Here is a 63150-nt window from a genome sequence, read left to right on the forward strand (position 1 = left end):
GTAGCTTTTGGGTACATTTGATATTATGGAGTCATGCATGGTTGGCTATATTTACTTTTATCATGTGTATGGTTGATTAGTACTTATGTTTGCTGTCACATGTGGTTGGAACCATTAAACATGTACCTTAACCTTCTTCTTAATGCTTTCTTTTGCTTCTGACTTGTGAACAATGTCCATCTTAATTCAAGTGTAATATGATACTATCTTTTGTGCTAGCTTTTATTTTTTTAATATTATTTTCTTGCTTCTAAGTTCTTACACACTTAAAATAGTCATGGTTAAAATATATTGATGCAAAACCTTCACGATTACAAGGATGTTGCTACATCAAATATATTTTTACATGCTACATCAAATATTATACATATTTCTACATGCCACATCAAATAATATCACATCCTACATTAACATCAACCATCCACCACTAGTCTCCTTCTTAGAGCGGGCAATTTCGTACACGACACGAAACGACACGAAAAATACGGATATGGGTTTTAATTTTTGGTACACGAAATACGAATGTACACGAACACGAAATTACACAATAGATTTAGTGTCGGATATGGGTTTCAATTTAGGTACACGAAATTACACGAGATAAATATATTTATAAATTAATATATATAACAAATGCATATATTTATATATATAATATAAATACAATATAACTATTTACAAATTTTTATAGAATACTATGTAAATATATATATATACACTCTCCATATTTCATTAAATTATACATTAAAATAGATTTTTTTATAATAAATGTATATATATATTATATTAATTTTTTATTTAATATACACGAAAAGTACACGGAAAGTACACGACACGATTCGAATCGAATATGGGTTTCACATATGGGTACACGAAATCATTTCGGGTCGGATATGAGTTTCATATTTACGTACATGAAACACGAAATTACACGACACGAAAGTACACGACATGACCCGATTGCCCGCTCTACTCCTTCTTATTAAATAATCCCATCACAAATACTGCCAAGCAAACCGTTAAACATGTCATCAAACAATTCTTCATCAACAATTTCTTAATTTTCAAAACTCTCTTTTCTTCCTTTTCTTCACTTAGTTTTGATTCCAGGAATATGATCTTTTCTTCAAGCAAACTCATTTTTTCCTCCAAGAATATTAGCCTATTATTCAAGAAAGTTACAACTTCTTTGTGTCTTCCACCGACCATACCATCATACAACTCAGAGTAATCAAATCTAGTCTCCTGCATTTTGAAAAATATTAAAATTTAAGCATTCGAGTGAGACATTATTTGCTAAGATATGAGAAACTATTTACCGGTTTCTGGCAACATGTATAAATCTCCTTCCCTGATTATTTAGGGACCAAGAGGTATACATCCTAGCCTTCTTACCACATTTGCATATATATCGAGCGAAAGATCCAACATACGATGTTGAGATTGTACCCATAGGGTTTTTCGATTCGAAAATATTTAGAAGCTACTACTCTAACCAATTGAACTCTTACATACAAATAGTAGTGGTTTAGAAGAAATAAAATGAAGAATCCTAATTATTCATATGCTTGGATACATGTATATATAGTGATGAACTGTGTTATAGCCGTTGATAGGCCAAGTGGGTGCTAACTCAACCAATCAGTGCTTGTATTTGCCACATCATATGTTGACTGTTAAAAAACAAGTTGACTTTAACAGCTAGTACAATAAGATGTAATCAGTGTTAAACTTGAGTCAAATTGGAGAGCAGGGGGCTACTTGATACATTTTAATGAAACTAGTGGGCAACTTGATATTTTTCCCGTAATAATAGTGTGCACTACATGCATGTTATGCAAACATGGTCGTCAAGTATATATAATTTTCAAAAATAGAACAAAATCAGTATTTCTTGTAGAACAATGATAATGCATAACTTATACGCAGCCTTGCTTCCAGTAAGAAGAAGAGGTGGAGGTAGGCTTTATGTTAGACATTCCGAAGTTCACACCTTAATTTCATCAGGAATCTTTACTATTAGGGCACAATGCTGCGATTTAAAGTAATGCATTATTGCTCAAAAAATGGAGATTTATGTGGTGCGTGCGAGTAATATAATTTTCTCATAATGAACCGTGTAATCCACCACCCATGTTTCACATACTAGGTACTGATCTTGTAATAATAATATGCACCACGTACATGTTATGTAAGTTGTGAACATGCCCGTCACATATATATATATATACTATATTATAATAGACGAAACATTAAAAGTTTGGTAGTCGGTCGGTCGGTACTTGCTGAAATTACTTAATTACCCTTAATTATTTATTCAATATTTGATTACTTCAGTTATTCGATTGGTCAATTCCAATTCTTATTGATGTTGGAGTCAACTTCATCTATCAATTTAAATTCTATTTCATATCCAACTCGATATTATTATTAACTGATATTAAATCAACTTATTCTATCAATTAAAACTCTAATTCATATTTAGGTATATATTATTCTAATTAATATTTCGAACTAAAATATATTTAAGCAAACTAAATATAATTAGTTGAATTTAATCGATATAATGTGCATCGGATTAAGAAAAAAATAATAAATACCACTGATCCGTCTAAAAAATTATACAATTGAACCAGGGTAAACGTAATAATACATATTAGTCATCCAAGATAATTAAAATATAATTCAACCAACTAAAATAAAATTATATATATTAATTATTCAGACTAAAATAAAATTAACTTATTAATCCAGACATAAAAACTTAAAATTATGCTAAATTTAATTATTTGAATTTGGTTGTAGTAATGGGCATCAGACTAAAATAAAATAAAGTAAGCAAATAATACGTGATAAATCAAATTAATATCAGATTAATAATAATTCGTATCCTATTGATGTGAACATAAAATTAACTTTTAACTAAACATAATAATAATTATTTTTAAAACACACATAAAATGATCAATAAACTATACCCTTCAATCAGTACTATTGTCTTTTTCAAATAACTCTTATAATTTATCGATTAAGTAATAAACTCTCTAAAAGAATATTTTTATTAAAGTTCCAACACAATATAAACATTGTATTTTTATTCCCAAAAAACTATTAAATCGCTATAATATTTTTAAAAACATATGAAAATATAGGTGTATTAATATAATTATCATGAAGTCATATTATTTAAAAAGGTAAAAATAAAAAAAATTAATGAACAAATTTAAAAAATTCAATTCAAAATAAATATTAAAAAAGTTATATAATATTAAAAAAGATTTGTTCATCCGTGCATCGCATGAGTTTTAAGCTAGTATATATATATATATATATATATATATATAGTTCTCCAAATGGGACATAATCAGTTTATCTTGTTGAACAATGCTAATATGTTCCACATCAATAAAGGTAAGTCTATGTTTGTCTTATTATTTGGTTGTATGTAATTTATTTGCCTTCTTGTAGTCTCTGTCATGGAGTCCCCACGTAGGCGTACCTACATTGACAAGAAGAAGTCAGATTTTGGTGAGTGCATGAGCCTTTTATATGCACCTATTTTTTTATTCATTTTCTTGTCTATAAGATAAAACAACCCTACCGTTACGTGTATTCTGCTTGTAGCAACTTCCAATATAGTTTTGGACATCGGGCCTCAGGATCAGGTATGTGGATACTGTGGGGCTCTTGTATGGGCAGCAGAGTTCACATGCCGACATGTTGGCCCTGAGCCCAAGGCATACTTCATATATTGTGCAAATGGGAAGGTTCAACTGCCACTTTTAAAAGAACCCCCCACCCCGAGCTAGCACAATTGCTAACTGGAACTGGTCGGAGAGAATTGAAGTTTCAAAAAAAATAGTCGGATGTACAACATTATTTTTGCTCTCTGCACTTTTGGTGGGAATGTTGATGATATTATAAATAATTGTTTAGGGCCCTATGTGTTTCGCGTTAATAATGATGTATATCACAATATTGGTTCTTTACTGCCTCTAGATGGTTTCGCACCCAAATTTGCACAATTCTACATGTATGATGGCCAGGAAGCAATCAATCACCGCTTAAACTTCCCCCGCACTGGGGATAAACTTGATCCAGATATTTTCAATTTGCTATTACAGATGCTTACTCGAGATAACGTTCTTGTAGAAATATTTAAGCAGATAAGGGAAAGGTATCATATAGATCAACAAATACATGTTCGGCTAAGGCTACTGGAAAGGAGTACCAGTGATGGCCGCTTTGTCAACCTTCTTGGTGTGAATGATTATGAGTTTGTTGGCCTTGCAGTTGACGAAGACCTAACAAACCGTAGGGATATACTTGTGCACTATAAACAAAGGGGCTTGCAACCAATAACTGAACTCCACCCGTGCTTCATGTCCCTTCAATACCCTTTGTTATTCCCTCACGGAGAAGACGGGTTTCAGTTGGGGATTAAATATCGTGGTTCCACTAATGTCGGAAATGACAATGAAAACACGTGAGCATGAGAGAATTCCAAGCATTCTGATTGCAATATCGGGTTTCTGAAGGGCACAGTTTACTGTTAGGTGGTAGATTATTTTTGCAATACATTGTGGATGCTTGGTGTTGTATTGAGCGCGAGAGACTTAAGTGGGTTGTTGTGGTGTATTTTTAAAGTATCATTCGCAGGGAAGGACTGATATCAACACCAATTCCAAGTCTTTTATTTCTTACAATTCAGAAGTGTGGAGAATAATTTGTGTGTGTGATTATCAACTAATTAAACTAATAAATAATTATAATTATATAATATATTTGAGAGAAAACAATCCAAAAGTAAGGGTTCTTCAATGGCTATCATGAATGTCTAATTTGTGTCCTTATTTTGTTAAAAACAATCCTTCTAATGTTTATAAAATCCTCTCCCAAGGTAGATTATAGTGCCTACAACTATCCATTGAACGCCACTCCCATGGTCATACAAAGTACAATTATAGACTATTAAAACCAAGGATTATAAGTTTCACAATTCTCATATCAGTCTCCCGATCTAATACTTAAATTGTATCTATCATATCATGTAATAAAATTACAACTCCTCTCCCGATTTATTATAACTCCTAAAGATTCAATTAGAAGTTAGCTACTCCTCTAATTGTATAAAGTGCTCAATGACAGATTAACAACAATAAGAAAATCACAATATAATCAAACAAATATATTAAGCCAATTGAATACTACCCAACTCTTGGATAAAGGAATTAGCTATTCATGATAAGATAAATAAAATATATATTAAGAACTCACACCATGAGTTTAAGAATTGATGCACAAAGAATACAACTTTAAAGTTCCTTTGAAATCTGAATGAATCCCTTCACTCCTTCTTCCAATCTCCCTCTCAAGATGCTTCTATCCCTTCTCTCAAGAATTACAAAGTATCTCTATTCCATTCTCTAATATAATATGTTATGGTTCTCTCTATACAATATGTCTTAAACCTAATATATAATAAAGAGTTTTAATACTTTCCAAGAAAATATAAATAATTTCCTAAAATAAATTGGATTCTGATGTAAAATTCGTAGGCTATCTTTCAGGACTGATTATGGGCTTCTCCAGTTGGAATTTTGATGTTGGACCACTTCTAAACTGTATATAATTCTTTTAGTTTCATATGGACTGTAAGATTGCCCAATTCTGATGTCTGGAACTCAAGTTACGACCCCAACAGTGATGTATGCGCGTGCAGCCCAATAAATTCGAATTTCCTTATGATTTAAGTCCAAATAAGCCCAATTCCATCTAAAGTTGGGAATTCTTTATTTCATGTCATAAAAAAATAAACTCTAATTAATAATATCCAATTAATAATATAATATTATAAATATGAGAATAAAATCCTTTAAATATATATAAATATATACTCTATCAAATATCCCCACACTTAGAATTTTGCACGTCCTCGTGCAAACTAATATAATATACTACTAACTAGTACCACTTTCGTAAGGTGATCACGGTTGCATTTGGCATATGCAACAAGCCCTTTAAACCCCAAGGTAGCCCTAGTGGACGAGTAAGGTCTCGTGAGGGCCTATAGTGAATGTAAGGTCTCGTGAGGGCCTATAGTGAATGTACCCACAAAATCCATCTAACCCATGTAATATGCAACTATATGAATGCAACTAAATGATTGACAATACAAAAGATCTCAAATATAATAGTTCATGCCAAGTCAGATAGAACCCTCAACTCATGCACCAAGTTTAGACATATCAAGCTCACACACAATATCACAACATAGTTAACACAAGTACAGAGTTTGCGTATGTGCTTAGCTTAACAAAACGCTCTCTAATGAACCAAGAACAAAGACAGACAAGTTTCAACATGACAAGTCATGCGATTTAATAGCCCCAATTTGAGTAATAGAATAGATCTTAAACACTTCATTACTTAGAACTAGCCATCATTCAAGTTTAGCAAGGGATTTTTATGTCTTTTTTTATTACTATAACACTACAACTATGTTAGATATATTTGTTATGTTATGTCTAATCTGATTTGTTTAGTTTCAGAACTTAGTATCAGAACTTAACTGGAAATCAGAACTTACTGAAGACAGGAAGTTATCAGAACTTAAGGCGTCAGAACTTATATCAGGACTTAAGTGCGGGTACACTTCAGATAAGGAAAGCAGCTCATTTACAGGAGAGGATCTGGATTGTTACATCACTGAGAGATATCATACATCACTGAGAGAGTAGATTAAACCTACCGTAACATAGTTTGATATATTGAATAAACTTGTTTTCTGTTACATACTTATGTTCATAATCGAATTGATTGTAGATACTATATTCAACCCCCTTCTATAGTATCATTGAGGCATATCAAGTGGTATCAGAGCCAATCTGTTAAGCTTACAAACAGTTAAGATCCAAACAAATAATCAATCATGTCTGATCAAGCAAAAATACCAGACCCTCAAGAACCTGTAAAGGTTCAACCCATTCAAAACACCAGTAGATATGAAATCATCAGGGTTTCTATGCTCAGGGTCTCTGAGTACCCTGTATGGAGTGTGAAGATGGCCATATTTATGGAAGCCACGGATCCAGAATATTTAGACAGAATTTATGATGGTCCACACAAGCCCACAAAGCTTTCTATTGCAGTTGGGAATGAGCCATATAAGATGATTCCCAAAGAAAAGAGAGAACTCACCACTGAAGACATCTCTTCACTAGGAAATGATGCAAAAGTAAGACACTTACTTCATAGTGCACTTGACAATATCATGTCAAACAGGGTGATTGGATACAAGACTACAAAAGAAATCTGGGATGCATTGGAAGTGAGATGTCAAGGAACCAATGCCATAAAAAAGAACAGGAAGACAATACTCACACAGGAGTATGAGCACTTTGACTCAAAATATGATGATTCACTAACCGATATATATGACAGATTCACAAAGCTGTTGAATGATTTGTCACTAGTGGATAAGGAGTATGATCCAGAAGATTCAAATATGAAATTCCTACTAGCTCTTCCTGAAAAGTGGGATTTGAAAGCTACTACAATAAGAGACAACTATGAACTTGTTGATATGTCTCTTTATGAAATCTATGGGATGCTCAAAACTCATGAACTTGAGATGAAGCAAAGAAAAAAGAGGCATGGAGGGAAGTCTAAGACAGTTGCTTTAAAGGCTGAAGAAAAGCCAATTGTCTCTAGGAAGGCAAAAGGAAAGGCTCTCATCATACAGTCTGATTCAGAGTCATCAGATTCTGATGATGTTGATTCAGAACCTCAAAATTTATCTGAAGTGGATATTGATGCAGAGATGATGCAACTGTGTGCTCTTATGGTGAAGGGTATCACAAAGATAACCTACAAGAAATTCAGAAAGGGTAAGAAGTTTTCCAGGAAAGGTGGAAGTTCTGACAAGAAAGGGTTCAGAAAGACTGAAGGCAAAGGAGGAAAGTCTGACAGAGGAGACAACTCAAATGTCAAATGCTAAAATTGTGGTGAAAGAGGCCACATCTCTCCTGATTGCAAGAAAGGAAAAGGTGATAAAGGCCAGACACTTATCACAAAGAAGAAAAACTGGGCAGACACTTCAGAATCTGAAGAAGAGGTGAACTATGCCTTAATGGCAAATGCTGATAGCAGTTATGATGCTGCTAAACTAGAGGTACCTCTATCAACTCTTGCTTTTGATACAGAGGATATTACTGAGTTGAGATTATTTCTGAAAAACATTTATATTAGATATAGAGATCAGATTTAGAGAATAAAAGATTAAAATCTGAAAATTTAAAGTATAAAAACAGAAATAGCTATCTTGAAGAAGAGTTAGTCAAGATGAACACTATTCAGACAGAGAGAGATAATGCTGTGTATGTTAAGAATGAATTTCTTAAACAAAATGATTATCTAAAAACTGAATTAGAAAAAGAAAGAGATATCATCAAGACTTGTACTAACTCGGGCAAAACAACTCAAAATATTTTAAGTAGCGGAAACTGGAAAGAGGGATTAGGTTATAAAGATGGTAAAAGTAAGAAAGGGACTTTGCCATTTAAGCCCAAGGTAAATCCTGTTAAATTTGTTGCAAAAACTGTTGTGTCTGATTCTGAAGAGATGAAAGACTCTAAAACAGAAGTCAAAGAAAAGTCAACTTCTGAAAAATTAAAACAGGATAAAATAGCTTTGGTAAACATTGGCTTAATGACAAAGAAGCAGCTTAAGTATAAGCTGAAAGAGATTAAAAATGTGAACAAGGTAAAGGAAGCTAGGAAAAATAGGAATGGAAAGGAAGGTGTGAATAAAAGTAATAATTATATGCTTGTTCCTAATGCGAAACTCTAACCATCTTGCTTCTTTTTGCAGGAAAAATAAAGATATAAACTCTTTACCTCCTAGATCAGGAGTTAAGAGTCAGTCTGTTAGGTTTAAACCACAAAATCCTTGTTTTCATTGGGGTAGTTTATGGCATTCTATTTATACTTGTAAGGAATTTTATAGTTTGTACTATGATTATTATGCAATAAAACCTTCTTTAAAGAAAGTTAGTGTAATTCTTTCTAATGTAAATTCTGATGCAAAGTCTGATATAAAGTCTGATAAAAAGCATGTTAGCATAAACTCTGAAACCAAATCTGCTGCAAATGCTAACAAACTTAACAAAGCCAAAGGATCCAAGCATATCTAGGTCCTTAAACCTAATCAATAATAGTCTTTGTGATTGCAGGGCAACAGGAAAAACATCTGCATCTGGACAGTGGATGTTCAGGACATATGACTGGAAATAAAGCCCTGCTATCAGAATTTGTGGAGAAAGCTGGCCCAGGAGTTTCTTATGGAGATGGCAACATGAGAAAGACTCTGGGATATGGCAATATCAATCTTGGGAATGTCATAATTGAATCAGTAGCTCTTGTCTCAGGATTTAAACACAATCTTCTAAGTGTGAGTCAAATCTGTGACAGAGGTTATCATGTGGATTTCTTTGAAGAACACTGTGAAGTAAGTAATTCTACAGGCAAAGTGGTTCTGAAAGGTTACAAACATGGTAACATATATGAAGCCAGACTTTCAACAAATTCTGATGGTTCTGCAATCTGTCTAAGCAGAGCATCAATTGAAGAAAGCTGGAATTGGCACAAGAGACTCTCTCATTTAAATTTCAACAATATAAATGAGCTAGTAAAGAAAGATCTTGTGAGAGGACTGCAAAATCAATATTTGCTTTTGATGGTCTTTGTGTCTCATGTCAAAAGGCAAAACAAAAAAAATCTTCATTCAAGAGCAAAACTGAATCCTCAATTCTTGAGCCTTATCACTGATTGCATGTTGATCTATTTGGTCCAGTCAATGTCATGTCTATTACAAAGAAGAAGTATACTATGGTTATAGTGGATGAGTTCACAAGATACACTTGGGTGTATTTCTTGCACAAGAAGAATGAAACTACATCTACTCTAACTGATCATGTCAGACAGCTGGATAAGTTCGTCAAAGATTCTGTTAAAGTAATAAGAAGTGATAATAGCATTGAGTTCAAGAATTCAATCATGGAAGAGTTCTGCAAAGAGCATGGAATAAAGCAGGAATTTTCTGCACTTGGAACTCCACAGCAGAATGGAGTTGTAGAAAGAAAGAACATAACTTTTATTGAAGCTGCATGAACTATGCTTGATGAAGCAAAGCTACCAACCTATTTTTGGGCTGAAGCTGTGCAGACTGCTTATTTTACACAGAATGCTACACTCATAAACAAGCATGGAAAAACACCATATGAGATGGTGAAGAAAAAGAAGCCAAATCTGAAATACTTTCATGTATTTGGATGCAAGTGTTTTGTTCTTAAGACTCATCCTGAACAGCTATCAAAATTTGATCTAAAAGCTGATAAAGAATTTTTTGTTGGATATCCACTTTCCATAAAAGCCTTCAGAGTCTACAATTTAAGAACAAGGGTTGTCAAGGAATCTATCAATGTATCTTTTGATGATAAAAAGATTAACGGACTTGAAGATTTCAATGATCATGATCAGCTGAGATTTGAAAATGAAGATGTAAATTTTGATGACCTAAATCCTGATCCTGTAAGTTCTGACGGGTTAAATTTTCGATGTCATTGAAACTGTGGTAACTGCTCCAAAGGAAATTGTACCTGTTCAGGGGGAGCAAGCTGATGATCATACCACATCTCAAGACTCTCAAGAAGCATCAGAACCAGTCACTGGCTCTTCAAGTTCTGATTTATCAAGTTCTGATGAGCCAAATTATGACATTTCCGGAAACTCTAATTCTTCAATTCCTGAAGGATCCAACTCAAATTCTGAAATCTTAGAGAGCATAACTTCAGGGGGAACATCAGAAAATGCTGATGGAAACAACATGGATCATGGGGGAGGATCCAGTTCTAGAGATCAACTTCCATCTGCAAGGAAGTGGACTAAATCACATACACCTAACTTAATAGTTGGAGATCCTGAAGTAGGTGTCAGAACTAGAACATCAACAACAAATGAATGTCTCTATCATTCCTTTCTATCTCAGACTGAAGCAAAGAAAGTGGAAAAAGCTCTTCAAGATGCTGACTGGGTACAATCAATGCAGGAAGAGTTAAATGAATTTGAAAGAAATAAAGTCTAAACCCTAGTGCCGAGACCAAAGAACAGGTCCATTATTGGCACAAAATGGGTGTTCAGAAACAAAAATGACAGTGATGGCATAATAACAAGGAATAAAGCAAGGCTGGTTGCTAAAGGTTACTCTCAACAAGAGGGTATTGACTATGATGAAACATTTGCTCCAGTTGCTAGATTGGAAGCTATAAGAATCTTTTTGGCTTATGTTTCTCACAAGAAGTTTAAAGTCTTTCAAATGGATGTGAAAAGTGTTTTTCTCAATGGAGAATTGGAAGAAGAGGTATATGTTGAACAACCTCCAGACTTTGTAGATCCAAAATTTCCAAATCATGTCTACAGGCTTGACAAAGCACTTTATGGCCTTAAGCAAGCTCCTAGAGCATGGTATGAGACTCTGGCTTAATTCCTTCTGGAAAGTGGATTTTACAGAGGGACAATTGACAAGACTTTATTCCACATCAAACATGGAAATGACTTATGTTAGTCCCTTAACAATATAGCAAGAATTACAGAAGGGGGGTTGAATGGAATTCTTGAACTTTTTCTTGAGATAAAAATGTTCAACTCGATTATAGATATATTTGTTTTGATTAGCACAATACGGAATATAAACTTTAATGAATCAAAACAAGAGTAATTAAAAATAAGAGTCTTTAAAAACTTTCTGGTGGATTTAAATAATTCCACCAGAGATATATTTAATATATCGAGAGGACTCTGTGTGCAGAAATGCTCACAGCTGCTTATACAAAATAGAACTACTAAGAACACAGGAAATGCTAAAGATAGTGCTTACAAAGATTTCTCTGTGTTTGTTTCTTAGCTCTCTTAGTTGTTTTTCTATTTGCTACTCTCTTGGTTTATATATTACCAAGATTACAAAGTCAAAAGAACTGAATAAATATAAAATCTAACAGTCTTGATCTTTGCTGCTTTTCGTCCTCTATTACCCAGTTAATGGGCTTCCACAGTGTGTTTGTATCCAACTCGATGGCTGTGTGTCAGCTTTCACTGTTCAACTGATGTTTGAATCTTGATATGATCATCCGTCGACTTTCAGATCATCTGTCGATGACTTACTTGATCATCCGTCGACTGCTATTTTAAACATCCATTGATAGTCATTTGATCATCCGTCGAAACTTTGTTAATCATCCGTTGGTATCTATTTTGGCACTTGACTTCATTTCACTTATACAGAATTACAAGACATTGCTTATGTACAGTTAATCAACCTATTCTGCATATCTAGTTAAAGTCAACATGACTTATATGCTACTACAGATTCTATACAAAGGTGCATACAACACTGTGCTACAAACTTATTATTACATAAGCTACTCAACTCGATGGATAATAAGTTATTCATCCGTCGGGACTAAAATGAGTTATCCGTCGAGACTATAATTCTTATCCGTCGAGTGCTACATTATTTCACTAAGTAAAATCTACTTAGATGTTTTGTTTAGGTAATCATCAAGTGCACAACATATTCACAACAACTTACTTTTGGTACAGATATATGTTGATGATATCATCTTTGGCTCTATAAATATAAAACTTTGTGGAAGATTTTCCAAGTTAATGCAGTCAAGATATCAAATGAGTATGATGGAAGAGTTGAGTTATTTTCTGGGACTTCAAGTAAAAAATAATGAAGAAGGTACTTTTATCAATCAATCCAAGTATACCAGAAATCTACTCAAGAAATTTGGAATGCAAGACAGTTCTACTGGATCAACTCCCATGGCCACTGCCACCAAGTTAGATAAAGATACTGGAGCATTAGTAGATATTACTAACTACAGAGGTATGATTTACTCTTTACTCTATATAACTACAAGTAGACCAGATATCATGTATGCTACCTGTCTTTGTGCAAGATTTCAGGCTGATCCAAGAGAACCTCATCTAATAGCTGTGAAAAGAATTTTCAAGTACCTCAAGAGTATAACTGATCTAGGATTGTGGTATCCTAGGGAATCAAATTTTAAGCTAATAGGTTACTCAGATGCAGATTTTGCAGGATGCAAAATAGACAGGAAAAGCACTAGTGGAAGCTGCCAATTTCTTGAAGGCAGATTGGTTTTTTGGTTTAGCAAGAAACATAAATCAATTTCCACATCAACTGTAGAAGCAGAATATATTGCTGCAGGAAGCTGTTGTGCACAGATTCTTTGGATGAAGAATCAGTTACTGGACTATGGGTTAGAATTTTCTAAAATACCTATTTATTGTGATAATCAAAGTGCTATAGCTATGACAGGAAATCCAGTTCAACACTCAATGACAAAGCACATCAGCATTAGGTATCATTTCATAAGGGAACATGTGATGGAAGGTACAGTGGAATTGCATTTTATTCCAACAGATCAACAACTAGCAGATATCTTCACAAAACCATTATGTGAAGCTACTTTTACAAGACTGATAAATGAACTTGGAATGGTTTCAGGTTCTTTTTCAAAATCTATTTAGTTTTTGTTCTCATACATCAGACTTTTTGATTCTGGAGCTGTCTGTGGAATTCTAATTCATCAGATTCTGAGAGATCTAACATTTCTTGCATTTCCAAGAGAGTCTCATTGCTAGAGATACTCAATTGGTCATCTAATCTAAAGAATCTTCTCACACCCTTGTCATCCATGAATTCCATCAGCCAGTAGGGCCTTAGATGCACTCTTCTCCCTGTGTATGGGATGTTAAGAGTTTTGGGTAGTGCATCTTTGGCTCTAACACTCCTTAGCTCTTCAATTTTCTTCAATACTAACCTTCTTGCAGTTACATTAAACCCAAAGTTTTTCTTGAAGGATGAATAGACTTTGATCAACACAGCTTGGCTTTCTTGAAGTATCCTGTGAAGAGGCCACTGAATCTCCCTTCCTCCTTTGTACTTGAATACCAACCTTTCAGGTAGGTTTCTGTATGCATCAATTGCCCTTACCTCATCCAGCTCCTCCAGATAAAGGTTTAGGTCTGAGAATTCTTTGATGTCACACAAGTACAAGTAGTCTGCCTTGTTGATCTTGGGTTGAGCTTTGACTACTGCCTTGGGTTGAGCTTTGACTACTGCCTTGGATTTGAGAGGTGACAGCTTCACTTTCTTGACTGCCCTTGATTTTGTCCTTCTTGGCTTGGTGAGAATTGGCAAGTTGAAGTCAGTAATTGGTAATTTATCCCACTCTATTGGCTCATCCTTTGGCATAATAGGCTCTCCATGTATGTTCCTGTAGGGGTCCACCACCCTTATGTCTTCAAATACCACAGAGGGCTTTGATGCTTGAGTTTCAGCTTTAGTGGATTCCATTGGAAATTGATCTTCCAATTCCTTGTTAACAATATCCAACTTTATTTTTGTTCTTTTAGCCAGTTCTTTCTTTCTTGGAGATTTCTTCTGTTCTTCAATCTTCTTCTTTGATTCAGTAGCTTGAGTTGGTTGAGAGGGAATTTGTTGAGAAGAGTTCACAGCCTGTAGCTTGGTCAAGATAGCAAACTGTTCTTTCTTTTGTTTAGACTTCTTTGCATCTAGAGCAGCTTGCCTCTTTTCCTGCTTCAATCTGGCTTTTTCTTCTTCCTTTGCATGAGCAAATTGTGGATGTCCAGCTACCACACAAATTTCCTTCCCATTTCTGAATATTTTTGCAATTCTCTTTCTTGAGGCTGAATCAGCTGAATCTTTGTAGAGGAGAATAGATCTTGACAGAAGCTTCTTTTCATCAGGCTTGGGTGTCTCATACACAATATCCGTAGGGTTCTTCAAAGATGACTTTGGATAGTTTGCCCTTGGTTTAAGAATTATCTCAGTCTTTATAGTCTTGATGCAAGAAGATTGTCCTTTCTCCAGATAGTTCATGCTCATCTCATTCACATTGATTGGCTTGACATGAGAGTGATGGATGGCTGACTGATCTGGTTCCTTGACTAATTGAAACTTTTTCTGTATTTCCTCATCAATCTTTTTCCAGTTGATCAGAGTCAACTCTTCTTTATCAGCATCTTTCAAATTTGTTGCTGCTGCATTTATAAGATCTATACCATCTGCAACTGGTGTTGAAGGTACAATTACTTTGCTGATTTGAACTAAAATTGTTCTCCCCCTCAGTTGGTCTTTTATCCCCCTTACTTGATTCTCTCTCCCCCTTTTTGTTATCATCAAGTGGAGGAGTTAGGCCTTGTGCTTTAGCCAGTTGTATGAGAAGATTTGTCTGAGTCTGTTGATTTTGAAGAAGTAGAGCCACTGAATTCTCAATAACCTGAACTCTGGTCTCCAGCTTGGCTATCTTCTTGTCAGAATCTGATTCTCTTCTCAACCTTAGTAATAGATCATGCATGGTACCATATAGCATTATTGAATCCAGCTTCTCAGAGTTATATGTCTTTAAGTCAACTATCTCCTTTTTCAATTCATCCACACTGAGATTCTGTCTTGAGTGTTGGATCTTCATTAAATGCAAAGAGTCTAGATGAGATTTAAGAACAGCCTTGGTACCAGCATCTGAAGCTTCCTGAAGGGCTTGCTGAATAGCTGTTACTTGTTTTACCAAAGACACCTCAAATTGTCCTGGTGTAAATTCCTTTGCCCATGCCTATTCAGGTAAACTTAAAGCAGAACTTGGGCCTTCAGCTCCCCCTAAGTTCATGCTTCCATTCAAAGAACTAGAGTCATCATCATCAGAATTTACTCCAAATTCTTCAGATGGCTCTCCAGCTTGAGGAGGCATCCTGTTTACAACAGCTTTATCTCTTTGAAGAGATTCTGTGGTGTGCACTAAGTGCAAAGTCTGCTCTGCCTCCACATTGCCCTGAGCAGCCAACAGTTGATAGGCTGAAACAGGGTGAGTAAAAGTGTCAGCATCCAAGGAAATGTTATCAATTACAGCTTTGTAATGTTGCTGAAATTGTCTTTCCTTTTCAGCATCATCCACAATCATTGACTCACTAGCAATGGCTGGTTCCATCCTTATTTCTCCAGTACCTGCTTTTCTCTCATGTTCTCTCTTTTGTTACATCAGGGTCTCACCCTGGCTCCCCACCCTCACACCCTCACCTTCACCTACTAAGGTGGGACTCCTCTCACTCACTTTTGCCAATCCTGAATGAATGGATTGCTGAGATTCACTCTTTTCCTCTCCTTTTGCCTGGGAGCAACCCAGCCTCTCACTCAATGCACTCTCCTCTCTCAGTCCTAAGAGTGATTGTATTACCACCAAATCTTCTGCACTTGAAATTATTGAATTTTGAAGTTATGCAGAGACACTCGACGGATAAGTGATATCCGTCGGGTGAGTGGTAAAGCTATCCGACGGATAACTGCTGTTAAGCTTATCCGTCGGGATACAATCACTACTCGACGGATGAGCAAATATCCATCGAGAGAGTAAAAATGAATGAGGTGGGAAGAGAAACTATTGTTGACTCTGTGTTGATTGAAGTTATTTGAGGCACAGATGTCACAATAGAATCAGAAAGAATTGGCAAGTGAGCAAACAAATCATCTAAAAGATGATGCTCACTTGTACTGGATTTTGGCTTCCCCAACAGAGTTAAAGAAGGGGAATCAGGAATTGAAGTGTTTATCATGTCCACTTCCAGTGAGTTGGTTGGTGAGTATTGTGTTTCAGTGGCTTCTATAATGAGAGATTTTGGCTGTGACTCCACATTTATTGGAGCTACATCAATCTGAATTTGAGAAGGTGCAAAGACTGTGTCTTTAGCACCAGCTTGCACTAAGTGTGTGCCCTGTGCATCCCCAGTTGTTTTGGATTTCTTCTTTCTAGTGTAAGTTTGGTGTGAGCTTGTGTCCCTAACCCTCTTGGCCTGTGCTCTTGGATGAGAGCTTTGTTCAATAGCCACATCCTTTTGGGATGATGCAGCTAGAAGTGAGCTTCTGTCCTTTTTAAGCACTGCAGTTTGTTGGGAAACTGCAGTGTGGCTAGGCTGGGATTTACTCATCTCTTCAACCTTATCCTTGGGGTTTCTTTGATGTTCACCCCTTCCCTCACCTATCTTACCCTCCTTCACACTTCCCTCTTTGGCTTTGGTAGATTTTTCAACTAGTACCTTTTGAGAGATACCAGAGGGGGTTTTCTTTGATTTGGATTTGGGAATTGTAGTTGTTTTGGCAGCTTTGGTAGGCAACTGTTTGGTCATTTTCACAGTTGCCATAGCTATGCCTGAAGTCAAAGAAATAGAAGAGATTGGAATAGTTGAGGGTATGGATGAACTTACCTCACTTACCTGAGGTGTCAGCATTACAGGAAAATAGAACATTGGCACATCCTTGTGATGGTTGGCTCTGTTCAAGTCTGCAATGATTCTTCTCTCTTGAACCCAACAAGCTAATTTGTTGTTTGGGTTCTCAAGTTCAATCTCTTGACAAAGATGGTTAGCCAAAAGCATAAAAAATCTAGCATAGTAAATATTCTTTCCTCTTTTGGCTAAGTCACCTAGTTTAAAACCTAACTCATACACAACAAGGTCACTGAAATTATAATATTTGTCTGTAACTAGCATGTATAGCATGTTAAGCATGGAAATGTTCACAGAATCAAAATTACTGATTTTTCCAGAAAAGACTTTAGTTACTACATCACACAAGTAACTCCATTCCTTCCTAAGACCTAGTCTTCTAATTTCACTTAGTTTTGCAGTAGGAAGTGCATAATGAATGGAATTGAGCATATTGACAATATCAGTGTCAGTGTGTGGTGCAGTTACATTATCATCAGGAATCTTAAAATATGCTTTTATTACATCACTATTGATACAGAAATCATTACCTTTGATGGTCAGAGTGATGGTTTTGTCAGTAGAGTTGTAGATTGCTGTTGTCCATATTTCCTCAACAACTTCACAATAGATTGTGGGTGATTCCAGCATAGCAAAACTTAACTTGCAGTTCTTCACGAAGTCCATTATCTTATGATAGTCTTCAGATTGCTGAATCCCCTTATTGACCAAGACAGTGAAGTTGTTCTTCTCATAGATGAACCCAGTCTGTGACATGATCTTTACTACAGGTGCCATTGTTAGAGAAGAAAAGCTTGAGAGAGAATGAAATAACACAGTTGAATTTGAGAATGATAAAAGAAAATGATTAGAATGAAATAGGCTTTTATACTTTGCTCAAAATCAACGGATAAAAATAATAAAGAGAAGTAAATTACCCAATAGAAATTGCCTAAAATGACCGTTTTAAAATAAACTTTAAAAATTCCACCCATTATCCGTCGTGTAATGCTTATAAACTGTAAGTATACTCGATGGATAATGTTCAGGGAATTAACGGTTCAGATTTAGACACTTCGACGGATGAGGATAAGATGTTATCCGTCGAGCTTTAAAATATTCCAGAAAAGTAATTGATTTTTATTTACAATTTGTATATCGACGGATGACTCAACCCGATGGATAATGGTCATCCGTCGAGATACAAATTTTGACTTAGCCAAAATTTCATCCAAGACTAAAAATCAACTAAATTTCTGGCTTCTTTTCAACTTGCAAGAATAATTCAGATAAATTCAAGAGTAATTAAGCATACCTAACTCACTTACCAACCTAGAAAAGGTGGATTCATCCAGTGGCTTGGTAAATATATCTACAAGTTGCTTCTCACTTGGAACAAAATGTAACTCTACAGTACCATTCATTACATGTTCCCTTATGAAATGGTACTTGATGTCTATATGCTTTGTCCTTGAATGTTGCACTGGATTTTCAGTGATGGCAATTGCACTTGTGTTGTCACAGAAAATAGGAATCCTTTCAACTTGCAAACCATAGTCTAGCAATTGATTTTTCATCCATAAAATCTGTGCACAGCAACTGCCAGCAGCAATATATTCAGCTTCAGCTGTAGAAGTAGAAACTGAATTTTGCTTTTTACTGAACCAGGACACAAGCTTGTCTCCTAAAAATTGACATGTTCCTGTTGTGCTTTTTCTATCAATTCTGCAACCTGCATAATCTGCATCTGAATAACCAGTTAGATCAAAACCAAAATCTCTAGGATACCAAATGCCAAGGTTTGGTGTTCCTTTGAGATATCTGAAAATTCTTTTAATAGCTATCAAATGAGACTCTCTAGGATCAGCCTGAAATCTAGCACACAAACATGTAGCAAACATTATATCTGGCCTACTGGCTGTTAAGTACAGAAGTGAGTCAACCATGCCTCTATAACTTGAAATATCCACAGACTTTTCAGTAGTGTTTAGTTCAAGCTTAGTTGCAGTGGCCATGGAAGTTTTTGCAGATGTGCAATCCATTAGATCAAACTTCTTTAAAAGATCAAAAATATATTTAGTTTGACTAATGAATATTCCATCACTAACTTGCTTAACTTGTAAACCAAGAAAGTAAGTTAGTTCTCCCATCATACTCATTTCATACTTGCTTTGCATCAGTTTGGCAAACTTTTTACAAAGTTTCTCATCTGTAGAGCCAAAAATAATATCATCTACATAAATTTGAACAAGTATGCTAGAGCCATTCACATTTCTGAAAAATAAAGTTTTATCTACAGTACCTCTTGTGAAGTGATTTTCCAAAAGGAACTTTGATAAAGTGTCATACCAGGCTCTAGGTGCTTGCTTCAGTCCATAAAGTGCTTTCAGTAGATAATAGACATACTCTGGGAAATTTGGATCTTCAAAGCCAGGAGGTTGACTTACATACACTTCTTCCTCCAAATCTCCATTCAGAAAGGCACTTTTGACATCCATTTGATGGACCTTGAAATTGGCATGGGCTGCATAGGCTAAGAAGATTCTGATGGCTTCAAGTCTTGCAACAGGAGCAAATGTTTCATCAAAATCTATCCCTTTTTGCTGACAATAGCCTTTAGCAACCAATCTTGCTTTGTTCCTTACTACTATGCCATTTTCATCCATCTTGTTTCTGAATACCCATTTGGTGTCTATTGGATTCTTTCCTTTAGGCTTGGGTACCAGCTTCCATACTTTATTCCTTTCAAATTGGTTTAGCTCCTCTTGCATAGCTAAAATCCAATCAGGATCTAATAAGGCTTCTTCTACCTTCTTTGGTTCTTCCTTAGACAGGAAGCTGCTGTATAGACATTCTTCTTGAGTTGCTCTCTTGGTTTGAACTCTGGAAGAAACATCACCAATAATCAGTTCAAAGGGGTGATCTTTTGTCCATTTTCTTGGTTGAGGTAGATTAGCCCTAGATGAAGAGACCTCAATGTTGTCTTGATGTGTGATTGAGTTTTGATTGCTAGAAACTCCCCCTGAGTTTGTGGATCTTTGATTTGAGATTGGGGTGCTTTCTATGGGTGATCTGCCTTGACTTCCTGCTCCTTTTGATAACCCGACGGATGGTGAATTTTGAGTACCGACGGATGAGGCAGGTTGTTTTCCGACGGATAATATAGATTGCCTTCCGACGGATGAAGCATTTTGTATCTCGACGGATGTTGAGTTTTGTGCTTCATTTGTAGTAAATTTGTCTGCATTATCCTTAGACACTGTTTCTTGATCACTCTCATCATCACTTTCATCACTGACCATCTCAACATTGTCGAATTTGAGGCTCTCATGGTAATCTCCATCTTTTAGTCCTTCAATCTTTTTATCATCAAACACAACATGTATAGATTCAACAACAATGTTGGTTCTTAGATTGTAGACTCTATATGCTTTACCATCAGCATATCCAACAAAAAATCCTTCATCTGCTTTAGCATCAAACTTCCCATTTTGATCAGTTTGATTTCTCAGAATATAGCATTTACAGCCAAAGACATGAAGAAAGTTAAGAGTTGGCTTCTTGTTTTTGAACAATTGATAAGGTGTCTTGCATTTTGCTTGATTAATCAGAGAGATGTTCTGAGTGTAGCATGCAGTGTTGACAGCTTCAGCCCAGAAATATGTTGGTAATTTTGATTCTTCAAGCATTGTCCTTGCAGCTTCAATAAGAGATCTATTCTTTCTTTCCACTACTCCATTCTGTTGTGGAGTCCTTGCTGCTGAAAACTCATGCAAGATCCCATTTTCCTCACAGAATGCTCTCATGACATAGTTCTTGAACTCAGTTCCATTGTCACTCCTGATTCTTCTAACTTTGAAATCAGGATGATTGTTAACTTGCCTTATGTGATTGATGATGATTTCACTAGCTTCATCTTTGGACTTTAGGAAATAGGTCCAAGAGAACTTTGAGAAATCATCTACAATTACTAGGCAAAATCTTTTCTTTGAGATTGACAATACATTGACTGGTCCAAACAAATCCATGTGAAGTAGTTGCAGAGGTTCTTCAATTGCTGAATCAAGTTTCTTCCTGAATGATGCTTTAATTTGCTTCCCTTTTTGGCAGGCATCACACAGTCCATCCTTTGTAAACTCCACCAGAGGAATGCCTCTAACTAGCTCTTTCTTTACCAGCTCATTCATGGTCTTGAAGTTCAAATGGGATAGCTTCTTGTGCCATAGACAACTTTCATCTTGACTTGCTTTACTGAGAAGACAAGTTACAGATTCTGCTTTAGTTGAGTTTAAGTCAGCTAGATACACATTTCCTCTTCTCACACAAGTGAGAACCACTTTGTTGTTTTGATTATTAATCACAACACAGGTTTCTTTGTTGAAGGTTACTGAGTTGCCTTTATCACAAAGTTGGCTGATACTCAACAGATTGTGTTTGAGACCATCCACTAAGGCAACCTCTTCAATGATGACATTGTCCTTTGAAATCAAGCCATATCCCACAGTATAACCTTTGCTGTCATCTCCAAAAGTGATACTTGGGCCAGCTCTCTCTTCAAACTCTGTGAGCAGGGTAGAATCACCAGTCATGTGTCTTAAACAACCACTATCCAAGTACCAAAGATTCCTTCTGTTTCCCTGCACACATCAAAATCAAATCAAGTTGATTTTGGTACCCAAGTTTCCTTGGGTCCTGCCTTGTTAGCTTTCTTCTTCTGTTTCTTAGGTCTTAACTCATTTGACTTAGGAATTTCAGATTCTTCCTTAGTCATTTGGGTTGGGCCTTTGAAACCACTAGATGCAAAAGAATTATTATGCATGTTATGACTAACAGGAAATGGCATGCTTGGTGCAAACATGTTATTCCAGTAAGGCATGCTAAATGACATTTGAGGCATATTGTATGCAACATAATATGGATTAGGTGCAAATGGCATATTAGCAAACTGTGCATTCATGTTCTGTGTAGGCATAACATTAACAGGCATAGGAGGCATGGCATTCATGTTAGAGAATTGAGGCCGAACAGACATGGGAGTAGGCATGGCAGATTTGCAATTAACAGACAAATGATTTACACTACCACATTTGACACAGATTTTTCTAGGAGCATATTTGTCAGGTGTGTAGTTATTATGTTTGTTAATCCCTAATTTACCATTCCTATTGTTTTTCCTTTTAGTTTCTATTTTTACCTCTATCTTCTCAAGTCTGTCACTCAACTGTTTGACAGTCATGTGACCAACATTAGCCTTCTTCCCTTTCTTGGCTTGACTTGACTCCCCTGAAACAAAGTTCTTGGAAACAGACCCATACTTTTTCATTTAGCTTGGTTAATTTGGCTTTGCTAATGAGTTTGCTCACAGCCGACGGATGAGGATTTTTATCATTCGACGGATAACAAATTTTGTTATCCGACGAATAGTCCTCATCATCCGTCGAGACATCTGTCAGCAATCCATCTACCAAAATAGGTTCTAGTTTCTCCTTATTCTTTTTCCAGGCTTCATCACAAAAGGACTCAATTCCTTGAACCTTGGTGATTTGAGCATGAACATCTCTGGATGTTTTCCATGCTTTAATCACCTCCTGTTCACGATCGAGCTGCTTCTTTAAAATTTCTTCCTTTTTCAAGGACTCAGTTAATTCCTCCTTAGCAATTCTACACTCAATTTTTAGTTTCTCAAACTCAACAAACTGAGACTCAAGCACATTATTCCTCTCACTCAAAAACAAGTTGTTTTCTTTGATTTTAGCATTTTCTTTAGTGAGGGACTTAAGTGTAACACGCAAATGATACAATTCTGTAGACATGTCATTTATTGCATCATTACACTCAACTTTAGATAAATGTGCAAGGTTTGTAGTAATTACCTGATTGCTTGAGGAACTTGTCTCTGTTTCATCAGATTTGGCCATAAGGGCTAGATTGACATAGCTGACATCCTCATCTTCATCCAAACCATCAGCTGCCCAGTCATTCTCTTGTGTAATAAAAGCCCTTTCCTTCTGTTTGAGTAGATCAAAGTATTTTTGCTTATAATCCACAGACTCAAATCTTTTCTTACTGGAATCTGACTTTCTACACTCATTTGCAAAATGCCCTGCCAAGCCACATTTGAAAAACTTGAATTTTGATTTATCCACCATGTTTCTATTTGGCTTGGCAGCTCCAAAGTTCTTCTTCAACTTGAGCTTGGCAAATCTTCTTGAAAGGAATGCTAGGTGCTCATCAATGTCCTCCATGTCATCTTGACTCAAAGAATCTTCACTTTCTGCAGCTAGCCCTTTACCCTTGCTTTCACACGCCTTTGAAGTTGATTTCACAGCTTCCATCTTCACTTCATTCTCCTTTTCCAGTTCAGCCACTAGTGAAATGGATCCTCCTTTCTTCTTTCCTCTCTCCATTCTTTCATCCTGCTCTATTTCAAGCTCATAGGTCTTCAGAATGCCATACAGTCTCTCCAAAGTAAACTCCTTATAATCTTGAGAGTTTCTCAATGAGACTGTCATTGGTTTCCATTCCTTTGGAAGATATCTGAGAAATTTCAGATTGGAGTCTTTAGTCTGATAGACTCTTCCATGCAATTTAAGAGCATTTAGTAGCTTTTGGAATCTACTAAAAATGTCAGTGAGTGACTCACTTTCTTCATTGTGAAAATGCTCATATTGCTGAATCAGGAGCTGCATTTTATTTTCTCTTACTTGCTCGGTACCATCACAGATTATCTGTATTGTGTCCCAAACTTCCTTGGAAGTCTTGCAGTTGATGATGTTATCAAACATATCCGCATCAACACCATTGAACATAATGTTCATGGCCTTTTTATCTTTCCTGACTTGTTCAAGATCAGGTTCAGACCATTCATGCCTTGGCTTTGGAACAGATGGTTCATTTCCTGTTGCAGCTCTCACTGGAACATGAGGGCCTCTTTCTATGCAGTCCACATAGGCCTCATCTTGAGAAAGCATATGAAGATGCATCTTTACCTTCCAATGATGGTAATTATCTTTATCAAGAAAAGGAATCTTGACTCCAACATCTTTCTTGTTCATCTTGCTGTATTGTTTTGATCTTTAAACTCTTTGTAGATTAAGAGCTTGCTCTGATACCAATTGTTAGTCCCTTAACAATATAGCAAGAATTACATAAGGGGGGTTGAATGGAATTCTTGAACTTTTTCTTGAGATAAAAATGTTCAACTCGATTATAGATATATTTGTTTTGATTAGCACAATGCGGAATATAAACTTTATTGAATCAAAACAAGAGTAATTAAAAACAAGAGTCTTTAAAAACTTTCTGGTGGATTTAAACAATTCCACCAGAGATATATTTAATATATCGAGAGGACTCTGTGTGCAGAAATGCTCACAGCTGCTTATACAAAATAGAACTACTAAGAACACAGGAAATGCTAAAGATAGTTCTTACAAAGATTTCTCTGTGTTTGTTTCTTAGCTCTCTTAGTTGTTTTTCTATTTGCTACTCTCTTGGTTTATATATTACCAAGATTACAAAGTCAAAAGAACTGAATAAATATAAAATCTAACAGTCTTGATCTTTGCTGCTTTTCGTCCTCTATTACCCAGTTAATGGGCTTCCACAGTGTGTTTGTATCCAACTCGACGGCTGTGTGTCAGCTTTCACTGTTCAACTGATGTTTGAATCTTGATATGATCATCCGTCGACTTTCAGATCATCCGTCGATGACTTACTTGATCATCCGTCGACTGCTATTTTAAACATCCGTTGATAGTCATTTGATCATCCGTCGAAACTTTGTTAATCATCCGTTGGTAGCTATTTTGGCACTTGACTTCATTTCACTTATACAGAATTACAAGACATTGCTTATGTACAGTTAATCAACCTATTCTGCATATCTAGTTAAAGTCAACATGACTTATATGCTACTACAGATTCTATACAAAGGTGCATACAACACTGTGCTACAAACTTATTATTACATAAGCTACTCAACTCGATGGATAATAAGTTACTCATCCGTCGGGACTAAAATGAGTTATCCGTCGAGACTATAATTCTTATCCGTCGAGTGCTACATTATTTCACTAAGTAAAATCTACTTAGATGTTTTGTTTAGGTAATCATCAAGTGTACAACATATTCACAACAACTTACTTTTGGTACAGATATATGTTGATGATATCATCTTTGGCTCTATAAATATAAAACTTTGTGGAAGATTTTCCAAGTTAATGCAGTCAAGATATCAAATGAGTATGATGGAAGAGTTGAGTTATTTTCTGGGACTTCAAGTAAAAAATAATGAAGAAGGTACTTTTATCAATCAATCCAAGTATACCAGAAATCTACTCAAGAAATTTGGAATGCAAGACAGTTCTACTGGATCAACTCCCATGGCCACTGCCACCAAGTTAGATAAAGATACTGGAGCATTAGTAGATATTACTAACTACAGAGGTATGATTTACTCTTTACTCTATATAACTACAAGTAGACCAGATATCATGTATGCTACCTGTCTTTGTGCAAGATTTCAGGCTGATCCAAGAGAACCTCATCTAATAGCTATGAAAAGAATTTTCAAGTACCTCAAGAGTATAACTGATCTAGGATTGTGGTATCCTAGGGAATCAGATTTTAAGCTAATAGGTTACTCAGATGCAGATTTTGCAGGATGCAAAATAGATAGGAAAAACACTAGTGGAAGCTGCCAATTTCTTGGAGGCAGATTGGGTTTTTGGTTTAGCAAGAAACAGAAATCAATTTCCACATCAACTGCAGAAGCAGAATATATTGCTGCAGGAAGCTGTTGTGCACAGATTCTTTGGATGAAGAATCAGTTACTGGACTATGGGTTAGAATTTTCTAAAATACCTATTTATTGTGATAATCAAAGTGCTATTGCTATGACAGGAAATCCAGTTCAACACTCAATGACAAAGCACATCAGCATTAGGTATCATTTCATAAGGGAACATGTGATGGAAGGTACAATGGAATTGCATTTTATTCCAACAAATCAACAACTAGCAGATATCTTCACAAACTCATTACGTGAAGCTACTTTTACAAGACTGATAAATGAACTTGGAATGGTTTCAGGTTCTTTTTCAAAATCTGTTTAGTTTTTGTTCTCATACATCAGACTTTATGATCAGTGTTTACAGATTTTCTTATCTCAATATAATCTGTGCTTAAATTGTAATATATTAAACACTACTTATTATCTGATGTGATTTTATAAACTCTGAAAGTGTTTAGAATGTTCTGTGACTATTCAATCCAATGAGGATTATTTTGTTAGATGCTGACTTAGTAGTCTTTAACAAACTATGTATCCCATGTTTGAATTAGTTATTTATGTGGAAATCACTAACACAAGCAAATTCTGATTTTGATCTTAGTCAAATTTATTTCCTGTATCTTATTACTAAGTCACAAACTAGATTATTGCTTCTTATCTGTCAAATTCTAATGTCAGTAAATCTTAAGGATGAACTACATGCTTGATAAGCCTCACTTATCTAAAAAATAATAATTTGAAATCAGGTACTCCTTTGAGATCTAGAGTAATTTATGTGAAAGGGAAGATCCAAGTGCATTGTTGGTATTAAGTTATATGCATTAGAAAAGCAAATTAATTTTTCTTGGTGACTTTTCACATTATCTGATTACTGGAGAAATATTCTGATAATAGCATAAATTCTGATAACATTTGTGACTCATTTACACTGAGAAGCCACCGTGAAAAAAAATATTCTAAAAGATGCATAAAATGAGCACAAACAGTTGAGGGGGATTCTTGCATAACTTTATTCTACAATAGACTTCACAATTCAAGACAGATTTTAATCATTTTTCTTAGTTATGCCTTATTTTTAAGATATTCTGAAGTTTATCAGACTTTAATCTTTATCTAATCATTTGCACATACACAGACTATCACTCATATGAATGATGAAAATTACAATGGTGATTAAGTTATTTCTGATAAACAGTTAAGTATTATTTGCATAAATTCTGAGGACAAGTTCTGATTATGTTCTGATGATTAAACTCAGAAGAAACCAGTTAATATTTGTGTGAAGAAACACATAAACAGTCATTCACTTTTTGAGTACAGAAGCCTTGTTCAAAGGACCGTTAAATTCTGATAATAGTCAAGTTCTGATGCAAACTCTGATGCTTACGCGCCACATTTTAATTGGTTGATTTATTATTATTTTTTACTGTAACGATCATTTTTTTCAGAAAATAATTAAGTGAGATAAAAACAGTGATAATCATTTGGTTAATGGGTTGCGTGTTTGTTTTGGTAACCGCATGTGAGCAATAATTACTGCACGTATACCGTGCCCACTAATAATGTTTTGACTGTTTACATACTGCCAGGTGTAAAATGTCTGTTCTGCTTCACAAATATAGCCGTTGTCACGTGGAGAGTATAAATATTAGAGTTAAAATTTTTTACAATCTTTTACCTACTTTTACTCTTTTCTAATCTCTCTTATTCACTCTCACTCTCTATTATTCTCTGAAGCTATTTTCTCACAGGCATTTTAACAAACACTTTATACACACACACACACACACACAACTTTTTACTTAATTTTCACAGAAATGGCACCTAAGGATCTTATCTATGATGGAGCCAAGTTTGTCCCCAACAACTATATGGCTATTCTCAACAAGGACGAGGCTCCTTCAGAACTTCACTTCATTCAAGATTTTCTCGCTCGAAGTGAAATTGGGTATGCTCTGACCCAACCACAGGCTCTCTCAGGAAAGAAAATTCTGGAGTTTGGAGGTCTGGAGTCTATGATAATGGTGGTGAAAGTGGGTCCTCAAGCATCATTTTTACAACAGGGGAAGATGAGCACTTGGTAACCTTGTCAACTGCTCGACAAGCATTGCATTTGCCGGAAAACTGTACTTACAATTCACAAGTTGGGGAGCCAGTTCTTCAAAACATGATGGCAAATCTTGGCTATGAGAAGTCTTTGTCCAAGCTGGGACAACTGAAGAGGCCCTACATCAGGAGGGAGTGGAGCTTCTTTTTCGATTATATTGCCAAAGCCTTTGCCAACAAATGCTCCAATTTTGATGCTATTCCAATCATGAATCGGCAAATCGGGTATGCTCTTCTTAATCAAACTCATTTTGATTATGCTAGTGTTGTGCTAGGGTTTATAGGTGATAGGATGAAAGAAGATAGCAACATAGTATATTTTGCTAGATTCTGTCAGCTTATATATAGTTTCTGTTATCCTGATGCACCTCAAACCTTTAGTGAGTTAATTGAACCCTTTAAACTTCACAAAAGGGCTTTCACAGACTTATTATCTGCTGATTACAAGAAGGTTATACTAAGACCCCTCCAAATTCCCCAATCTGTCAAACAATTCTTAGTAAATTCTGATCCTCACACATACACAACCATATATCCTGATGTTGCACCTAAACAACCTAATACTTCTCAACCTCCACTAACCCAGCCTTCCAATACTTAACCAGTACAATCCTCTCAACCACAATCATCAGCACCTACTATCAGAACCTCACCTCTCAATTCCAAATCTAAACCACGCTTTGGTACATCTAAACAAGTGCCAATTATGAAATCTGCTACACCATCTAGGCCCAAAACCAAAAGAACTATCTTTGTGCCTAAATCTCCACCAAGGAGAAGAAGAAAGTTGATTCTGAGAGATGAATCTGATGAGGATGAACAAGTCCAGGTTCCCGCATCAGAACCTATGACATTAGAAGCTGAAGAGTCAAATCTTCCGAAGGAGAAAGCAGCTGAAGCTTTTGGCATTCAAAAAAGAAAGAGGTCTTCACATTCTGATACAGATCATGTCACCCCTCCATCTAGAAAATCAAAATCAAGGAAGACTAGAGCAGGTGTGCATATTGCAAAAACTCAATCTGAGGATACTGAAGATGCTGAGGAAGGGGATCAGGAATCTCTGATCTCATCAGAACCTATTGTAGTTGAAGCCCTGCCAGCAGCTGAAGAAGTTCTGATTCAGGAATCTAAAATTCATGAAGTCCACAGATCAGAACCTGTACAAGAATATGTGATTTCTCCACCTCACCCTCCATTAAAAGAAACTGCCTCAGTTGAAGATTCAGAATTAAGTCCTGAAATTGACATTCACAGGTTGAATATTCCAACTGTTTTGTATCTGAAAGCACCACCAGCAAAAGAGTCAACTCCACCTATTTCTCCAATACTAAATGCTGAAATTCCTACTACACAATTTCTGGATTTTGAACCTGAAGATCAGAATTTGGAAAAAGATGAAGTTGCTCCAGAATCTCCTTCAGTTACACACACTCTGGTGTTATCAAAAAATGATGAGATTTTATCAAATTCTGGAAACAGTGCTCCAGCAAGTGCTCCAGTCAATGCTCCAATTCTTGGCAAGGAGACACTGTTTAAATTTGATGAAGAAGATGCTCCTGTTCCTTGGGAGGACACTTGCAGAGGAGTTGAATGGACAAAGAAGTGGAATGAACCTGACTTCATTCCCAACCCAACTGTTCTGACAGATCATGTTACAAAAGCTGATGAGTTGCTGATAAATTCTAACTTCAAAACACAACTTAAAGTCACTGCTCTCATTACTAAAACTCTTCAAGGTCTACACTCCAAGACTCATGCAAAGGTTGATAAACTTCAGGAAATAGCTGATAAGCTACACATGATGCTCAAACTAGACAAGAAGAGGTTTATCAGACCAATTCAAGAAAGAGTGGATGCTGTAATAACCCCAATTTTTGGAATTTTTGAAACCCTTATGAATAGTGTTTTGCTGATTATGCTGAATAAGAAAACTTTTCACGCCACACTATGTAGGGGCTCTTTTATTGATCTTCTGGGATATTATTAGTACTCTATATGATAAATAAGTGTATGTAAAGATCGTCAGAATCCAAATTCGAACACTTTGATTTTTCCCGAAAATCTACCAGATACAGAAATAATTGAGTATAAGGTAACAAAATAAAAAAGATTTAAATTCAAGGATTAAAAGAGAGGATCATGAAAGGAATATAATGTATTGAGAAAGGTTAAAGAAACCTAAGTAATAAGATCCCGGGTATGATCCCTCAAACGATAAACGAAAACGAAAGTTAAGCGAACTGTATAACAGATCAGCGGTCATTAGGCAAGCAATTAAGAGTTAATCAAGGAGGTTAGGGATGATGATGTCATCAAACCAACAAGAAGAGGACAAGTGTGGAGGGTGACATCACATGATGACCAAAGCATGACATAAGGGAAAAAAGTGTGGTTGATTTATAACCACACAATTTTTCATGGTTAAAAATGATTAAAACAAAACAAAAGTCAACCAACCAAGGCAAATCAAAACAAATCATAAAAAACACAAAAGCTCTTCCCTTTTCTTCATCAAGCTCTCGGCCAAAATAAACACAGCAACTTCAAACTGCCATATCTCCTTCAATACTCACTCAAATGTTGTGTTCTATAGCTCGTTGGAAAGGTATTGAGATGGCCTACAACTCTTGTTCACAAGTCTCGTCCAACTATGCAAGTTAAGACGCTAATTTTTACAGTTCTTTCAATCGGACTTTTAGAAACTTTAAAGCCTAACTTTGTGTTCTTGATTTCTTTGGAAAGATCAAGCTTGTAGGAGGCTCCATAAGGTTTCCTAGTAACTTTCCACCCTCCAAGAAAGGTATAAATCTTCACACCCTTTAGTAATAAGTTTGAATGTTGAAGTTTGGAGATGGTTTGGATGGATGAGTAGTAATTTGAATGATAAGCATGATTCGAGCTTAATTGTTAAGTAGTTTAGTTGAATTTGGAGATGTTATAATATATGATTGGATTGAGATCCTTGAGATTATTATGACTGAAATCAGTAGCATTGATGTGTATCTTGAGTTGTTGTTGATTGGTAGTTGGATTGATATGATTTCGAATGGTAAAAATTTGGGAAATCGCGTAAACATAGCCGTCGTAATGTCCGATTTACTTTAGACTATTTTTACTCTTAACATCAGGACCTGAGAACTCCCTGTTAGGTTTTTACCATTGCCATTATTAGATAGTTCATGTTACGAGCTTCATTTTGATATGTGGTTCGTTTGAATCCGATGTACGGTTTAGGAGAAATGACCGTTTTAAGTAACGGCGTTTCGCGACCGAACCATTACCCCTCGCCTTACTTTGAAACCTTGGTTAAGGACCTTAAATGACTAATTGGGGTATGAAACATTTATGTAAAGTGGATTAGGCAGTTAGTAAGGTACTCGCAAAAGGATCACCTTAAAACCCTTAATGGTTAATTTATTAAAAACTGTGGAGCCGAGGGTACTCGAGCGACTTAAGAGAATCAGTAAGCGCAAAGCGAGCGTTAGAGTCTAATTTGGTTAAAGAATATATTTACAAGTGACTTTGGTTTAATTTCAACTTATATGTTGTTTATAGGTTACCAGACTCGCCCCAAGCCATTTATAACCCCCAGTCGCTCAGGCAAGTTTTCTACTCGTATAACTGTTGTTGTGATGTATATGTGTATATGCATGATCTTGTGATAAATGCATATTTGTTATTAGCAAATTCTTGTGATATATTGTAGCATGTGATATGGTATATATATGCATGCCTGTTTCGTATTCTTGATTTATATATCTGTTGGTTCAAATGCTTATTAGTTGCATAATACCTATGTTAGAGATAAGCAGTAGTGGCGTTTACCCTTAGTATAGGGGACCCAAAGGTGAACATTTTTCTAAACCGGGAGTCGATGTTCCCGAGTATAATATATATATATATATATTTATATATATATATAGATATAGTTTTAAAACTATTAATCGAATAAGTTTTATTCGATAACTTTATTAATAAATATTATTTGGAATATTCATTCGAGGACTTATGACTCCGCTTATTTTATTGAATATTATTTGGAATATTCATTCGAGGACTTATGACTCCGCTTATTTTATTTAATGAATATTATTTGGAATATTCATTCGAGGACTTATGACTCCGCTTATTTTATTTAATGAATATTATTTTGAATATTCATTCGAGGACTTATGACTCCGCTTATTTTATTTAATGAATATTATTTGGAATATTCATTCGAGGACTTATGACTCCGCTTATTTTATTTAATGAATATTATTTTGAATATTCATTCGAGGACTTATGACTCCGCTTATTTACTAAATAATATTCTTTATTTTATTAAAGAATAATGTTTCGATAATCAAACTTATTTTCGATTATTCAAATAAAGATCATACTTTCGTATAAGTATATCTTTGGTTATTAATATTCATTTCAAGTATGAGTTTTAAAACTTCTACTTCAATTATTTTTATAAAGATTATTCTTTATGGGAATATTATTTAAATAATAATATTCAGATATTTTCTAATATATTGGGACTGATTTATTTTATTAAATCAGCATTACTCCAAACATTCTTAAAAATATTTTCGAGTCTTCAAAATGATTTTTAAATGTTAGGGCGGATCCCAAAACTCATTTTCAAATTTAAGATCTTCCTTTCGAAGGGGATTTTAATACTCGCTCAAAACCTGGGGGATCCGGCTCTGTGGTGTATTTTACATTCGCAACGTGGTTGCTATTTTGAGAAAATAATTTGATTACTTGCCCAACGTTCGGGAAGTAAGTCCATCTAATTGAGTCGGCATAAGCGACAGGCCGGGGTACGGTCTATCAAAGTGTAAGTGGTTGGGTGGCAGTCCATCAACGCGTAAGAGGCCGGGTGGCGGTCCAACACAAGGTCCTTATGTGGCCAGGGTGATGACCGGTGGGGGATTCATCCATCTACTAGTAGAAAAGGTTACTTATTGGTATCTTTGCCTGATCAGCAAGATATCAGGTTTATGCCAAGGTTTTCTCCTTTCCAAATTCATTGGATATTGCAACTCTGTTTATAATTTTTATAACAGAGGTTTTCAAGGAGTGTATGAAATGTATATATATATATAGGTGTGTATATATATATCAGGACTTAATGAAGTATCTCGTAACTTCATTATTTATAATGATATTTCAAAGATTGAATCTATTCAAGTCTTATCTTGTAGTCTCATCAGTGTGATGAACTTTTGAAACTAATTATAACTTGAACGGTGGTAGTTCAAGTAGTATTCGGAAAAGATATAAGTATATTGGAGTATCTTGTAACTTCATCTTTTAAACTTATATCTAGTTAATGATTATCTTATGCATGACAAAGATTTTCAGAAAAACGTTGAGACAAGGTTGGATATATGAGATCACCTTGCAACGATATTTTTATACAGTTATAAACTGGAACTCTGTGTATATTATACATGTCAGAGGATTTCAAAGATTGTGAAAAGTATATATGTACATATACTGACTATTTTGCGACTTGGTCGCATTAAGATATCAGCTTGGTTCATTTCTTCTTGACCAAGACTTTCATGAGTACTATGAGAATGCTCATATATTGTTAATCATTATACATATTATTTTGGTGGGCTTGTTGCTCACCCTTGCTTTCTTCTTTCATCACACAACAACAGATAGAAAAGATGAACAGGACCAAGCTCCCAATTCGCGAGCGGATAGGAAACGTTCTGCAGTTTCCTATAGGCGTTGATGTCGCTGTAGCTGAGGTAGGAACTACCAATAGGCTAGGATTTCAACTTTTGATGTACCAGACTTATGTATCTTTATTAAATGTAATAATGGCAAAGAAATGTAAATCTATTCAGAAACCCTTTTAAGGTGTAATGGCATAGAATTTTGGAATAAAATGACTCGTGTTATTTTTGGATATTCATCTCTGAGACTATAACTTGTGGTGTGTGTGTTTATTGTGGGGTCACAGTACAGAGTAGTTGATTGTTTATTAAGATTGGGTGTTATTAAGGGAAATGGAACTCGTGACGACCCGGATCCCCGACCCCGGATTTGGGGGTGTTACAGAAATGGTATCAGAGCTAAGCGTTATAAACCTCAGAGATGATGTGACGTTAAGATAATAAGTTCATTAAGATAATAAGAACTCTTGCCAAGTTCATAGTCGGGCTACCTAACGTAGTACTGACAATTAAAACCCTTATGGGAACCCTTATAAATATCGTGATAGAAGCGTAGTTCGTTATCGTAGATGGTAGCGGGACTCCGAACCCTGAGGTTGAGGAGCAACAATGCGATGATGTTTTATTACTAATTGGAGATCAGATTGTGGATCCGATAGAGCGTCCTAATGCAGGACCAGATGATGTTCATATTGAGGATGTAGTGGTTGAGGATGTTGTCCTAGATGGGATTGTTGCTGAGGAGGATCTCGTGGAGGATCCTAACAAGAATGAATAAAGGACCATTGAGGAATTAATGACCATGGTTAGGGAAACTACCAGAGGTAGGATTGGCCGGTCACTACCGGAGGTTCGTTCAAGTTTGTAAAGATAGTAGCCCCTTTAACGCGGCTTACTCATAAGACTGAGAAGTTCAAATGGACAGAGAAATGCGAGAACAGCCTTTAAGAACTGAAGCAAAGATTGGTGACGGCCCCTATGATGGCATTGCCGGATGGAAAAGAAGATTTTGTGATCTGTAGTGACGCTTCACATAAGGAATTAAGGTGCTTCTTATACAGCACAGCAAGGTAATCGCGTACGCGTCAAGACATCTAAGGAAATATAAAATTCGATATCCCCACCCATGAGCTTGGGTTCGTGGTAATAGTTTTGCCCTAAAGATTGGAGGCACTACTTTTATGGAGAGAAGTGGGAGATTTACACAAGCCATAAGTGCTCTAGTGCATTTTCACGCAGGGAGAGCTCAATATGCGCCAGAGGAGGTGATTAGAGCTAATCAAGGATTACGATTATGAGATTCTTTATCATCCATGGAAAGCCAAAATGGTGACTAATGCCCTTAGTGTAAAGGAGAGACTCAAGATGATAATGTCTTTGGGAAAGTTGATAAGAGATTTTGAGAAAATGAAAATAGATATGAAGGTAATCGGAGCCGGTACCGAAAAGCTGTTTGAGATTGCAATACAACCTGAATTATTGGAAAAGAACATATTATGCCAGAAAAAGTGATGAATGAAGGCAGAGAGCCAACAAATAGATAAGAGATTAATACTGAGAAAGATGATAAGGGAATAATGAGGTATTCCTAAAGAATTTGGGTTCCAAATGTTCAAGAGCTTAAAGATGAAATCTTAGATGAAAGCTAGTTTGAGGAATAAGATTTAGAGCAAACCCTGAACGTGATAGTCAAGGAGGTCGCCATCAAGATAGAAGGAACCCATAACATAATGGAGTGGAAAATGAGGATTTAAAACATGTAGGATGACCCCGATTATGGGGAGAATGAGGGAACGTTCAGACTATGGAAATGGGAGTCGAGTAAGGAAAGGGGACCCGAGACGGTACTCCTATACGACAATTCATGGACCTGTCTAAACAGAACTTATACTTTTATTCCCAACCACCACCTTGAGGAAACAATGCGGTGAGAAATTCTTCCAGGTTCTTTAAGTCGCTAAGCTCTTAGAGTTCCAAGGAACAAGCTGACCCAGTCGAGGCAAGAGCCTGGCTAAAGGAAATATAGGAATCATTTGAGATTCTAAATGATGGACGAATCACAAAAGACTATTTTTGTCACTTACCCTCCTAAGAGAAGGGCCACCACTGGTGAAAGACCAAGAAAGACATGGAGCCAAAGGTTAGAATAAACTGATTAAAGTTCAGTCAATTGTTTTCGGGAAAGTAATTCCCAAGGTTATGGAGATAGTGTAAAAGTTTTAGAGTCAAAACAAAGGCGGACGAGTATGATGAAATATGAAGCTAAGTTGTAAAAGTTGTCAAGATTCATTCTGATGACAAGAATCCCAGAACGATGTGATACTTCAAGTCAATGATTAGTGGGTTCATGAAATAATGATAAGAGAAAGGAAAATAAAATGAAACTGAATTGGAAAGGAATATAAAGGAAATAGAGTTTGAGGAATGATAAGGGAGTTGGGTATGAGGAAACCCTAAAGACTCGTAGCAATAGAAATAGAAAAGTATGTAATTGTCAGGATGAGGGTGATTCACCATGAGTTAAAGTTGATGATTGAAGGAATAAGAGATACATATATTTTATCCCCTGTAAGTTGGGAGGATTTGAGGAAACCTTGAGATAGTTCGAAGGATAAATATTGAGACACGGTTAGACTGAGGAGACAAGGAAGTAAGAAATTAGGAAAATTGGATGAAGGAAGTGACCTTCAAGAATGTGAAGTGTAAGACCGGTGGCTTGATACCCAGGAAGGGAGACGCCGGGTATGAGAGATATCCCAACATTGAGATGACTATTGAGATAAATAACAAAAGTAAATACGGAATTATTAAGAAGAATTTCACGTTGAACACGACCAATATCTTCCAGAACATCCTTGTTATCGTTACCAAATCAAGCAAGAAAAGTAGATAACCGTAGTTATCTTTTGGAGGCCATATTGATTGACCCCATTTTGAATACAGATGTTATTGTGTAATTAGGCATATACTATCGAGGTGGGAATGATTGAATAAGACACCCTTATCAGGGATATATGACTTGATTTATCCATGGAAGGATGCATGTACCTTTTTAAAGGTGGCATTAAAGATAGAACATCGGTAACTTAAAATGAATCCTAGGGGAATGCATAAAGGTTGGCATTCCACCCTTAATTGGGACAACATGAGTTTTGACAGTATGAATTGGAAAAGATCAAGGTAGCAACAACCTTTAAAGATCAGTAAAGAAATTTTTCAAAAGTACATAGACAATGGTTCTAGTATTAGTAAAGGGTATTTCTATATGCCCTGTATCTAGGGAATACAGGAGGAATGATTCAAGGATAACCTTAGAGGTTTTACAAGGAGAAAGGTAATATTCAAAATTCTCAAGAATAGAAATTTTGATAAAGGAAATGTGACGTAATTATAATGATGCCAAGTGGGGCACGTGTTAAACCACGAGAAAGTATGGATCGAACCAGTAAAGGTCGAAATTGTTCAGGGCAATTAGGACCTAAGATAAAAGATGTTCTAAGTATGATTGAGAGTCAGTCGTGACAGTGATTAACCTCTAAAGACTAAGGCAACAACTTATGGAAAAATGGTAATTTTTTTTCTCTCACCAGGATTTAAGAAAAACATTTTCACATAAGCAGTGATTGAAATGAGGTAGAAAATTTAGTTGGAGGTGGTTAAAATGACATTGATTGTAAGGAAATTTTACTATCAGGAAAGACCAAAGAGGTGGCCGACACTTTAAATGTAAGAGGATAATTATAGGCGCTCGTGCGAGAGGAATACAGTGATAATGGTTGAAGCCAGGAAGGTTGTATTACGGTTCGGAAGATTGACATTCCTTCTGATGACTGTGCAATACTCAACCGTAATAGTAGTTGGGTAAAGGTTTAATTCGTGTAATCGCCATGAGCGGGCTGTCTATCTTAGAAGGTACTACTTGAGATAAGCCAGGACCATGTTTCAAGAAGGACTAAACGAACCTTTGAGTTAAGTCTTCTATTGAAGGCATATGATTAAGAAGGGTATTAACCTGCTATCGTTGCTTTGATTGAAACTCTTCTGCAATTTTATCTACTTCATGTCATGAAAGTACGTCAGAGTTTGGAGTGTTCTTCATGAATTATGATTTGTGATTATGTTAACTCCTTAGAAGTATTCTATACGACATGTATGGACTCCGTATGGTTAGACATTAAGATTTCATGGAAAGTAAATGACGACAGTAGGTCAGTGGTGGACCATAGTAATGCAGCAATGATTTTGCGAGTAATGTGCTGATTACAACCGTGAGAGTTGTATTGGAATGGATGTTGAGATTGAGTACCACTAATCGGGTCGTGGTAGTGCATAAGTTATCATTGATAGACTAATTAGGTAGAGTATCTACCTATTGAATATTTATTCCCTCTTATGAAAAGAGAGTCGTGTTACTATATGAGGAAGGTTGCGGTGCAAGCATAGAATTCTAGTAACGATGATGTCTAGAATGAGATCCCAGATTCGATTTTCGATATCGAGGAAGTTTCAAAGGTGATTGTGTATAAGCTCGAGGAAGAGCGTGGGTCCATAGAATGATGGACGGAATAGTAAAAATATTTAGGCATGTGAAATACGATGCTATAATACTTAATGTTGATATAAATACATATATGTTTTGTTCTCCTATGACAAACCTCTATAGTTCAGAGGTAGATTCCAAGCCAGATATTTTATGGCAATAATTTTTTTTTACGAATATACAATTATCTTCAGTTCGTTCTTTTCTCTTCTTTTCATTTCATGTAAGCTGAGAAGAACAACCCTTCCAGAAGGGGAGGTATTGCCGAATGACTATCTATCTGTGTGATAGAAGCCTAGTAGGATACCATCTATTGTTTAATTGCTTGTCAAGTACTAAAGGCTGGCCACCTTCTGTACTAACTATGCGATATAACAAGTATTCATGATCATAGTGATCTCTCAATAAATTCTTTTACTTCTATATGAAGGACCAAGCTTTCGAAGATGGAAGCAGCTAAAGGAAGTAGTATCAGTACGGTGGTATTCCGATTCTAACGCGTTCGTGATACTAAGGTTGACGTGGTTATTAAAAGGTTATAGAACGCTAACGAGCAAAAGTGTAACCAGTATAGTATTATGTACGGAAGATAGTAATGACTACAAACTGGAAAAGAATGGGTATTGAGAAGCAAAAGCCATAGTGCTAGAAGCTATGATGAGAGTCTGCGCAATAGACTTGAATGAATTTAGAATGATCACTTAACGCGGATTGAGTTTTCTTATGAAAATAGATCATATGTCATTATCGAGATGTCGCCTTATAAGATCCTTGAGGGAAGACAATGTCGATCTCCCTTATGATATGATGATGTTGCAGAGCGCAAGATGCTTAGACCAGCAGTGGTCCAAAGGACCAAGGATATAATAGATTTAATTAGAGGACGGCTGGTAGTAGCCCAAGATGGGCACAGGAAGTATGTTGATTTGATATGAAAGGACAAGGAATAGGAAGTAGGGGACCTAGTGCTGTTATAGGTATTCCCTTGGAAAGGATGGATGAGGTTCGAAAAGAAAAGAAAGCTAAGCCCACGAATTGTTGGACCCTTTGAGGTATTAAGACGTACTGGGAAGTTAGCATATGAGCTAGCCCTACCCCCGAACATGTAGCAAGTTCATAACGTGTTCCACGTATCAATATTAAGGAACTATAATTTGGATGCCAGATAAATAAGGGCATATGAGCGCATAGACATGCAACACGACGTAACCTATATGGAGCAACCAGGAAGGGTTATAGATTGAAAAAGGAATAAGTGCTTAGGAGAAGGGTTATCAAACTATTCAGAGTTTGATGGAAGAACCACAATGTGGGAAAATTTACTTGAGAATTAGAAAGTGCAATGCTAAGAAAGTATCCCTATTCATTTTCTATCTGATTCCGGGACGGAATCCCTTTAAGGAGGGGAGACTGTAATAACCCCAATTTTTGGAATTTTTGAAACCCTTATGAATAGTGTTTTGTTGATTATACTGAATAAGAAAACTTTTCATGCCACACTATGTAGGGGCTCTTTTATTGATCTTCTGGGATATTATTAGTACTCTATATGATAAATAAGTGTATGTAAAGATCGTCAGAATCCAAATTCGAACACTTTGATTTTTCCCGAAAATCTACCAGATACAGAAAGAATTGAGTATAAGGTAACAGAATAAAAAGGATTTAAATTCAAGGATTAAAAGAGAGGATCATGAAAGGAATATAATGTATTGAGAAAGGTTAAAGAAACCTAAGTAATAAGATCCCGAGTATGATCCCTCAAACGATAAACGAAAACAAAAGTTAAGCGAACTGTATAACAGATCAGCGGTCATTAGGCAATCAATTAAGAGTTAATCAAGGAGGTTAGGGATGATGATGTCATCAAACCAACAAGAAGAGGACAAGTGTGGAGGGTGACATCACATGATGACCAAAGCATGACATAAGGGAAAGAAGTGTGGTTGATTTATAACCACACAATTTTTCATGGTTAAAAATGATTAAAACAAAACAAAAGTCAACCAACCAAGGCAAATCAAAACAAATCACAAAAAAACACAAAAGCTCTTCCCTTTTCTTCATCAAGCTCTCGGCCAAAATAAACACAGCAACTTCAAACTGCCATATCTCCTTCAATACTCACTCAAATGTTGTTTTCTATAGCTCGTTTAAAAGGTATTGAGATGACCTACAACTCTTGTTCACAAGTCTCGTCCAAATAAGCATGGTAAGACCCTCATTTTTACAGTTCTTTCAATCGGACTTTTAGAAACTTTAAAGCCTAACTTTGTGTTCTTGATTTCTTTGGAAAGATCAAGCTTGTAGGAGACTCCATAAGGCTTCCTAGTAACTTTCCACCCTACAAGAAAGGTATAAATCTTCACACCCTTTAGTAATAAGTTTGAATGTTGAAGTTTGGAGATGGTTTGGATGGATGAGTAGTAATTTGAATGATAAGCATGATTCGAGCTTAATTGTTAAGTAGTTTAGTTGAATTTGGAGATGTTATAATATATGATTGAATTGAGACCCTTGAGCTTATTATTACTGAAATCAGTAGCATTGATGTGTATCTTGAGTTGTTGTTGATTGGTAGTTGGATTGATATGATTTGGAATGGTAAAAATTTGGGAAATCGCGTAAACATAGCCGTCGTAATGTCCGATTTACTTTAGACTGTTTTTACTCTTAACATCAGGACCCAAGAACTCCCTGTTAGGTTTTGACCATTGCCATTATTAGATAGTTCATGTTACGAGCTTCGTTTTGATATGTGGTTCGTTTGAATCCGATGTATGATTTAGGAGAAACAACCGTTTTAAGTAACGGCGTTTCGCGATCGAACCATTACCCCTCGCCTTACTTTGAAACCTTGGTTAAGGACCTTAAATGACTAATTGGGGTATGAAACATTTATATAAAGTGGATTAGGCAATTGGTAAGGTACTCGCGAAAGAATCGCCTTAAAACCCTTAATGGTTAATTTATTAAAAATGGTCGAGCCGAGGGTACTCGAGCGACTTAATAGAATCAGTAAGCGCAAAGCGAACGTTAGAGTCTAATTTGGTTAAAGTATAGATTTACAAGTGACTTTGGTTTAATTCCAACTTATATGTTGTTTATAGGTTACGAGACTCGCCCCAAGCCATTTATAACCCCCAGTCGCTCAGGCAAGATTTCTACCCGTATAACTGTTGTGATGTATATGTGTATATGCATGATCTTGTGATAAATGCATATTTGTTATTAGCAATTTCTTGCGATATATTGTAGCATGTGATATGGTATATATATGCATGCCTGTTTCGTATTCTTGATTTATATATCTGTTGGTTCAAATGCTTATTAGTTGCATAATACCTATGTTAGAGATAAGCAGTAGTGGCGTTTACCCTTAGTATAGGGGACCCAAAGGTGAACATTTTTCTAAACCGGGAGTCGATGTTCCCGAGTATAATATATATATATATATTTATATATATATATATAGATATAGTTTTAAAACTATTAATCGAATAAGTTTTATTCGATAACTTTATTAATGAATATTATTTGGAATATTCATTCGAGGACTTATGACTCCGCTTATTTTATTGAATATTATTTGGAATATTCATTCGAGGACTTATGACTCCGCTTATTTTATTTAATAAATATTATTTGGAATATTCATTCGAGGACTTATGACTCCGCTTATTTTATTTAATGAATATTATTTTGAATATTTATTCGAGGACTTATGACTCCGCTTATTTTATTTAATGAATATTATTTGGAATATTCATTCGAGGACTTATGACTCCGCTTATTTTATTTAATGAATATTATTTTGAATATTCATTCGAGGACTTATGACTCCGCTTATTTACTAAATAATATTCTTTATTTTATTAAAGAATAATATTTCGATAATCAAACTTATTTTCGATTATTCAAATAAAGATCATACTTTCGTATAAGTATATCTTTGGTTATTAATATTCATTTCAAGTATGAGTTTTAAAACTTATACTTCAATTATTTTTATAAAGATTATTCTTTATGGGAATATTATTTAAATAATAATATTCAGATATTTTCTAATATATTGGGACTGATTTATTTTATTAAATCAACATTACTCCAAACATTCTTAAAAATGTTTTCGAGTCTTCAAAATGATTTTTAAATGTTAGGGCGGATCCCAAAACTCATTTTCAAATTTAAGATCTTCCTTTTGAAGGGGATTTAAATACTCGCTCAAAACCTGGGGGATCCGGCTCTGTGGTGTATTTTACATTCGCAACGTGGTTGCTGTTTTGAGAAAATAATTTGATTACTTGCCCAACGTTCGGGAAGTAAGTCCATCTAATTGAGTCGGCATAAGCGACAGGCCGGGGTACGGTCTATCAAAGTGTAAGTTGTTGGGTGGCAGTCCATCAACGCGTAAGAGGCCGGGTGGCGGTCCAGCACAAGGTCCTTATGTGGCCAGGGTGATGACCGGTGGGGGATTCATCCATCTATTAGTAGAAAAGGTTACTTATTGGTATCTTTGCCTGATCAGCAAGATATCAGGTTTATGCCAAGGTTTTCTCCTTTCCAAATTCATTGGATATTGCAACTCTGTTTATAATTTTCATAACAGAGGTTTTCAAGGAGTGTATGAAATATATATATATATATAGGTATGTATATATATATATCAGGACTTAATGAAGTATCTCGTAACTTCATTATTTATAATGATATTTCAAAGATTGAATCTATTCAAGTCATATCTTGTAGTCTCATCAGTGTGATGAACTTTTGAAACTAATTATAACTTGAACGGTGGTAGTTCAAGTAGTATTCGGAAAAGATATAAGTATATTGGAGTATCTTGTAACTTCATCTTTTAAACTTATATCTAGTTAATGATTATCTTATGCATGACAAAGATTTTCAGAAAAACGTTGAGACAAGGTTGGATATATGAGATCACCTTGCAACTATATTTTTATACAGTTATAAACTGGAACTCTGTGTATATTATACATGTCAGAGAATTTCAAAGATTGTGAAAAGTATATATGTACATATACTGACTATTTTGCGACTTGGTCGCGTTAAGATATCAGCTTGGTTCATTTCTTCTTGACCAAGACTTTCATGAGTACTATGAGAATGCTCATATATTGTTAATCATTATACATATTATTTTGGTGGGCTTGTTGCTCACCCTTGCTTTCTTCTTTCATCACACAACAACAGATAGAAAAGATGAACATGACCAAGCTCCCAATTCGCGAGCGGATAGGAAACGTTCCGCAGTTTCCTATAGGCGTTGATGTCGCTGTAGCTGAGGTGGGAACTACCAATAGGCTAGGATTTCAACTTTTGATGTACCAGACTTATGTATCTTTATTAAATGTAATAATGTCAAAAAAATGTAAATCTATTCAGAAACCCTTTTAAGGTGTAATGGCATAGAATTTTGGAATAAAATGACTCGTGTTATTTTTGGATATTCATCTCTGAGACTATAACTTGTGGTGTGTGTGTTTATTGTGGGGTCACAGTACAGAGTAGTTGATTATTTATTAAGATTGGGTGTTATTAAGGGAAATGGAACTCGTGACGACCCGGATCCCCGACCCCGGATTTGGGGGTGTTACAGATGCTATTGAGCTTGTTCAAGACAAGCAACATGCCCAACTGGATGAGGTCTTACAAAATCAAGCTGCTCAACAGACTCAGTTAAATGAGATCCAATCTTCAGTGGAACTCCTTCTTTCTCTACTCCTGACAGATGATGCCAAAATGGGGGAGAAGGTAGTTAAGTCCAAATGCTCAATTAGCAAGGCACTGGAGAAAAAGGATGATTCTGAAGATGACCAGGGAAACCCTAGCAAGGGTAAAGGTCAAAGTCAAGCAAGTTAGCAGAATTCCTATTCAGAAAGTACCTGATAGTAAGATTTCTGATAAATCTACTATTCAGAGGAGTGATAAGGAAGGAAAGAAGACTTCAGCTATAGATCAAACTTTGTTGCTCACAAGTTCTGAAATTGAAGATCAAGTTCTGACAGCAAGTTCTGATAATCAAATTCTGATGACAAAGTCTGATGTTCTCATTCAAGGTGGAAGTCAAGACTCGAAGAAATTCATGCAAACCTTAAAGTTCAGGGGAAAGAAGGCAACCTTCTTTTACAAGGATCCTAAGATTCAAGCCTTAGATGAGGAACTTGCAAAGAGACTGTTCCTTAAGGATAATCCAGGAGTGGATTTAGAGGAACTTAGAAAAGAAGAAGCAAGATTTAATGTTGAAAAGTCAAAACTACAGCCTAAACCTTCTAATACAAAAAAGCCTCCCAAACCTAAGGAGAAAGGTATAGTAATAAGAGAAAGATCTGCCACAGAGATTCCTAGATCAAGGACTAGATCTCAAACTACTACTGATCCCAAAGACAAGGGAAAAGGAAAAGTTGGGGAGACAGTCAAGAAACAGAAGATGAAGATTTCTCAAATTCTGATGGATCCTGTGTGCAAGATGGTTCAAGTCTTTGATGATACTGCTTCTGAAGATGAAACAGTTGAAACTCTGAAGAGAAAGAGGATGACAGAAGAATCTAAGACAACCTCTGACATAGCTCAAGTTATTCAGAGTGAAGATATTTCAGAACAGCAAGCTACAGATGAAACTGCAAATCCTGACCAATTCATCAAGATATCAACCTCTGACACTGCTCAAGTTGACATAGACAGCTTAACACTTGATCAGAAAAAGAAGCTGCTATGGAACAAAGCTACTCCAGTGGAACCTAAGACCAATCTAATGCTGAATCAGCTTGGATCTTTTGGGTTTAGACCTAAACAAGCTAAAGACAAGTCTGGATTAGGTTCTGACAAAGAAAAGAGACAAACAGGAGTAGAAGTTACTCTCAGAGATCCTTTCATTTTGACAGACAAACCATATGAAGAAATCAAACAAAAGCACCTTGACAAAGTGCTGTCTGCTCAAATTGTCATGGATACTCATGATGAATCATAAGTTAAAGAAAAATTAATCCTGTTTCTCAATGATGGCAAAACTTACAGACTAGCAGATTCTGATGTGCTAAAGAAGTATGTCAAAGAGCTTCAACATATTCACTACCTTCTGGAAGTAAAATCTGATGTTACAAGAAGATGGTCATATTACATTTTGAAGGCTATAAGAGATCTTCTAAGAATTTTTGGTGCAAAAGCTTCTGAATACATTCCAAAAATTACTGAAAATGATGGAAGGGAAGTTTCTATAAAGAAGAAGTCTGCCAAGATTGAAGTAATTCTGAAGGGAAAGTGTCTATGCTACAATGAAGACTCTTCACATCCCAGAGTTATCAGACTTGGATATGGGCTTGAAAGAACATCAATTCCTGCACTCAGAGCAGCCATTTATCAGATGTTGGATTTTTAACGCAGCGGGGGCATGGCAAAACACTTTTACACATATAAAATCCAAATAAAAGCATACAAATCATGAATAAAAATTCGAGGGATCGAATCTAACCTTTAAAATAATTCGGAGACAACGATCAGAGATCCTTAGCAGTTGCTCATCAAGTGTGAAGCACTCCACCGGTATCCACCAAGAAAACGATGTTAAGGAGGAGGAAGGAGGTGGAGAGAATTGGGTTTTCCAAACTTTTTGGGTTTTTGGGGTTCTTGTGTTCTAATAAAAATAGGGTCTATAATAGTGTATTTATAGGCAAAATTTCCAGCTGAAATTTTCCCATAAATATTATTATTATTATCCCATTTATTATTTTCATTAATAATTAAAACACCTTTTAATTATTAATCCTTTTTCTAAACACTTTAGAAATAATTCTCTCTCTTGATTTAATTTCCAAAAATTAAATCCTTAATTAATAATATTAAGAACTTTTCTTAATTAATTTATAATCAATTAAATCTCATTTAATCAATTATTAAATTTTCCAATTAATTATTTATTTCACAAATAAATAATTATTAGCCATTATTAATTAATTCCTCCTCCATAAAATCATTCTCTTTTTATGGTGTGACCCTGTAGGTTCAATATTAAGCCGGTAGTAGAAATAAATAATAATAAAACTATTTTATCATTATTTATATAAATTCTCTAATTTATTAAATATGATTAATTAATTAATCACATTTATTCTACATCGTGCGGGATACTTCTCAGCATATCGCGACTATCCGGATAATATGAATTCACTGCTTAGAATACCAAGAACCTATTCAGTGAATAGTTACCGTACAATAAACTCCTTCTACCCTACAATGTCCCGATTAAATACAAGGCATGGATCTCGTGTCAAGCCTATCTAATTCAATCACTTGCTTACCATTTACTATGCGTAGTTCTATGCAAATTAGAAACTCCTTTCTAATTTCATTCACTCTGGCCAGAGATTCCTGAACTAGCATAAGTGGATCAGCCTTGAACATTCGCTTCCTTCACTGGAAGGGGTAGATCCTTTATTGATCGTACACTATCTTCGTGTACAAATTCCTATACCCAGTAGAGCCCTAATAATTGTCCATGGAGACTAAGAACTAAACCAAAGCATAGTTCAGTGTACACAAGATGACTATGATGACCTCAAGTCTAAGGATACTTGTACAACTATCACTATGTGAACAACTGCTGACACGTGAGTGAAATCCATCAGTTGTTCAGCTGTGCGAGTCATGTTCAGTGAACTTATTCTATAATAAGCACCTACATACTAGCTATAGTGTCACCACACAAATGTCTATGAGAACAAACATCCTTCATAATGAAGCAAGCATAGTATGTACCGATCTTTGCAGATTATTAATTACCAGTTAGTAATCCTATGACCAGGAACTATTTAAGTTTAGAGTTATCATCTTTTAGGTCTCACTATTATGATCTCATTATAATCCATAAAAAGCTTTACTCTAAACTATGGTATATCTTATTTAAACACTTAAATAGATAGAGCCCGTAATAAAAACAAAACAAGTCTTTTATTAATATCAATGAAATCAAAACAAATTACATAAAAAGTTATCCCTAAATCCTAATACATGATTGGACTTAGGACATATTCCTTTCAATCTCCCACTTGTACTAAAGCCAATCACTCTGGTATCTAATACCCATCTTGTCTTTATGACGATCAAAGTGACTTTCATAAAGTAGCTTTGTGAGTGGGTCTGCTATGTTGTTATGTGTGTCAACTCTAATTCAATACAATATAAGAAATGTTACCGCGCTCCCACGAACCCTTTTGTAGACGCATGGTTCATCTACGTTTTTGATAAAATCAAACTCTTTGATTGTCTCATCAAAACGGATATTCCATCTTTCGAGAAGCTTGCTTTAAACCACATATGGTTCGCAGTAGCTTATACACTAGGTTTTTATTTCCCTTGGAAAGAAAACTATCTGGCTATATGCCAGATCTCATAGTCGTAGTAAGCGGCAATCACAAGCAAAATCTGAACTGATTTTAACAGGGCTACAGGTAAAAGGTTTCATCAAAGTCAATCCATTGCCTTTGTTTGAATCCTTTTGCCACAAGCCTGGCCTTATAGGTCTCCACCTGGCCATCTGCTATAATCTATCTTTTGTATACCGTATACATAGATTCCATTCTGGATTTCATGGCACTATGCCATTTCTCTGAGTCAACACTACTCATAGCCTCATTATAGGTCACAGGGTCATCATAATCAATGATAGACAACTCGTTGTCATTCTCAATGACAAGGCCATATTACCTCTCAGGTTGGTGAGACACTCTCCCTGACCTACGAATGGGCTGTTTCACAGAAGGGTGTTTCCACTTGATCCGTAGTAGTTTGTGCTTCTTGAACTTCATCAAGTTCAATTTTGCTCCCACTGTTTCCTTCAAGGATAAACTCCTTTTCCAAGAAGGTAGCATGTCTGGAGACAAACACCCGATGATCAGTGCAAAAGTAATACCCTAATAGTCTCTTTAGGATATCCCACAAAACTACATTTTACGGATTGATATTCCAGCTTATCTGGGTCAACTTACTTGACATAAGCTGGACATCCCCAAATCTTAATGTGTTTAAGACTCGGTTTCCTTACTTTCCATATCTCATACGGAGTTTGAGGAACAGATTTTGGAAGGCACCATATTCAGTAAATATGCTGAGGTTTCCAATGCATAACCCTATAGGAATACTGAAAGATTTGCATAGCTCATCATGGACCGAACTATGTCTAACAAAGTTCGATTTCTCCTTTCAGATACCAATCCGGAGGAGTCCACTGGGAGACTATACCATTTACTTTGAGATAATCTAGAAACATTCCATTAAAGTATTCACCACCTCGATCTGATCGAAGAGTTATAATACTATGTTTGGTTGCTTCTCCACTTCATACTTATATTCTTTGAACTTTTCAAAGAACTCAGACTTGTGTTTCATCTAACACATATCCGAATCCAGATCTATCATCTATGAAAGTAATGAAGTATGAAAATCCACCCATGGCTTGCTTATACATTGGTCCACATACATCTGTGTGTACCATTCCTAGCAAATTTGAAGTCCTCTCTCCATGTCTACTAAATGGAGACTGCAGTGCCACTATAAAGTGAGATTTTTATCATCCCTTTACTTTTATTAGTTTGTTCAATCTGAAGTAAATTATGTCACATTTATACAGACCATTATTTAAAGTACCACGTCCATAAAGAATATTATCTCTAAGAATAGAACATTCATTATTCTCAATAATAAATGAAAATCCAGCCAAGTCTAACATGGGAATAATATTCCTCACAATCGAGGGAACAAAATAACAATTATTTAAAAATAATAGTCTTGCCCGTAGGCATATGTAAATGAAATGATTCTACATCTTCAGCAGCAACTCTTGCTCCATTTCCCATCAGTAGAATCACATCCTCTTCCTCAAGAGTCCTACTTCTCCTTGGTCCCTGCAACAAATTGCAGATTTGAGAACCACAGGCGGTATCTAATACCCAAGTAGAAATTTGATTTAATGACATATTCACTTCTATCATGAACATACCTGAATCAGAAGCGGTAGTCTCACTACCCTTCTTCTTCTTCAATTCTGCAAGGTAAACCTTATAGTTCCTCTTCCAGTGCCCCACCTTGTTACAGTGAAAGCAAACAACTTTGCTCTTGGGGTCTTCAGCTTTTGGTGGAATCGGCGTTTTCTCACCTACTTTCTTCTTCTTGGAAGGGTTCGTCTTCCTTTTCTTAGGATTGGGACCTTCACCAATTAGAAGAACAGAACTCTTCTTAGGGGGAAAATTCGATTCCGCAGTCTTCAACATGTTGTGGAGTTCAGGCAGGCTGACATCCAACTTATTCATGTGAAAGTTCACAACAAACTGCGAGAACGAACTCGGAAGCGATTGCAAGACCAAGTCTTGGCTCAGCTCCCCATCCATGGCAAAACCAAGTTGTCCAAGATGTTCAATCAAATTGATCATCTTAAGTACATGGTCATTCACAGATGATCCCTCAGACATCCTACAATCGAACAACTCCTTCGATATCTCATATCGAGCTGTCCTCCCCGCCACATCATACAACTCTTGTAGATGCATGAGGATAGCGTGAGCATCCATATGCTCATGTTGCTTCTGTAGCTCAATGTTCATGGAAGCTAGCATGATGCATTGAGCAACATTTACATCATCTATCCACTTACGATACACAACATGTTCATCATTATGTGCATCACTAGCAGGTTCAGTAGGCTTAGGTGAGTCAATCACGTATTCCAGCTTCTCAATCCTGAGAACAATTCTCAAGTTTCGAAGCCAGTCAGCATAATTAGGACCAGTCAATTTGTGAGCATCCAGTATGCTCCTGAGTGATAGTGCAGAAGACATAATGTATATTGTAAATCTGTAAATGATAAACACATAACAACACTTAGCAAATATTCAATTTCATTTTAAAACACTACATGAATCGGGTCTTTATTCATAAATGGCTCCCACTAGTTTATCTAATTTATTCAACCCCCTACATGAAAAATTAAGCATTCATAATGCTAGTGGGAATAGGGATCCTACATTCCATTACACGACCCCGGCTGTAGCACGAACCACCATGTAATGTTCAATAGGCAGACAACTCTTGTCAATTACATCTTATGTTATTCCCTAATCAAACTTTAGCCTCTTGAATAATTGAGTCTCGGCTGTAGCACGACAAACTCAATATTCTAAGTCAAGTCTAACCCAACATTCCGTACAGTTGAATCAGTCCCCAAAGGCCCACGGCTGTAGCACGTACCGACCTTTAGATTCGTATTCAATGTACACATCTCTATGTAATAGACAAGTATTTCTTATTTCGAAATCAAAGCCCTCGGCTGTAGCATGAACCGAAAATGATTCAAAAATAAGAACTACTTTCTATCATGTTGGAAGGCTATGACCGACACAAGCCCGTTGTATCATTGGCCAATTACTACTTGATATTATTTAATTTTAGAGGGATTATATTATGTTACAATTATAATCATATTATAAAGAAATTCTTCCTTTTAAATTAAATATTTCAAATCAATAATCAATAATCAGATGATTCTCAGATCGGGTGGAGCATTGTCAAGAGGCGTCACTTAATAATCCTTTCTTACAGATAGAAATCTGTTGTTGACATAATCATCCTTTCTCTCATATCGAAAATTCATATTCAATTACGTGTTTCATAAACACAAGAATCTCATGATTGTATTCGTAATATTATTATAAAGGTTATGAAACAATTTCACTATACTAGGTTGTCTAACAAACGCCTTATGTTCATTTAAGTTCACCTAAATCTATCATCGCATGATAAACTAAGCATATATCACATATATAAACATGAATAAATATCAAGGTAGGCATGTTATATCATCTAGCACATTTGTCTAAGCATTATACATCTCTATGTATCACATGAAGCATTTAAAAGCAACTAAAACAGTCAAAAACAGCTTTAAAACACTTCATGGAAATATAAACAGTTCAAAAACTTTTATATAAACTAAAATTGATCACTCCATTAGATCCGTCTCAGAAAAACGAATCCAACGGTATATTGCACGCCTAAAACGGAGTTACGAAACTCCCAGAAAATCAATTTTAATGTAAACAGTCGGGCTGTAACGCATTACAGGAACGCGTTACAAGCCCTGTAACGCATTCCGGTGATGCGTTACAATCCTTTTAACCAATTAAAAGGTGTAACGCATTCCGTGAATGCGCCACAGGTGTGTAACGCATTCCCGGAATGCGTTACACCCCCCCTTTTTTTTTTCTTTCTCAGCAGCCGCCGTTGCCTCGAAAAACGAGCCTGACATCTGACTTATTCTCTGTCTGCTTTTCTTTGCTTCCGTGCAACAACAGTAGAACCCTCACAGATTATGCAGACATGCAATACAAACATATACATATACTATATATACATATATTTACTTATTTAATTACGAATTTAATTACAAGAACTTCAAAAATTCATAATAAAAAATCTATACATCATAAAATTATGAAAAAAATACCCAGACGATCTACAACACTTGTAGAACCCAGATCAACATTCAAAATTATTCTGAGAAACGATTTCTTATCAAACAAAATTAATCCATAATATAACTTGTAAAAATCATAATTAATTTATACAAGCACATAAAATTCTGAAATTTTTACCACAGATCTATATGCATACAACCTATGCTCTGATACCATTGTTGGATTTTTAACGCAGCGGGGGCATGGCAAAACACTTTTACACATATAAAATCCAAATAAAAGCATACAGATCATGAATAAAAATTCGAGGGATCGAATCTAACCTTTAAAATAATTCGGAGACAACGATCAGAGATCCTTAGCAGTTGCTCCTCAAGTGTGAAGCACTCCACCGGTATCCACCAAGAAAACGATGTTAAGGAGGAGGAAGGAGGTGGAGAGAATTGGGTTTTCCAAACTTTTTGGGTTTTTGGGGTTCTTGTGTTCTAATAAAAATAGGGTCTATAATAGTGTATTTATAGGCAAAATTTTCAGCTGAAATTTTCCCATAAATATTATTATTATTATTATTATCCCATTTATTATTTTCATTAATAATTAAAACACCTTTTAATTATTAATCCTTTTTCTAAACACTTTAGAAATAATTCTCTCTCTTGATTTAATTTCCAAAAATTAAATCCTTAATTAATAATATTAAGAACTTTTCTTAATTAATTTATAATCAATTAAATCTCATTTAATCAATTATTAAATTTGCCAATTAATTATTTATTTCACAAATAAATAATTATTAGCCATTATTAATTAATTCCTCCTCCATAAAATCATTCTCTTTTTATGGTGTGACCCTGTAGGTTCAATATTAAGCCGGTAGTAGAAATAAATAATAATAAAACTATTCTATCATTATTTATATAAATTCTCTAATTTATTAAACATGATTAATTAATTAATCACATTTATTCTACATCGTGAGGGATACTTCTCAGCATATCGCGACTATCCGGATAATATGAATTCACTGCTTAGAATACCAAGAACCTATTCAGTGAATAGTTACCGTACAATAAACTCCTTCTACCCTACAATGTCCCGATTAAATACAAGGCATGGATCTCGTGTCAAGCCTATCTAATTCAATCACTTGCTTACCATTTACTATGCGTAGTTCTATGCAAATTAGAAACTCCTTTCTAATTTCATTCACTCTGGCCAGAGATTCCTGAACTAGCATAAGTGGATCAGCCTTGAACATTCGCTTCCTTCACTGGAAGGGGTAGATCCTTTATTGATCATACACTATCTTCGTGTACAAATTCCTATACCCAGTAGAGCCCTAATAATTGTCCCTGGAGACTAAGAACTAAACCAAAGCATAGTTTAGTGTACACAAGATGACTATGATGACCTCAAGTCTAAGGATACTTGTACAACTATCACTATGTGAACAACTGCTGACACGTGAGTGAACTCCATCAGTTGTTCAGCTGTGCGAGTCATGTTCAGTGAACTTATTCTATAATAAGCACCTACATACTAGCTATAGTGTCACCACACAAATGTCTATGAGAACAGACATCCTTCATAATGAAGCAAGCATAGTATGTACCGATCTTTGCGGATTATTAATTACCAGTTAGTAATCCTATGACCAGGAACTATTTAAGTTTAGAGTTATCATCTTTTAGGTCTCACTATTATGACCTCATCATAATCCATAAAAAGCTTTACTCTAAACTATGGTATATCTTATTTAAACACTTAAATAGATAGAGCCCGTAATAAAAACAAAACAAGTCTTTTATTAATATCAATGAAATCAAAACAGATTATATAAAAAATTATCCCTAAATCCTAATACATGATTGGACTTGGGACATATTCCTTTCATCAGATTGGTGATAATGAAGATGAAGAACTGATGCAAGTCAAAGCACAGTTAGTTGAAGTTCTGAGAAATGCTGAGAACAAGCTGGTAACAGACTTTACAAGGAATCACTATGGATTCAGATTGATCCAGTGATATTGGTAAAGCTACATGTACTGTAAGTTGTATTTAGCTGTTTAAAATAATATCTCATTGCATTTGTACTTAAATATTTTTGACATCATCAAATCTATTAACTTGTATATTTTTCATAATTTACAAGTTGGGGAAGATTGTTAGATTTATTTGTGATGTCATGTCTAATCTGATTTGTTTAGTTTCAGAACTTAGTATCAGAACTTAACTGGAAATCAGAACTTACTGAAGACAGGAAGTTATCAGAACTTAAGGAGTCAAAACTTATATCAGGACTTAAGTGCGGGTACACTTCAGATAAGGAAAGCAACTGATTTACAGGAGAGGATCTGGATTAAACAAGTAAAGATATGCATGAAGAATTGGATAGCTATAGGACTGAGATTGATGTATTCTAGGAAACAGAATCATTATCATATCAATTAGTAGTTATCTTGTAACTGTTTATTATATAAACACAGATTAGGGTTTACACTATAAGTGTTATCATTCACGAGAATATTATTCATTGTAACCCTAACAGCTCTTAGTGATATCATACATCACTGAGAGAGTAGATTAAACCTAATGTAACAGAGTTTGATATATTGAATAAACTTGTTTTCTGTTACATACTTGTGTTCGTAATCGAATTGATTGTAGATACTATATTCAACCCCCTTCTATAGTATCATTGAGGCCTAACAAACTATATGTACATACAATTTTTTTTACTGCTCGGTCTAAGGTTGGGTGGCTCCTCAGTGTAAGTGAGTTACGACCGCCATAAGACTTCATAAGCTCGGTCTAAGGTTGGGTGGCTTCTCAGTGTAAGTGAGTTACGACCTCCATCAGAGTTTGCCAACCATACTATACACACATATGTTCAATGGTTTATTAATTGTGCAATGGTCGAGATCCCTAAAGATATATACATTAATACCCATGTAGCGAGTGTTGGGTCAACAATCCCAAACCATAAAAGGCTTCAGGTTATTAGGCACAAAGTCCCCTCAAACTTAGTTACTCAAGTATTAATGAGCTCAACCTAGTCAATTATACCACATTTTTTAGCGTGTACTTTATTGCTACTATTCATAATATTTTTTTTCTTTTTTTGTGAAGACATATACACCCCATAACTTCCCAAACTTAAGCATTTACGTACTAAGCTCAAAAGAGAATAGTCAAAATTCTAATTATCAACAAGCGGCTACCCCTCAAGAAATAAACATATTTAAGTCTCAGTTTAAGAGCGTAATAATAGTGTGATAAGAAATAAGCTCTGCACAAATGAAACTACGCATGTAATATCTTTGATATGTGATCATAGCAAGACTTAGTCAAAAACAAGCTCCACAAAGTATCATCATAGATCACCAACTTGGACTACTACTAATTTGAGATCATGCTATGATACAAAATACAATGCAATGCAACTAGCATACAATGTCACTATATGATATAATGCAATCTATATGACTTTTTAATGTATAATACAACTACTGAAAACACATCCCCACACTTAAATGAGTCAATGTCTTCATGACATGCTAAATTAATAATTCTACAATATAAAAGAATGAAAGAAATACTCCCCTATGTATATGCTTAAAGTGTCTGCTCCATGTCCAGCTCGATTGAGTCTATGCAAACTCGTAGCGCTTTGTTAATGTAGTTATGTTGCATGAGCATGCTAATAAACTGCACGAGCATGCCAATCCAGTGCGTGATCATGGCAATGGCATGCATGACCATGCTAAACCCTTAAAAACAAGTCGTGGGTTTTTTTTTCCAGCTGCATGGTCATGTTGATGAAGTTACGTGAGCATGCTAAACCTGTAAAAATCAGCCGTGAGGTTCTTTACTGTTGCATGACCATGCCAAAATCTGCGTGATCATGCCAATCTCTGAAAAACAGGCCGAGATATATAATTGTGCTGCATGACCATGTTGGACACCCTGCATGATCATGTTGTTTCTCCATTCTTGTCCAAAATCATTCTAAATGCCTGAATCACTTCAAACAAACACATTAAAGCACCATGTGGGAGAAAAAACAAAAACAAAATTTAACTAATGTTATAATCTTGGGTTGCCTCCCAAGCAGCACTTCTTTAATGTCATTAGCTTGACGTGTACATACAACTAGCATCATCAATGTGGTGAAAAAGCAAATAAATACACATATCTACGAATCAGTATTAATATTATAATATGCAAATATATCTTAGATCCATAGAAATATAAGAGACTTTTTATGATCCATATTTTCTCAAGAGACTCAGAAAAATCAAAGTAGCTAGAAAAGTCGTCAGAATAATCATCATAAGTACGACTCATAAACTCCTCCCAAATTGGATCCCTAGATTCCAAAACAAGACTTCCAATTTCATCAATCTTAAATCCCTCCTCAATTTTAATTGGACACTCATCAATTTTTATCTCGTCTACCAATTTATTAAGCTTAACAACATTCTCTAAATTTGGTAGAATTTCAATTGCATCCAAATTATCATTATCATACATGGGACTCTCATTAACTAAATAAGTAGAATCATCAGACATAAAATTATCATCAATTGCTAAATAAGAATCATGGATCGTTGGAAAACTGACACAAGGAGGAACTTGAAGACAACCATCATGCATCACAAGTTAAACTTCCTTAATAAAGCTATTCCATTTAGAATTCTCCTCGTACCAACCTATTGATTCTACTTCACATGGAATATCACATTTATTAGCAATCTCAAAATTTGAGTCATCAAAGTGTTTAAGAAGTCCCAAAGAAAGTAAAGAAGGATTGGAATGACTCAAACTCTCATCAACACCATTGCATACATATGAATCATCATGGTATTGATTATCAAAAGAATATAAAAAATATGTGCTAGGAGGGTATGGAGCATAATATGAGTTGTAACAATCGAACGAGTTCACCTGATTATTAAAATCCTAAAAAGAATTAAAATCTTGATATCGTTCTTGATTGCTGATGAAATCTTGAGCATTATCCCATCCAAAATTGTTGTACATGTTGTCTTCCAAACTCAAAACTATACGCTTTCTACCTCAAAGAAACCTGTAGACACACCAAAAAAAAAACAAAAAGAAGGAAAAAAAACTATATACAAAGATAAAATCCAAACTGCAAGAAATAATTAACTCAAAATCAATAGTGCTACCTTCCCCGACAGCGGTGCCAATTTGTTGTGGTGTATTTTTAGAGTATCGTTCGCAGGGAAGGACTGATATCAACACCAATTCCAAGTCTTTTATTTCTTACAGTTCAGAAGTGTGGAGAATAATTTATGTGTGTGATTATCAACTAATTAAACTAATAAATAATTATAATTATATAATATATTTGAGAGAAAATAATTCAAAAGTAAGGGTTCTTCAATGGTTATCATGAATGTCTAATTTGTGTCCTTATTTTGTTAAAAACAATTCTTCTGATGTTTATAAAATCTTCTCCCAAGGTAGATTATAATGCCTACAACTATCCATTGAACGCCACTCCCACGGTCATACAAAGTACAATTATAGACTATTAAAATCAAGGATTATAAGTTTCACAATTCTCATATCAATTTCCCGATCTAATACTTAAATTGTGTCTATCATATCATGTACTAGAATTAAAACTCCTCTCCCGATTTGTTATAACTCCTAAAGATTCAATTAGAAGTTAGATACTCCTCTAATTGTATAAAGTGCTCAATGACAGATTAATAACAATAAGAAAATCACAATATAATCAAAAATATATTAAGCCAATTGAATACTACCCAACTCTTGGATAAAGGAATTAGCTACTCATGATAAGATAAACAAAATATATATTAAGAATGCAAACCATGAGTTTAAGAATTGATACACAAAGAATACAACTTTAAAGTTCCTTTAAAATCGGGATGAATCCCTTCACTCCTTCTTCCAATCTCCCTCTCAAGATGCTTCTATCCCTTCTCTCAAGAATTACAAAGTATCTCTATTCTATTCTCTAATACAATATGTTATGGTTCTCTCTATACAATATGTCTTAAACCTAATATATAATAAAGAGTTTTAATGCTTTCCAAGAAAATATAAATAATTTCCCAAAATAAATTGGATTATAATGTAAAATTTGTAGGCTGTCTTTCAGTCCTGATTATGGGCTTCTCCAGTTGGAATTTTGATGTTGGACCACTTCTAAACTGTAGATAATTCTTTAGTTTCACATGGCCTGTAAGATCGCCCAATTCTGATGTCTGGAACTCAAGTTACGACCCAAACAGTGATGTATGCGCGTGCAGCCCAATAAATCCGAATTTCCATATGATTTAAGTCCAAATAAGCCCAATTCCATCTAAAATTGAGAATTCTTTATTTCATGTCATAAAACAATAAACTCTAATTAATAATATCCAATTAATAATATAATATTATAAATATGAGAATAAAATCCTTTAAATAATTAGATAAGAGTTGTATAACAATATTGTGGACAACTTTAGTCATGGAGATGTCTCTGCAGCTGATGTGGGAAAGCGCATTGTGCTACCATCTAGCTTCACAGGAGGTAACATGTATATGCAACAAAATTACCAAGACTCGTTGGCTGTGTGCAAGGAATACATACATCCCGAGTTTTTGTGACATTCACTTGTAACCCGCAATGGGTAGAGATACAGCGTGCGCTTGCAGCTACAGGATGCGGAGATACATCTGCGCACACGGACATTGTTGCACGACTCTTCAAGTTAAAGCTCGTTACCATGATGTCAGGTTTTACAAAGAAAGATGTATTGGGCAGTGTCCTTGCAGGTACTCCAAATTTAAACCCCGAATGCTTGTAAAGTATTTATTCAGTTGATACCACTACGCTTTATACAGATACATTAGAATGATGGAGCCAGTTGTGGCATACAAAAAATAACTAAAAGAAAAAAAATCCCAATATATGTATATCTTTGAAGAATGAAACATATCTAAATTTGCATTACTTTCTTAATTTTTTGGAGTTTTAATTACAATATTAATTACCTGAAATGACATCATTTGCATAGTTGTATCATCTCTACAATTAATTTTTTTGTTATGGTAATGTTCTTTATAGGCATTTACAGGCCTTAACTTAGGGCCTCTCAGCAGCTAAAGACGGAACTTCAAGTTTGAATTCAAAAATGTATTCATCAAAATAGATGCGGGAAAAAAATCTAGAATAAATATTTTTGCCTACAAAATCCACATATTATAATGTAAGATGGTTAATTTCTAGGTGTATGAGGTGCATTAAGTTTTGGATATGTATTAAATCTTTAATTGTTTTTGGACAGCCTAGAATAGTCCACGCTTTATGGGCACATTCTTAACTTGAAAAGACTGCCCAATATTAATATTTCTCATATAAACTCGCCTAGCAGAAGTCTTATAGTACAACATTAGGATATAAAAAAGTGCCAACGATAATTCATTTTTGGCCATCCCCTCAGAGCACAGTTAACCAACGGCTTGCCTCACCCTAAGAATTTCATTTTTAATGTTTTTATTTTTTCCCTTCAGAGACCAAGTTAGGCAGCATCAGACATGCCACCATTCTACATAAATGACATAGTATAACTAATTACTTATCTTCAACAAATATGTGTTGTTGTGCTAAAATATAATGAAAATAATTAATAAAAAATAGTTGTTTAAAAAAGAATATTGGATATATGTGTTCGCATAATATATAACATAATTATATCAGCCAAACAATTTATATACATGGATCTTAGTGTTATATATTTTATTTAGCATGTCATATAGGCCTATTAAAAGCAGTATAATTAATATTACATATATATTATCTTTTACATGTTATATTATGCCTATATCAAATTTCATTTGCACTTTTAGTTTGATTATAAATAAAAGATATTATAGAATACATGACATTATACACTTTTGTGAAAGATAATGGCATCACACACCTTTTAAAAAAATAGCTGCATTAGTACTGTTTCTGCCTCAGGTTCTCAATACATGTAAATTAATCCTCTTATGTATAAGACTATTCCAGTTTTTAAAATTTTAATGCTCTAACGTCATTCAAACTATAATAAACCTCTCAAGGTTATTTAATTGTCTAAATGTTAGTCCTAAATGCTTGTGTTTGTTATAAACCTCTATGATAAAATGAAATAATTTTGTAATGAGAAGATGAACCTATACAAGAAAACCAAATATTTTGTAATGAGAAGAATTGGGTTTGGAATGATTTAAAAGTGGGGGTGGTTTGATGAATGCCTATAGACTCAACGGTGACCTTTGTAGCTCATATGTACATATTCAGCTGGACTGGAGTATTAAAATATATTCATTATTGTATAAGAATGCAAATCATTATCAATGCATGCATATATATTTTAATTATATATTCACACATCATGTCTAACAATGTACGAACATATGTGCGACTGTGTACACAATTGAATTTCAAAAACATGGGTTACCCCATGCCCATATTGTGCTCTGACTAGTTGATGGTGACAAGATACTGTCTACAGATGATATTGATTTCATTATTAGTGTTGAGCTCCCTGATAAGGAGGCTGACAATGTTGCATATCATACCGTCGCTCAATTCATGATGCACGAACCATGTGGAGCAGCAAATCCTAGGTGCCCATGTATGGCCAATGAAAAGTGCATAAATACTATATGAGGCCTTACACAAGTAGTACTACAATATATTCAAATGGATATGCTACTTACCGGTGGAGAGATATAGGGAAAACTATGGAATGTAACAAAATTCATTTGGACAACATGTGCTTCTCTCATAAATTCCACCCCTATTGACATTATTACTTTACGCGTAATGTTTTTGATTTTGAAATCTACATGACCAACTTTTACCTTCATTCCAGAAACATTTGGATTAAACACACCCTGCCAAATTTATAACTTGCTCCTTTCTTGCTCTATTACCATGCTAAGAAAATGGATTCAATGCTTACCTAACCATCCTATATTACTTTGTGAATTTCATTTGGACAAATGTCCTGATTTTTAATATATTTTGGTTACTTAGACATGTCGTGCCATACAATCGGGGCTTACTTCTCAAATATCAAGCGCACATCAATGTGAAATAATGCAATCGATCACAGTCAATTAAATACCTATTCAAGTACATTGGAAAAGGCCCAGATAAAGTTACCGTGGTAATGAAGCGAGCGGACACAACTTCAATCATCCCAACCATTACATCCCATACCCCAAGAAAGATTGAGATGGATGAGATAACAAATTACCTTTCTTGTAGATATGTGTGAGCAGCCGAAGCATCTTGGCGGATATTTGGATTTCCCATACACTATAGGGAACCATATGTGCAGCGACTATATTCAAGCATGTTTGTCTAATGGTTACTATATAATAGACGAGATGAGACGAACCGAGATCTTAAGTATGTAAGATATCCAATAAGGTATTGTTGGGATAATGCTGGAAAGTTCTGGGCTGCTCAAAAATAGAAGATTGATGTTGTTGGACTCATGGTGTATGCTCATCCCGTGAGTGGTGAACGATTTTACATGCGCCTTTTGCTCAACCATGTTGCTAGTACAAAATCTTTTGAGGACATCCACACTATTGATGGAATAGTGTACCCAACATACAAAGAGGCTTGCTTTCACAGAGGTTTCTTAGAATCTGACAAGGAATGGCATGTTGCTTTAGATGATGCTGCAAATTTTATAACAACAGCCCAACTAAGGGATTTATTTGTTACTATGTTATTGTTTTGCGAAGTTAGCGATCCATCCGATCTATGGGACAAATATTGGGTTACTCTAGCAGATGATGTCGAGTACACCCATAAAAAAATGTTAAACTTCCCTCTCTTGTAATGAATGATTGTGATAAACAAACATTTGCCCATAAAGCAATCAACGCCTTACTGAACCAACATGGTAAATCAGTATCAGACTATCCCGAACTACCAGAAATAAACACGGCATCTACAGCTAAGTTTAGAAATCAACTTCTGTTAGAGGAAATGATGTACGATCGACAAATGCTATGAATTAAAGCTGCTAAACAAATTGGTTGTTTAAATAATATGCAACACTTGATATTTGACAAAGTGATGCAATCATTTAGTCTGGGAACATGCGGTTTATATTTTGTCTATGGGCATGGTGGAACATGAAAAATATTCTTATGATCGACAATAATCTGCAGGCTGAGGAGTGAAGGCACGATAGTCCTAGCAATAGCATTATCGAGGGTGGAAGAACAACCCACTCCCGCTTCAAAATACCCGTAGACATAAATGAAACAAGTACATGTGAATTTAAAAAAAACCACACATCTTGTTGAACTAATATGCAAAATAAGCCTTATTATTTGGGACGAGGCTCCTATGACCCACCGCTTTGTGTTTGAGGTTGACGACCAAAGCTTTCGTGACATTCGCCACACTGTCAATCCGAATGTTGCCTCTATGCCCTTTGGCGGAGTCACCACGGTGCTTGGTGGAGATTTTAGGCAAACCCTCCCCATTGTGCCAAAACAGGGCCGTGAAGGTATTGTCGCCGCCAGTATAAGCAAATCTTATCTATGGAGAGAATGTAAAGTATTCACTCTTGTTGAGAATATGTGCGTGGAGAAAGACGTACCGCCCATCACTGTTGATGACCAAGTTGTCAATTTCACGGAATGAATGTTAAAATTGGTTAATGGATTACAACAAACCTATGATCTCGGTGATAGAGTCAGTGACTCTTAATGGATTAACATCCCAAAGGAGGTATGACAACTTACCATACAATAAAAGATATATAGCGTAAATTATTAATATATGTATAATTTTTTAAAAGTGCCTGGTTGTTTGTTTCATGTTATTTCCTAATTAAGATTTAATTTTTTTAAGAATTTGTGACGGTGAATAATATAGACTTAGGGTGTCGGCAAGAAATATGCTTTTAATTTTTCTTTGGCCTTGCTCTGCATTAACAAAATGCTTTAAAACAATATAATCTAAAAAACTCCCTAGAGGCCTGTGGTGTAGTCGGAAAGCCTGTTTTCCAACAGTAGTTTTATTGGAGAGGAGAAAGTGGGATAATATATTATATATACACTAGTGTTTAGAACTGTTAGTGATTCGAGCACAAAACGCAACAGAAAAAGCTCCAT

At 35.4% G+C, this 63150-nt stretch overlaps 1 protein-coding gene across 1 annotated transcript; it reads left to right on the plus strand.

The window, feature by feature from the left end:
- The first annotated feature begins 3866 nt into the window (after positions 1-3866).
- Positions 3867-60673, plus strand: LOC141699764 (uncharacterized). Its single transcript, XM_074503605.1, has 4 exons — positions 3867-4486; positions 58482-58546; positions 58651-58791; positions 60489-60673. Exons 1-4 carry the CDS (start codon positions 3867-3869, stop codon positions 60671-60673), a joined length of 1011 nt encoding a protein of 336 aa, XP_074359706.1.
- The last annotated feature ends 2477 nt before the right edge of the window (positions 60674-63150 follow it).

Source organism: Apium graveolens, chromosome 2 (genome assembly GCF_009905375.1).
Source record: "Apium graveolens cultivar Ventura chromosome 2, ASM990537v1, whole genome shotgun sequence".
Classification (NCBI taxonomy): domain Eukaryota; kingdom Viridiplantae; phylum Streptophyta; class Magnoliopsida; order Apiales; family Apiaceae; genus Apium; species Apium graveolens.

Bases quoted from the DNA above. Each gene is read 5' to 3' on its own strand.
- LOC141699764 (XM_074503605.1), top strand. From the start codon at position 3,867: ATGTACAACATTATTTTTGCTCTCTGCACTTTTGGTGGGAATGTTGAT. The intron at 4,487-58,481 runs GTGAGCATGAGA...GGACAACTTTAG, and splicing joins GGAAATGACAATGAAAACAC to TCATGGAGATGTCTCTGCAG. The intron at 58,547-58,650 runs GTAACATGTATA...CGCAATGGGTAG, and splicing joins ACCATCTAGCTTCACAGGAG to AGATACAGCGTGCGCTTGCA.